Source organism: Papaver somniferum, chromosome 1, assembly GCF_003573695.1.
Source record: "Papaver somniferum cultivar HN1 chromosome 1, ASM357369v1, whole genome shotgun sequence".
NCBI classification, from domain to species: domain Eukaryota; kingdom Viridiplantae; phylum Streptophyta; class Magnoliopsida; order Ranunculales; family Papaveraceae; genus Papaver; species Papaver somniferum.
In genome coordinates, this window is record NC_039358.1 from 225,662,284 (window position 1) to 225,734,372 (window position 72,089).

The 72,089-nt window shown below is 35.1% G+C and overlaps 2 protein-coding genes and 1 long non-coding RNA gene across 3 annotated transcripts; 2 read left to right on the plus strand and 1 right to left on the minus strand.

Annotated features, from left to right (window-relative positions):
* The first annotated feature begins 22,675 nt into the window (after positions 1-22,675).
* Positions 22,676-24,871, plus strand: LOC113337712. Its single transcript, XR_003354399.1, has 2 exons — positions 22,676-22,907; positions 24,648-24,871. It is a non-coding gene; the product is annotated as an uncharacterized LOC113337712 (long non-coding RNA).
* Positions 24,872-30,977: 6,106 nt separating this feature from the next.
* Positions 30,978-34,034, plus strand: LOC113317615 (pentatricopeptide repeat-containing protein At1g62350-like). Its single transcript, XM_026565772.1, has 3 exons — positions 30,978-31,444; positions 32,934-33,320; positions 33,646-34,034. The coding sequence occupies exons 1-3, from the start codon at positions 31,079-31,081 to the stop codon at positions 33,673-33,675; spliced, it is 783 nt and encodes a 260-aa protein (XP_026421557.1). The 5' UTR covers positions 30,978-31,078; the 3' UTR covers positions 33,676-34,034.
* A 120-nt stretch (positions 34,035-34,154) lies between these two features.
* Positions 34,155-38,778, minus strand: LOC113317607 (TBC1 domain family member 22B-like). The gene is made up of 10 exons (XM_026565766.1): positions 38,566-38,778; positions 37,370-37,532; positions 37,094-37,271; positions 36,616-36,686; positions 36,098-36,235; positions 35,910-36,001; positions 35,251-35,522; positions 34,924-35,009; positions 34,706-34,807; positions 34,155-34,589 (listed from the first exon to the last, which is right to left on the minus strand). Exons 1-10 carry the CDS (start codon positions 38,664-38,666, stop codon positions 34,425-34,427), a joined length of 1,368 nt encoding a protein of 455 aa, XP_026421551.1. The 5' UTR covers positions 38,667-38,778; the 3' UTR covers positions 34,155-34,424.
* Positions 38,779-72,089: the final 33,311 nt, after the last annotated feature.

The following is a 72,089-nucleotide window of genomic DNA, read 5'->3' on the forward strand; positions in this document are numbered from 1 at the left end:
GATTCTTAACCACCTCTCAAGAACAATCTTCAAAAGATCAGTTAAGATTAGTTTTCAAATATCTATCTTGAGGAATCACAAAGTCGGAGACGAAGAGAAATTTGCGATTACTATCTATCTTGCCTGAAAGAGATTACGAAAACCTTGATAATATAAATGCAATATCATGATACACGAACTATCAAGGTAAAGATAGTCAGATATGGCTTCATGAATCCCCAAAGAAAATTCTTTTAGTCATAGACCTAATTATGTTTCTCAAAGGAAACCTAGGTATATAGAGGATGACTGTAGAATCAACTAGAACACAAAGTTTCAGAGATTGATTTTCCTAGTTAAAAGAGAATTTATACTTATAGTTTTCAAAGACTAGGGGTTTCTTAGAATTCAAGCTAACATAACTTGGGAATCAAGCAAACACTTTTAGGTCTTGAAAATACAATAAAAGTAATACGCTATGGACCGGTTCAGGAATCATGTATAATGATTGTTAGGTTTTGCAAGTATGCTAAAGAAATAAAAGAAATTTGATGTTCGTTTAAACACCTAAGAATTTAATCATGATGCACACACATGAGTGTTTGAGTGATCAATGAAGTCATAAAAGTGTTTGAGAGAGTTCTAGAAATGCGAAACATATTTAAAAAAATAAGTCGTTAAGCATCTGCTAAAATCTGTTGGGACGGTTGGTACAACGGTTCGTGAACCATTAGTCTTGTTCACGATTAAGGATGAAACGGTTCGTGAACCGGGTTCTCCAATCCTACAAGACTACCAAACTCAGTTGACCACGGTTCGTGAACTGGGTTCGCTAACTACTAGCCTAAAATAAAAACTTAAAAAATTCAATTCACAATGGTTGGTGAACCGGGTTCGTGAACTGTTCCCAACTAAACTCACGGTTTGCGAACTGGTTTGCCAACCTTCCCGTATTTTTGAAATTCAGATATCTATGGTTTGTGAACTGGTTCCCCAACCTGCCCTGAGCATAAATATCTATAGTTCTGAGTTTCTCTCTTTTGATGTTGGAAAAATTCTCTCGTGATACAATCATTTGTAAAGGAAATTTTCAATTGATCCACAAATTAATTCACATAATATTGTTAAGGATCGTTGAACATCTTTGGTAAAGTCAGATTTCGGAATTTTTGACAACACAAGCTTGACTTGAAACTTCTTCTTTGTAAATATACTAGAAGTCGTACGACATTGTCTCAACAGGTAGAATGGGAAGATAGTAAGTAAAATAGAATGGTTCAGTCTTCATATACTTGATACAGAAGTTCTTCAAATGTCTTCGTCGATCTTCAGTCTTCGAGGATGATGTATGATACTCAACTACCAAGTTCTAACCTAGTCCGAGACTTGACTAAGTAGACTAGAAATAAATATATAGTTTTGATCATCTAACATTAACAACAAGCTTAAGATAGCAAAACTTGTGCGTTCAACCTAGCACTGGCTCTAACAATTCTCATTAAAAATAGGAATCACATGAAATTTTAAAAATGACTGAGACTGTTCCAAAAATTTACATTCTGCAGTTGATATCGCCAAAATCTTGATCAGTTAAGATGAAGTCATATCTAACAGCATAACGCATACTCCTTAAATTTTAAAAACGAAAATCATGTAAACATTAAATTCAATGTCTGAAATGTAGTCCTGGATTAGAAAGACTGTAGATGATCAACATGAGTAAAGAGAGCATCGTAGAAAGATATCATTCCACCCTTTCCAACGCCACACACTCATTTCCATCGAAAAATCTTGCGATTTTAGGAGATAAACAAAGCTGCAGAATAACATATCATATACATTGGTGACATCAATCCACTATATCCGCTTCTTTCCTATACACTGATGACTTTATATTTAAGCAAAAGACCTAAACGGTACCTGAAGTTACTAGCAAAAAAAATAACATGCTATTTAGTAGTGTCATGTATCTTATCCTTTGGCGCCAACACCACGAACACCTGAATTTACTCAAATTACCTCAAATCCTCAAGTATTCAAGTCCTTAAGCTGCAATCATTACATCCACAACATTACCGTAAACCTCAAATGGGCTTCAATGATACAACAAATGAACAAGAATACTTCCCAACCCATTATACAAGAAAAAACTTAAGAACAATACTCAATCGTACATGTTCACAAAGTGTTCCAAGACAACCTAATGCTAATCTTCTATCAATTCGTGTAACAACAGCCGTTTGAACCTTCATATTCACATGATTTTTTATTTTTTTTGAAGCATACATATTCACATGATAAACAATATCAACAACAACATTTTGAGACACAAAAATTAATAATGCAGAAGTCGTGGGTGAAATTAAATAAAATTATAGACATTCGATACACAACCTATTGGCACTCTCGATCGGAGCAGACATAGGCTGCAAGGGGCAATTACCCCCATATAATAATTACGCAAATCAACCTCCCTGTAAGCCACCATCCGCCACTCAATTTTATAAATACTAATCATATTCTCGCTGAAATTGTTTGAAATATTTTTAAAAAAATTACATTTAAAGACATGAGTTTTTTGCTAGAAATCATGAATTATTGAATATCTACACAATCGTGATATTAATTGTATTATGATATACTTAATAACATATGATTCTTCTCAATTGATTTCCTTAACATAATAATATAACACATAATTACACTACAATTACAACCACAACAAAAATTAAACACAAAAATAGGGTTTCGACAATAAAACTAACTAGGAAAAAAAAACCACTCCTTATATTTGGATCTCGGGGACTACTAAAATCTCCTGCCACAACGCCATTATCGTTTTTGCTTTACCATGGGTATACAAAGATCAAGGAAATGAAAACTGTTTTTTTTTTCTTCCTTTTCCCATTCGTTACCGTACAAATTTGATTTTTTTTATGGGAAACCATATGTCGAGTTAAGTTCTTCTTTGTTCAGTCTTGGTTTTTTCTGGATAACGGTGAAGGAGAATGAAAGAGCCAAAGAGATAGAGCGGCGGAAAATGAAATGAGATGATGAGATTAGGTTTAGAATGGTTTATACATAACCAGATTTAAATGTTCACACAATACCACATGTTAAATATAAAAATAATCTAACTTTTCTAATAGCTTCTGCAACCAAACATTCTTATTTTCAAAGGTGATAACTTCAGATTCTGGTCTATCGAATTGAGAACTATTTTCATTTCTCATGATTTGTGCGTATTAGTAGAAAATGATTATGATGAAGTGAATCCAGATGCAAGGCCAATTGCATCTCAAATGAATGAGTATCGAAAAAAATGAAGAATGATGTTAACGTTTTGTCATTCATACACATGAACGCTTGGATGAATCGATTTTTCCAAATATTCTAATAAAAAAATTGCAAAAAGAAGCACAAACTGTGATGCAAATACAATTTGAAGGTAGTATATAATAAAATGATTATTGTGAAGTTGCAAACTCTCCGTCGTGAGTTTGTAACTTTTTCTTTGGGAAACCATGAATCGATCAGTGCATAAATTTATCGTCAAAGTTATGAAAATGTATTGCAATGGAGAAGTAATTTTAGATCAAAAGATCGTAAGAAAGGTATTGTGTTCTCTTCCTTCTAAATTCGAACATATAGTAGTTGCTTAAGAATCCAAAATTTTATCGGTTTATTTTTTAAATAAATTAATTGTGTCTCTTCAAGCACGTGAGCAAAGGTTGAATAAGTTACTGAAATTGGAAGCATATGAAGAGAAATCTCTATTAGCCAGAAAAAAAGGTAAAAATCCTTCTTCTCAATAATTCAATATCGAAAAGGACAAACCTGTAAGGACCCTCAAGCTCGTCAACGCTATTAGACCAGTCAAAAGACGTCTAAGCCGTTAATGACTCGATTAGTTTAACACGAACGTTAATTAACAGAAATTAATCTAACAACGATTTAGATACGAAATTAGTATTGTTGGATAGATCTCAAAAAGTTACATGGAATGGAGTACTCGAACGTGTCAATCGGTTACCAGACGAAGAAGTAATCATCAGATACATATGAAGGGCAAAATAGTATTTTTGCATCCAAGCCGACCTGGGATGCGCTTATCTATTTCGTGGGCGCCTTGATAAATTTCCTTTGGTTTTATCCAAAAACAATTCGATGAGATTCATTCTCGTATCTTCTTCTTATTCTTTCTTCTTTCTTATTCTCTATTCTTTTCTCTGTTCATCCTTCTACCGGTTCGATCGAGAGTTTGTAAGAAAATTAATTGTAAGGTGTTAGTTGATGAGTATGTTTGGGGGATAAAGGAGATGGTGTGGTGGTAACTCATAAAGAAAATCAATTAGAGGATGACGAATTAGAACCGAGAGAACCAATTTAGGGTTTTGGTGATTTTGTTGATTTCTTAAGAAAGTTGATGAGTGATTTGGGTTGCTGTTAGTTAAAGAATGAACGGGTCGAAGTTTAATTGAAGTTCTGAAATTGTTGGAGATGATTTGAGAAATTAGGGTTTCATAAGATGAACTCAAAGAAGGATTAGAGGATGAAATTGAGGGCTTAGAAGTGTGATTGAAAGTGGGTTTGACATGACTTAAGGGTTAAGATTGAAATTGAAGTTGAAGCTAATAAAAAATTAAGGTTTGATTTAAAGATAAAAGAGAATTAGATGGAGTAGAGATGGATATAGTGGCGATTAAATGTGAATCAATTGAAGGTTGAGAAGCTGTAGAGGATTATGAATTGTGTTTAAGGTAATCCTTTTTCAAATAATTGGATTGAATCTTTTATTAAGTTCTTGTTATACAAATTGAAGTGTGTATTGGGTTAGTCCTAAATTGAAGTTAGGAATTGGATTAAATTGTGATGCTGATAATTTTAGGATGTTGAATTGGTCAGAGTTGTAGGCAGTGTATAAGACAGGGGTATTGTTCTATGATAGTGGTTTTGTGGTGTTGAAAAAAGGATGTAGTTGAACAGTTGGTGGTGATATTGAACTGAGATAGGAACTGAAGGTGGGTATGGTTGGTTGTTTGAAATGGGTGCAGTCAATGAAATTTTTGGAGTTGTTAATGAGATGGTAATTGTTGTGTCAGTTTCTGGTGGTGTTGCTAAAAAGGATGGTGTTGAGATGAATTTCAAATGATGGTGTTATACTGAGATTGAGTTTGAGATTTAAATCTGGAATTGAGTTTGGTTCAGTTGATAATGGAAGTGAATGTTGATACTATTGAGACTATGAAGAAGTTTATCGGTTTCTTGAGATGATGAATGAGTTATGAAGTTAAATGAATTTGGTTGTTACTGATGTAGATAACTGTACTGAGTTATAAGTTGCAGTGGCACTGCTGAAGTTGCAGGGGATATCAGTGGCTGGTGGAGGTTTAGAAACTGTAGGTGTTGGTGTTGTTTGTGTGTTTGAGAGTTGCAAGCAGGGAAGGTGTAACTGAGATGGCAGTTGTAGGATTGTAGTTAGTGTTTGTTGTGAAAAGCTTAAAGCTGCAATTGCAGGTAAACCTAGTTTGTAATTGTAATTGAAGTTTGAAGTTTATTTAAGAATAATCGAATTTTACTTTGGTTTGTGAAGCTCTGTCAATAGGTGTGTTATAATCAGTCTAGTTACAAAGGGGAGTGAAAGTCTATTGTGGAATCAATGATTTAGACTTATTAGTCATCCTAGTCAGCTGTCTGACTGAGTTAGTTTAGCTGACTCAGTTAATCTGACTGAGTCACATGTGAACCTGACTTACCTGAATCAGTCTTATTAAATGAGTTGATGATAAGCACGTAAGTGCGACACATTTTAACCGATAACTACATTAGCTGGGACTCATTTTATCACTAATAAATCTGCTTGTAGGTATTTTTGGAAAATAAACATTTTTGGAAAATTCGGCTCGAAAAGTTGTTAAAGGCATTCGGAGGACATTTGCTAAACGGACCACTGCTTTGGATAAGGGGAACTCAATTACTATTTGCACCCCCAGGCACCCCAGCTGTTAAAGGCGCCCCCGTTTTGGTTAGGGGCTCTCCATCTCCAACATTTCAAATCTGAAAATTGGCGGGAAACGGTTGCAGTTGAAGAACAGAATTAGGGTTAGTGATTTGGGTGTGTATTAAGGAGATTCAATGGCTGAAACTGTTTGGGATAGCTTGAATCAGATTATCAGGCATGGTATGAGCTTCAGAATCAACTGGATTTGGCTGATTAGCTGTGTAGTAGCAAAACAGGGAACTTTTAAAAAGCCGAGACTTCTGGTTCGGTATTGGAAGAGATTTGGCCGGATTCTTCACGTGATATGGATTAGTATAACCATGTTTCGTCTAAACATGGTAGGTATATGACTTGGATTAACTTAAAAAGAAGATTTCCACGTAAATCAGAGAAGAAATATTCTCGGGATTTTCCGAGCCGCTTGATGTATCTGCGTGTGACCTGAGTATGTTATAATCTATTTTTTACGTGTTTGGATGAAGATTAAATTATATTGGAGTGTGCCAACTATATCCAGACGCGTGAGAATGGGGAGACGAAAAATATAAGGGAAGAATATCTCGGAAAATTGCAGAGAGTGATTGCGGAAGATTTTGGAGTTATTGTTGATATTTGGAGGATCTGTTGGGTATATATAGAGGTCTGGGACATTGTCGAGAGGCATGGAGTGTTGAGGGTTAGAATAGAACAGAGAATCGGGAGTTGCAGAGCTTGTCTCTGTTGCTTCCATTGAAGAAGAAACGAAGAACATAAGAAACTCTGTCACAGTCGTTTTCCTATAGTGACAACGACAGTTTATTTTTACCGTTCTCTGTAACAGATGAGTTTGTAACAAATATAATTGTTACAAACCCGGTTTTATCATTTCATTATCTTGTAAACACTTTTTGAGCAATGAATAAATATTTTAAGTGTGTTTTCGACGTGATGAGCTAAACCCCAATACCGGGACGCCGGACGAAGACGAATTTCATACATGGGTAAAAATATTTAATTCTTTTTAAGACTTTTGCATTAATTTTAATTGAAATATATGATTTGAATTAATTGGTTGTCATTTAATTTGATGAAGTATGCTTATCCTAAATGTTTTGATACATCATGGTTAGGATTTGCAACTAATATTTTTAGAATCTACCTTGGCAAAATCAGAGTCCATGTTAATTTTATTTATTGAGCTTTAATTGTTGAGAATAAATAAATTGAACCATATGTTACGAATTCGACGAAATCCTAGTCCTAGTAACTCTCTTCATCCTGTGACAATATTTTGTATATATTTTTCTTTTATTTTAGTTTATTAATTCTTAAAATCAATCTCATCAAGTCCGAGTGAACGACAACCTTCTTACCACTATCTAAAATCCGACCAATTTTTGGCGCCACCGACGCGGACTTGTTTTTAGATTTGCTTTTAGGTTTATCTATTTTAATTTTTTTGGTTCTTTTTTACGCGTTTAGGTATTTCTTGTTTGCTTTCAGATTTGGAACTAAGCTAAAAAAAAAGAGAGAAAGTGCTGAAAAGAAAAGCGAAGCGAAAGAAGGAAGGAAAAGAGGAATCCAAAAGGAGTGAAGAAGAAGATTTTTCATATAATTATTTTAATTTATTTTATATTTAGAGACTGTAAATAGGATTTTATTTTTCTAATTTTTCTTTTTCTTTTTGGATTTTTTGGACTTTATTTTTTGGACATAATTTTTAAAACCCTATGGAAGGGTTTATTTAAATAAAACTGCTGCAGGGAAGGACGACAGTTACGATACTGTCTCGGCCCCTCAGGTTCGTACACTGACATAGGAGTCGGTGGCCTGAGTCAACTTCAACGATTCATCACCCGTCTGGTACGGAAGGTAAGACGCTATCCACCCACGAATCCCCTGTCAGTGGGTTTATTTTTGAGAATGTCAAACTGGTATTGTTACAATAGCCAATACAACGAATATCCGACTGATTTTCAAAATGGACATTACTTTGACCATAGTGTGAATAGTGGTTGGGAACATCAACCTTTTGAAGGTTATGGCTCATACCATATTGAGTCCAATTATTATCCACACACGCACCGGTCATACGCGCAAAATTCTGATAATTCCTCTTTCCAAGAGTCAACACGTAAGTTACCTGAGTCGACACGTAAGTTAGCAGAAATAAATAACTTAGTCATGGACGAAAGCAATGCAACGTGTGAGCCTTCTTTCCTAGATAAAATCAGGAAGTCATGTGAGTCGACTGAGAAAATTTTGTTAGAGGCCCAGAAAATAACTGCTCGAAATAATCTTAATTTCCAATATAGTGTTTCAGATAGTACCCTTGAAAATGAAGATAAATATTCACATAATCAAGATGACGAGGTTATAATTGGTAACATTACTTGTTTAGATGAGGTTCAACCATTTTCATGTTATTATAATGATGATTATGATGAGGATAGTGTTGATGAAGAATCAGACACATAACCATAGTCATCAGGAATTTGCTACTCCAATTGAACTTTACTATGATAATATTATTTCTAGTTCAAATCCAAATAATTTTAATAATTATTCACCTACTCAAAAGGACGAGGATTTGACTAGAATTATCCCCGTTTTAGACGACGTAGTATTTCCTTATTACAAAGCCAATGATGGTTTAGAGGAACGAGTGTATTTTGAGTCTAGCGATTTAGAAACAATAGACTAAGAAAAAAAAATATGAACTCGTCGATATGAATGAGGATGTACCTGAATTAGAAGAATCAACTGACCATTTTCAGGAATCTGATGACCTTGAAACTAGGGAAGTTGTGACTAGTCTTTCTAGAGGCACTAAAAACTCTAAGTTTGGGGGTGATTATCATTCTCCATGTGCTTTAACTCTTAGAAAGGTCCCTCACTCGGGACTTGATATATGTGCCTCAACCATTGTGCCAGATTACCTTCATACTAGCTCTCCCAAACCTAATGATGTCCAGAAAGAAGCTCAGTTGTTAGAAACCCATCTTCTGGTTGATGTGGTTAACCCATGCTACAATACCTCGATTGACTTTGTTTTCCCACCAAAAACCTTTTCTCCAATTGTGGGAACTTATGAAATTCAAATGTGTCAGATATTAAATTTTGTGGACTAAACCTAAGTACTTTAGGAGGTTAGAATCGAACATTTTCCTAAGATTGACCACCACATTCATCGTGGTCAATTGTGTGAGTCAAAATTGATTGACTTTAAGGGTCCGCAGTTATTTAGGTTATTATTATGTGCTTCTAAGTTTTTACTTGAGTTTTTCCAGACTCTAATACCTGAATTAGATCTTAGCTACGAGGAAATGCAGTCCATAAAAATATTTTATCTAGACCCAGTTATAGAACCTGAACCACAACTAGATGTATTTGTCTTAAACAGGAAACTAGACAAAGGTGTGCTTTATTTGTTAATTTTTTTGGCATGTTGCAGATTCCTTTTACTTGTGATAGCCCTATTTGGTTTTGATGACCCACAGATATTCCGGCTATTACTTTATGATTTTGTAGGGTGACTAATCCTTTCTTAGTCTGGCTGAAGACTTTAAACTTAGCACTTGCTGGGAGGTAACCCAAGTTTTCGATACTCTGGTAATATCCTTCCTCACTTCCTTTAGATAGTAACAATTTCTCCTTGTTCATGTTTTTAATTTCATCTTTAAAAACATTGAGGACAATGTTAGATTTATGTGTGGGGGAGTGGTTACTAACTCTTTATTTTTATTTTTCAGGAATTTTATTGCTTATTATGACCAGCTGGTCTAAAAAAAACAATTATAATAAATAAAAAAAAAATTGTTAGGGTTATGACCAGCTGTGTAGCGGGTCTTTTCTTTTTTCTTGCATGTTATGACCAGCTGTGTAGCGGGTCTTCAAAAAAAAAAAGGTTATGACAAGCTGTGTAGCGGGTCAATTTTCTGTTTTTCTCGAGGACTAGCAAAATGTAAGTGTGGACGAATTTGATAAGCACGTAAGTGCGACACATTTTAACCCATAACTACATAAGCTGAGACTCATTTTATCACTAATAAATCTGTTTGTAGGTATTTTTGGCAAATAAACATTTTTGGAATATTCGGCTCGAAAAGTTGTTAAAATCATCCCGGAGGACATTTGCTGAACGGACCCCTGCTTTGGATAAGGGGAGCTCAATTACTAAGGGGCGCCTCAATTACTATTTGCACCCCCAGGCACCCCAACTGTTAAAGGCTCCCCCGTTTTAGTTAGGGGCACTTCATCTCCAACATTTCAAATCTGTAAATTTGCGGGAAACGGTTGCAGTTGAAGAACAGAATTAGGGTTAGTGATTTGGGCGTGTATTAAGGAGATTCAATGGCTGAAACTGTTTGGGATAGCTTGAATCAGATTATCAGGCGTGGTATGAGTTTCAGAATCAACTGGATTTGGCTGGTTAGCCGTGTGGAAGCAAAACAAGGAACTTTGAAAACCCGAGACTTCTGGTTCGGTATTGGAAGAGATTTGGCCGGATTCTTCACGTGATATGGATTAGTATAACCTTGTTTCGTCTAAACAGGGTAGGTGTATGACTTGGATTAACTTAAAAAGAAGATTTCCACGTAAAACAAAGAATAAATATTCTCGGGATTTTCCAAGTCGGTGGTTGTATCTGCGTGTGACCTGAGTATGTTATAATCGATTTGCTACGTGTTTGGATGAAGAATAAATTATATTGGAGTGTGCCAAATGTATCCAGACGCGTGAGAATGGAGAGAAGAAAAATATAAGGGAAGAATATCTCAGAAAATTGCAGAGAATGATTGCGTAAGATTTTGGAGTTATTGTTGATATTTGGAGGATCTGTTGGGTATATATAGAGGTCTGGGACATTGTCGAGAGGCATGGAGTGTTAGGGGTTAGAATAGAGCAGAGAATCGGGAGTTGCAGAGCTTGTTTCTGTTGCTTCCATTGAAGAAGAAACGAAGAACATAAGACACTCTGTCACAGTCGTTTTGCTACAGTGACAGCGATAATTCATTTCTATCGTTCTCTGTAACATATGAGTTTGTAAAAAATATAATTGTCACAAACCCGGTTTTATCATTTCATTATCTTGTAAACACATTTTGATCCATGAATAAATATTTTTAAGTGTGTTTTCGTCGTGATGAGCTAAACATCAATACTGGGACGCCGGACGAATACGAATTTCATACATGGGTAACATTATTTAATTCTTTTTAAGACTTTTGCATTAATTTTCATTGAAATATGATTTGAATTAATTGGTTGTCATTTAATTTGATGAGGTATGCTTAGCTTAAATGTTTTGATACATCATGCTTAGGATTTACAACTAATCTTTTGAGAATCTACCTTGGAAAAATCAGAGTCCATGTTAATTTTATTTATTGAGCTTTAATTGTTGAGAATAAAAGAATTGAACCTTATGTTATGAAATCGACGAAATCCTAGTCCCAGTAACTCTCTTCATCCCGTGACAATATTTTGTATATATTTTTCTTTTATTTTAGTTTATTAATTCTTAAAATCAATCTCATCAAGTCCGAGTGAACGACAACCTTCTTACCACTATTGGAAATCCGACCAGTTGACCAGATCGATTCCTGTTTGATTCGTTGACCGCGTTAACCCTTTGAGTTGACCATTGACTGGACTTAGAAGTTGATTGTTCGCTGACCTGTGATTGTTAGTTTGACTCGCAAGGACTGGACCTTAGTTTAATGGGTCATTGTTGGGCTTAGACTTAGAGCCAGATTTCCCATTGAACATGAATTGGACCTTTGTGGTCCGAATTAGCCTTTGGTTCCTTCTACAAAGTTGTAGATGTTCATAAGACTTAACTATGGACTATAGAATGAACCTAATTGAATTAATAAACCTTAGATATGCTAGAGATAGATCATATAAAGGTACAGAACCATAATTGGGCCTAGATTAGATAGAACTATATGATTCTTGTATGAGCCATTTTGGCTATTTTCTTAGACTTCTTGTGTGATTAACAGACAGTCTTTATTAACAACGATCGATTCAAAGGATGAACCAGTGGATCTCGAGGTAGGCGTGGCTTGTCATCAAAATAGGTGGGAATTTACATTTAACTCTTTTGTGATCGTTTTTGTTTTCTTTTACAAAAGTTTACGTCTATCAAACTCATGCATCGTTTGGTTGCGTTTTCCATGTATTTTTTAATTTAAATTCCGATGGTTATGGTGGTTCTTTTAATCTTTCATATTGTTTGTATTACTTTCTGGAAGTTCTGCTATTTCTTTTAATCTTTCCATTGTTTGGAAAGGAACTGTAATGCTTGGTTTTTCTTTATGAATTGTTAGGGAAATCATAATTTCCATATGTGGTATATAGGACACGCTCCTTCATTTATACTTTTATGCACATCAGGGTGTGTAATTGTCACCCAAATTATTTAGGTTTGTAATTTTCACCAATATTACTGGTGTGTAAAATCACCCACAGACTATCTAGGTGTGTAATTGTCACCAATATTACGGTGTGTTGATAAGTGCATAATTCATATGATTTTAGTGTCCATTCCATACTTGTTTTAGCTATTATTCTTGCATGTATTTGTATTTTTACCATTGATTTCTCTTATTTGTCTCTATTAGGTGAATCATCCAAAAAGGAGCTACAAAGTGCTGAAAAGAGCTAAGAATAGAAGTATCTCAAGTATCCAAGCGCCCAAGTCCAAGAGAAGTGGAAGAAGTGCGATGAAAAGGAGAAAAACGCTCATAATCAAGACACAGCCCAAAGACCGATCTTAACTCATTCAAATTAATTTTTTCTCATCATCATCTTGAATATAATTTAAATATAAAAATAATGCAAAAAGAATGAGGACATTCCGAGTTCGGATGAAGAAGTTGTGGCCAAAACAGTTTTCATTGAATATCGAAGACAGTGAAGTCCACGAACTGGGTTTGCGAACTGAGTTCGCAGACTTATTTCTGAAAATATCTGCTGGAACTTGAAGTTTGCGGACTGGGTACGGGAACTTATCAAATGGAAAACGTGTATTCACAACTCGGAAGGCCTAAGGGCACGTTTGAAGTCGTTAGGTCATATTTTCGGGTCGGGTTCCTAAACCTAACTAAATACTTGGAGACCAAGCAATGTAAACCTATAAAAAAGTATTAGGTTATGTAAAATATTATAATCGAATCTCATATCACAAGTTCTACATCAAAAACCTAGGGTTTATCCCTTTAGGGGGAAACCACCATTCTTCATCTTCTTTGTAATATGAGTAGCTAAATCCTTTGTTGATTAAGGATGAATTCAATGTTCTAAGCATGAAGCTTTATTAATAATACAAATCTATTGAGAGTTCTTATCATCATCGTTTGTCTTTACCATATCTAGGGTTTATGAGTGATTCTTATATTCATTTGGGAGGCCTACTAGATCAGTATATTGATTGTTCTATTGCTAGTGGAAGTTATGAGATAAGTAATCGTCGATTAACTCTCTACACAAGTAGAAATTGTGAGACCTTACAGAGGGATTCTGTGTAGCAATCGTGTGTGAAGATAACACCAGCAAGTAAACCTTGAGCTAAGAGTTTAACTACCGGGATCAACCTAATTCACAAAACTTAAAGCATTCGATTGGATTACACCTTGAGTGAGCTACTACTTGGTGGTTCAGTTGAATAAAATCTGATATTGGAGAGCTTCCGTATCCGTGGTAAAAGGAGTTTTGGGGATAACAACGAGCTAGCTGTTATTCCACGGTTGGTGATGCATGGTTCTTATGAACAATAGATAAGTATATTAATCCAGTTATCCCTTGGTAACGGCGAAGGATTCCTTGATCATCTTTATTTTATTATCATCTTTTTATTAATCTTAAAACCAAATCCCCCCTTTTTTATTTACTTTATCTTGTTGATCAAATAACCTATCAATTACACAACTCTCTGTGGGAACGATCTCTTACTACCGCTATATTACCAGTTAATTAGTGGGAAATATAATTAATAATTTGTTGAGCCTACAACAACCCATACAAATTTTGGTGTCGCTGCCGGGGAGCAGTTGCTAATTGATTTGTTATTTGTTTAGCTTGTTTAGCTTTTTTATATTTTTATTTTGATTTTATTTTTCTTGTGAGTCGTCATGTTTCCTTAAGGAAATAACATGTACGGAGCACAAGATGACAAATACAACAGTAGTAATCAATATGGTTTTCAATCGCATTCATATGACAACTACCAACCATCCTATGGGTATAATCAAAACCAATCTTTTGGCTATGATCAATATCCCACGGAACCTTATGGATATTCTCATGCATGTTAACAACCTTATGACGGGTATGTACGTGGACAATCACAAGGATGGGAGGATAGTTACACTTATAATCATTTATCTCATGAACGTGAGCAGAAGCTTGATCATATTATGTATTATTTAAAGGCCAGTATTTCCACATTGGAGTCACTCAATGATCAACTAAGCCGGAAAACAATATGTCAGCCGAATCTTACTTCAATATATCAAACCAAACTCCTGATCGTTTTTATGATCATTCACCTATTCAAAAAGGGGAGACTTGGTCTAGAAATAGTGTGGTGAGTGAAGATGTTGTTTTTTATGAATGTATTTACCAATTTCAAGCGATGGCGCAACATCAGCAAGGGATCCATACAATTGAAGATAAACAATATGAGCAACTTCAGGAAATTCAAAGGCGTGCGGAGAATTTAAAAATACAAATTGCTCAACTTAGTGAAGGTGGGAATGAGGAAGAAGTTTGGCCTCAAAATCAAAACGATTCTGAAATTCCTATGGATGACGAAGATTCCGATGAAGATGAACAATTTTTTGAAAGTCCTTTCAACATGATACCATTATCCCAACTCCGGATCATAATAACGATCATTCGCCTATTCAAATGGAGGAGTTTGGGTATGACATATCTATTGTTATAAATTGTGTAACGTACTCAAACAAAGAAATTAGGAGTTGCATCAATGAACTGAATGTTTTAGGAGAGGATTCGGATTCCGATGACGAGGTTTTTCAAGAGATGAAGATTGAGAGTGAAACCAAATTGCTTAAAGTCGTGGAAGACCTAATTGAGCTAGTTAATAATAGTTCAATAGAGGACCACGATATACTTGAGGTAAATAATTCACTGGAGATAACTAATGAGGATCCGAAACAAGGTTTGTCCAATCCTTTGCATAATTTTATATCTATTGATCCTTTTCCTCTAATCGATGTAGCTTCTCAAAGAGTTGTTAACCCAACTTTTAAGAAAATACCTCACTTAGGATTGGAGTTGTGTGCTTCTAAAGTTTTAACGGATTATTTTGCTTCTAAGTATCCACCACTTGATGTGTTTGATTCGAGTATTGTGCAGGTTCACCAAGCTGAGGAACCTTTTGAAGTTCCTGAATTCTATGTTCTCTATCCACTTTCGAGTGTAGAAAGGACTAAGTGTGGGGGAAACTTCAATAAAGTGATAGCTTCAATATTTATATTTTGTGCTAATGTTATTTTGAAGTTATTAATGGAATTGCAGATTGTTATTTGGAAGGATTGCCAAATTTTCAGATTGTTGGTGTACGGACGATAACAATAACGTCGGGCTGACAACGTTAAACCAAGCGTTGTGTAGGAGGCAACCCATCGGTTTTGTATCTTTATTCCTTTTGTTTTTAATTTTTTTAGTTTTTCATATCATATCTTGCATTCCCATCTTAGATTTTACAAAGTCCAATATCTATAATGAAAGTTTTGATGAATTCTCGTCAGAAAATTCTGACTGCGCAGTTGTTACCAAAATATCTCTCGAGACTTCATACGGAGTCCGATTTGAATGGTTGACACAAAATTTTAAAGAGGAAAGACATACATTTATTTTCCAAAAAGAAAATTTGAATTCGGAGTCTGATAAGTTGGAGCGATAAGCCTGGACATTTGAGTTTCAGGATTTTTCCAGAACTTTTTCAGATTGCATGTCAGTCAGTCCGGAGGCCATAAAAGTAATAAAGTTTATCGCAATACTGTTGAATTGTGACATGCTATAGAAAAGACGTAGGAGAACAACTTTTGTTTAGGATGTTTTCTCTAGTTCCCTACCCATTTGTACAGTTTTCGAGTTTTTCAGGGCTGTTATGTCAGAAATCAGAATTTTCGATTTTAAACATTAAGGACAATATTGAGTTTAAGTGTGGGGAGTAGTTAAGCATGTTTGGTTTGCATATAAAACAAATAATAATACTCTTTGATTTCTTTCATTCTTGAGACTTCATATTTTGGAGTTACTTATGAGCTATTTTGGATGACACACTACACCTTTTAAGGTTGAAACAGTTCTTCAAGCTACAGATTAAGTTCCATGTATTTCAATCCTTAAATATATACGTTCATAATTGAATCCGAAACTAAGATATGGTAGTCGTTTGAAAGAGTCATCCTCCCAATTAATCATTACTGAATCACTTTCTTTTTATTTTTGCAGTTTTATGTTTCTCTAAAATGATTTGGTGGGATCCAGATACTGCCGTGGATGTTGTAGCAAGGTAATCATTGGTTGAGTTTATATAAAAGCCCCATAAGACAATTGTCTTACACTCGTAAAGAGTAAAGAGTGAGCCGAAAAAGAAAAAAAATATATATAAATAAGGCTCCTCTTATTTTATCGACATTACTAATAAATGATAGGTCCGGAATTTTGGACTAATCATAGTCGATGAAAAAAAAAACCATATCATCATTATATATCAAGTCAAAAAGACTATTGATTAGGTTCTTGACACTTTGATAGCAGTATGTGTGAATTGTTGTTCCTGTCTCTGTCGCTTAAGCAAGTGTGGAGTGCAGGATCCAAGGCAACTATCATGTACTTGCTGAAAAGGAACATGCGCTTAGAGTATCTAATCATTTGGTCGAGTTAAATGGGTTCTTCTCTCAACTAGTGCGCTATAAATATATATCCTTTGACGACATTCATACAAGTATTGTGGGTAACATCTTTCACTTTAGTCAACATTTGCACACTTCACTTTTTTATTTTCATTATCTTATCTATCCATGTGATTTCAGTATGCGAGTGTTGTGGCAAACGTTGCAACAAGTAAAATGACTATCTTAGTGGATTTTTGCAAACAGGTTGAATGTCACACATAAGTAATTGCTAATGTGTGATGATTGGAATGTATGTGGGATGTTTGCAGCTAAAGAACATATGCAAGCTAATTATTTGGCTTTCTACTTTGTGTCTATCCTTAGTGGTTCTTCCAAGGAGAGAGATTAGAGTAGGTTTTGTGGGTATACCTCTTATAAACCTCACGAGACTATAACTCGTCCACTAGGGACACCTAGGGGTTTAAAGACCTGTTATTCATGCTAAGAGTAACCGTATCCTCACGACATGGAGTTTTTGTATTTAGGATTAGTTTTATTTAGTTTGCTCGAGGACTAGAAAAAGCTAAGTGTGGGGGAATTTGATAAGTGCATAATTCATATGATTTTAGTGTTCATTCCATACTTGTTTTAGCTATTATTCTTGCATGTATTCGTATTATTACCATTTCTTTCTCTTATTTGTCTCTATTAGGTGAATCATCCAAAAAGGAGCTAAAAAGTTCTTAAAAGAGATAACAAGAGAAGTATCCCAAGTATCCAAGCGCCCAAGTCCAAGAGAAGTGGAAGAAGTGCGACGAAAAGGAGCAAAACGCTCATAATCAAGACTCATGCCAAAGACCAATCTTAACTCATTAAAATTAAGGATTTCTCATCATCATCTTGAAGAGAATTGAAAGATAAAAATAATGCAAAAGAAATGAGGACATTCCGAGTTCGGATGAAGAAGTTGTGGCCAAAACATTTTTCATTGAATACCGAAGACAGTGAAGTCCGCGAACTGGGTTTGTGAACCGAGTTCGCAGACTTATTTTCAAAAATATCTACTGGAATTTGAAGTTTGCGGACTGGGTACGCGAACTTATCAAATGGGAAACGTGTATTCACACCTTGGAAGGCCTAAGGGCACGTTTGAAGTCGTTAGGTCATATTTTCGGGTCGGGTTCCTAAACCTAACTAAATACTTGGAGACCAAGCAATGTAAACTTATAAAAAGGTATTAGGTTATTTAAAATATTACAATCGAATCTCATATCACAATTTCTACATCAAAAACCTAGGGTTTACCCCTTTAAGGGGAAACCACCATTCTTCATCTTCTTTGTAATATGAGTAGCTAAATCCTTTATTGATTAAGGATGAATTCAATGTTCTAAGCATGAAGCTTTATTAATAATACAAATCTATTGAGAGTTCTTATCATCATCGTTTGTCTTTACCGTATCTAAGGTTTATGAGTGATTCTTATATTGATTTGGGAGGCCTACTAGATCAGTATATTGATTGTTCTATTGCTAGTGGAAGTTATGAGATAAGTAATCGTCGATTAACTCTCTACACAAGTAGAAATCGCGAGACCTTACAGAGGGATTCTGTGTAGCAATCGTGTGTGAAGATAACACCAGCAAGTGAACCTTGAGCTAAGAGTTTAACTACTGGATTAACCTAATTCACAAAGCTTAAAGCGTTCAATTTGATTACACCTTGAGTGAGCTACTACTTGGTGGTTCAGTTGAATAGAATCTGATATTGGAGAGCTTCCGTATCCGTGGTAAAAGGAGTTTTGGGGATAACACTGAGCTAGTTGTTATTCCACGGTTGGTGATGAATGGTTCTTATGAACAATAGATAAGTATATTAATCCAGTTATCGCTTGGTAACGACGAAGGATTCCTTGATCATCTTTCTTTTATTATTATCTTTTTATTAATCTTAAAACCAAATCCCCCCTTTGTTATTTACTTTATCTTGCTGATCAAATAACCTATCAATTACACAGCTCTTTGTGGAAACGATCTCTTACTACCGCTATATTACCAGTTAATTAGTGGGAAATATATTTAATAATTTGTTGAGCCTACGACAGCCCATACATGTGTAAATGTCACCACATGAATAATTGTTTGCGGTGTGTAAATGTCACCACAGAAATAAAGAAGAAGTTAGTTCCATATACATGACTGTTTAATTTAGCGAGTTGGTTGTGTTTTAATGTTTGGGAAAACATGTATTGTTTTCCAAATCATGTTGATGTTTACTTAAAAGTAAAATGTTATTTCCATTGGACACCTATTTTAGGGATGATGTGCTCTCCCATTCCCACTTTCAGTTTCAGAGACAGATCAAGAAGTGCACGTGGCGATGAAAGCTTCGAGGAGTTGATTACGATAGTTAGTTAGTTAGCTTCCGCTATGTTTAATTTATGTTTATATTTTATTTGTAAATCAACTCACTACTGAATATGTATCATTTGAGAGGAGTTCTTATATTTATTTCAGAGTGGGTTTAGATTCAGATTAATCTTTGTTTAGAACTTCTTTCTTATTGTTTTAATAGATGTTTTAGATCCTTTGTGCCTCTTTTATAGTTAATCTTTTGGATTAGTCAGCTGTTAGCGGGGCGCTACAAAACCGTACTACTTTATACTGATGTTAATTTGTGACTACGGAGACAATATACCGCAGTGTTGTCACTGTAAAAATTTTGGTCATATAAAAAAATATTGTTGTAATGACAAACCAAAAGAGGAGCATGCAAGTTTATGTGTAGAACATCTAATGATGCAAAAGATGTAATTTCCCTAAGAAAAAAATTATAGCGATAATGATAATGTGGATGTTGCGGATGATGATGAAGATGATCACATGTGATGTTGATGATTATATGATGTTGTATGGTAGAAATATTATGGTATGATGGTGAGAAAGATGATGTCCGAACTACGGAAGGATGTTGGAATTAATTCAAACATGGTCAATCAATTTATAATAAGGATAAAAAGCTACGGGATTGAAGATACTCATGATAGGTTGAAAACAGAACCATTGATTCCTTCGAGTTGCAGTACTACTAGTTTCTGTCGACCCTCTCAAAATCTTAGCCAATGGTTTACTGATGAAGGTGCATCGCTACACAAGATCATGCTCGAAACCTGAACTCCTTGGCCCTTATTATAAACCGATTGACCATGGGTCTAACGGCTAAACTTGCCAAAATGGGGACAGGTGGTGAAGCTTAAACCTCTCGGCCAAGATTGATCAGATTGGTTCAAACTTGAGCATTCACTTATTTTCCCCTTTGTAATCCTATTGTGGAGAGATAATTGACAAACTAATTTTCCCATTTGTCTACTCTGTTGTATTTACTCTTCAAACAGTAGTTTTTTTAGTATCACAAACAACTGGTTTGATAAACAGAAGATGGTTTATCTTACCAATTCACCATATTAAGTGTGAAAGTTCTGAAAGTTTGAAATCATTTTCAGTTTGTTTCGATTCCGATGCCTGTAGAATAAAATGCATTAATGTAGTTTTCGTTGAACTTCCAGGAAGAAAATATGTTCAACTACCATCATCTATAAAAGGAATCAAATATACACATTAAATTATAATATATTTGTATAAATTTAAAAAAACAATAATTACTAATAAATTTAAAAAAAAATAATAATTACTAATGAGAATAGCTACTTCCTTTACTACTGCTTGGAATGGATATAAGTAAGTCTTTTTAGCACATGACACAAACCAAAAATAATATTACTTCAATAAATATTAAAAATAGATTTACAAAAAATAAAAGTGTATGAAAAATCCTCATATTTATTATGGTGAAAAGTAGTACTTAAATGATTATACAGAGAATATACATATATGTAAATGAGTTGCTTCAAACCTAACAACATAAAGATTTATTTTGTGTTATGTGTGATACCACACGTGTCACAAAATATATAATATCTAACTCACAACTATATGTAATCTTAAATTTAAAATTAATTAGTGTTATTTACTTCGTGAACTTCTAATTAACAAATGGAAACAATGCAATTCTTTTTGTACCAGAGGGAGAGTCTGAGTTTGAGAGGTTAGTCCAAGCTGCAGAAAAATACAAGTCAAAAAGTTGAAAACGCAAGAAAAGAGTGAAGTCAAGGTACTCATTCAATAATTACACATACGACATAGCAACACGATCAATAATATCAGATGAGATTTATCATTGGATGCTAAGAAGAAAATTGAGGATGCAATAAATAGTATTATTCAATGGTTTGATATCAATGAACTAGGTGATATAGAAAGATGAAGCAGTTAGAAATTGTATGCGATCCTGTTTTAATCCAAATGCATAAGCCGGGTGAAACTGGTATTGAAATCAAAGTCTAGGAAATCGACTAGTGTGGGGTTTGCTTTTCACTGTTGATTCTCCTAAGTTCTTTTCTCAACACTCTTTCAAGGCTCCAAAAATAGTTGAAGTAAGTTGGAAACCTCCGTTATATGGGTGCGGTTCAAAACTCAGTGATACATGCTCATTGGTAGATCCAGGTCTAGTTGGTTGTGGCGTTCAAAGTCGTAACAGTAATTGTATGGTAATTGGGAGTTTGACGCAATCCATTGGTGTGGAAAACTCAGTTTCACCAGAGTTTTAGGGAGTGATTTTTTCCTTTAGGATCGTTCGCTCAAGAAGAATGACTCGTATTTGGTTTGAATGTGACTCGATGAGTTTTATTAACGCGTTGTCAGACTATTCTTTGGTACCATGGAATTTGGCAGTTCATATTGGGTGAATTATATGAAACTCTTATCCACAGTTCAGTTTAGATATTCTCATATCTATCGAGAAAGCAATGTCGTAGAGGATATGTTGTCTAAGTGGAGAGCTTATACTCATCTTTTTACCAAAATTTTCCAATAGTTTTAGATAATAAACCTCGATAATGGAGGGTGAAACTTCTAATGCTTACTGCTTGATCTCCGCAAGTCGTGAACCAGACATTGAATCACTTGGAATATTTTTATGGAGAAATTTTACTCGTTGGAAAAAATGACCAATTTTTTCCTGATGACCACCAGATTGTTATACATTTTTGAAGATGGTTAAGAGAAAATCCCCGTTGAAACTCCACATGTAAATTTGAAGGTAAACAAAAGAAGAGCGAAGGGGATGACATCATATGTCGTGGTCACATTCTGAATGCCATGGAGACTAATATTTACAATGCCCATCGAAGTTAAACGATGATCGACAAAGGAATTATCGAATGTGCTTAATAACAAGTACAAAATATCTGAAACGAGTAACAAGCATTTTATGATCTACAACTTCATAGACTTTAAGATGGTTGACGATAAGTCAATTATTGCAGAGGTTAATGAACTTCTAATTATAGTTAGTCATTTTAGGGATGTTGGATTGATCTTGTATCTTCACAATTCGGTGTTGGCGCTGTCATCTCTTGTCTCTCCCCTTCTTGGAATGATTATAAGAGGAAATTCAAGCCTGCTGAAACTGCCTATGATTTACAAGGTTTATAACGTCATTTACGAATCAAAGAGGAATCCCATAAACAATGAGTTTGCCACATATAATTCACATTATATGAACTTAGAGCATCCACTAGCACGACCAAATATATGTAAAAGAAAAGTGAAAACTACTGTGAAATCCGTTTTTATGATTTTTTCCACCCTGAAACCCACGGGAGTTAAATGTCATGGACGCACCCAGTTTTCCTAAAAAAATTCCTCCCAGGCCCATATTTTTCGAAATTCTATTTAGTTTTGTGTTTATTCAAAAAGTAACCTCTCGACTTTATGTTTCTTCGATTGATTTCTTCGTTTTCTTGGGGAAACAAAGAGAGAGCCAGAGAGGCGAGAGATAAGTAGATGATTTTATCTGCGATTTTCGTTTGATTTCAGCTTCGAATTTTCATTTTTAGGTTTGTTTGGATTCTGATTTTTCTCTTTTAGGTTTTAGATCTTTATTTTGTTGTTTTCTTAGGGTTTTGAAGCACATGACATATAGCAGAAGGAAGGAGCTCTGCAAACTTAAAGGTAATCTTTGATTCGTTTTTTTTTTTGGTTAAATATGGCTTCAATTTTTATTGGGTTTTTGTTGATCATTGTTTGGGTGTCAATTGATCTGGTAAGTAATCTACAGTATATTTTTGTTGTGTTTGACTTTCATTTTAGGTTTTAGATTTGGAGCATTAACAATTGAATAGAATCATAATCATTCTTCTCTCGTTATTTATGACGATCCTTGTCATCCTGATCAATTTCCGAACTCACAACTAGCGTACTGATTTCATAATCAAAAACCTCACTAAAATCTTCAAGAAGAGGCTTACTGACATAGTCGATCTTAATTTCATTCCGTAGGGAAATGTATTGGTCAAACAAAACAATGATTTCATATGTTTGGTCTAGCTCTATTTTCCTTTTCTACAAAGTATTGAATTCATTGATAATATCTCTGGTGTTTTGCTTCTTTGGATGTTTGTATAACCTAGTGACCCTGTGGTAACATGATTACTTCATCTTTGCGGGAGTTGATGACCTGACACAGTTGGATAAATTTTCTCATTTTCCACTAATTCGTATAAACGTTGCCTACTCATTAGCTTCTGCTCATGTATATGATAGTTAGTTTCTCTAGCTACCGTGTTTGTATACATTTTGTAAAAGAAGGACAAACGATACTTGGATATGACACTTAGGCTTTTTGTACAGTGCTTGTCTGGTGTTTTAACTTTGAGTCTGGGTCCATTTTTAGCTTATTTATTTGTATTTTCTAGTCCAGCTTCTTGTTTTTATTGTGCATGAAGGAGAGTCATGCTACAGGTCATGCTATACTAGTATATTTGTACTGTGAGATGATGTTAATACTGTAGTGGAGAAGTGATTTTGACAAATTTTGGGAATCTTGCAAGACATCAGATGAAGCCACTCATCGTGGTTTAACATGGATGTGAATGGTCTACGGAATTTTTCCTTCTCATGGTGAATGGCCTTAACTTCAAAAAATATTTTAATGTCACATCAGAAGGTGGCTCATATGCTCATTGCAGATCGATGCGATATCTTATCATTTAGAAAAAGATCGAAAATGTGGTAATTTAGCCGGTCTTCGTAGTCTGGAAATCCCTGATCTAATCATGGAATATCAAGCTAATTTTTTGTACGAACATATAATCTGTGAGAGAATTTCATTCTCAGGCCTTTTACTAGCTGTTTTCGTATAAAAGCTTGCTAATTCTCTGTTATTTTTTTTTCTTTTGCTAGCTGTTTTCGCAAAAACAAAAATTTGTTCACTAATTTATTTATATCTTTTTAGTCAAATGGATTACGAAATCTGAATAAAAAATTCTGAATGATTCTTAGTTTGGGAACCATTTATATGAAATTTGTGATTTTGATCCAGATCTGGTGGACAAATGTAGGAATATGAATATATATGAGTATAGTGAAATCAGATTGCACAAGTTTCTTTTCCATTTAATTCTCTAGACTTGCTAATTGGGTATGAATTATAATATTTTCCTTTAACCCGTTGATGATGAAACAAAATTGTAATCATTTGTGGTGGTTATGTTACTGTTGAATATGAGTACTGACAATGAACTAAGTTGAATATGTTGAGTATTGTTACCTGTGGTTGTGGTGGTCATGTTGTTGTTCTGGATTATAGTATGATGAACGGCGGTTGCAAAGAACTTTTTTTAATTTAATATTCCAATAGTTTTTCATATCATTGTATGTTCTTCACATCCTAGTGTTGTGTTGCCGTTGCAGGGGAGATTAGGCGGAAAGGGAATATAAGGAGGCACACTTCAAATGGAAAACGATAATAGGGTGATCCAAACGATTCAAACCATGACAGTAGTGAGATATAAGAAGTCCCCTAGGAACTACAAATGAATTTTTCATTTGATTTATTATTGTGTTGATGATGATCAAGTAATTATACTTTTCATATTGTAACAGAAAACTTACCATTAAAGATTTTTTGTGAGTTATATTTTTTTTAATGGTTGCATAATTTGTTATGCAGCTATAAAAATGACTGCATAAACTTTTATGCATTCAAAAATGGTTGCATAACACATTATACAGTCACATTTTTGTTACACAGAAACAAAATAGTGACTGCATAATCTTGTATGCAACTACAAGAACAGCTGCATAATCTGTTATGCATCCTAGAAAATGGATGCATAATTTGTTATGCAGTCGACAAAACGACTGCATATTTCATTATGCAGCCATTTTTCTTTCGCTGATATTGAAGTCAATCTAAAAATGACCGCATAATCTGCTATGCAGCTTCGAAAGTGCTTGCACAACATATTGTGCTTTTTTTCGAATGGTTACATAATGTTATGCAGCCACCTTTTTATTAGCGCTGAAATAGGAAAATGACTGCATAATCAGTTATGCAGCAATAATAATGGATGCATTACTTGTTATGCGCCTGATTAAATAGATGCATAAGTTATTATGCATCAGAAAAGATGGCTGCATAGTTCATTTATGCTAGTTCACACTTAAATCAACAAAAGAAAAATAGTTGCATAACCTATTATGCAGCTATAAAAATTACTGCATAACCTGTTACCCAATCGAAAAAAATGAAATGCATAATTTGTTATTCATTAATTTTTAGATTTATACATGTTTTTGATGGTGCATTATCAAATTAGTGAATGCGTGAAGCAAAAATATGGTTGCACAATGTGTTATGCGTCTTTTGTTGTGACTGCATAATGTGTCGTGCATCATTCTTTTTGTTAGAATGTTATTTTTGAGGCATATATATCATTTTAGTGGTTGCATAGCCTAACTAGTGGATGCATAATCCAAAATATGGTTGCATAATTTGTTATGCATCGTTTCTGGTGTCTACATAATGTGTTATGTATCCTTTATGGTGGCTGCATAATGGTAATGTATCTAGTTTTCAAAATTTCTCCATAAAATGATAATTAACTCCGATTTTTCGTAAAAAATTCAAATTTGATATTGTTGTTTGTACTCGTTTTGTAGAGCTCTTTAAAATCTTCCCAACGAGATAAAATTTATAAAATTCCAAGGAATTGCTTTTTAGATGTGTTATATTCAAGTTTGCATTCCAATTATACCCCTGAAAAATAGGACGCATAACTCGTTATGCAGACTCTTTATTGAGAAGATAGGAAATCCAAAATTTCTTCCTTTTACAAGTAAATATATTAAGGGTAACTTAGTTTTGTTACTCTCTTTTTATAATTTTGAATAATTATGGGTGTCACTATAGGTGAAAAATATTTTGGGCTTCCCAACAAGAATAATATTTTTTTGGGGCCTTAGTCTAATTTTCCCCAAAGAAAATCACTTGGATAGTGAGCGAGCATATAGAGCGCGTCCAAAATGAAGCGTGATCTTTAATGGGCCTGCTAAACCTAAAATCCAAATATGCCTTAGGTAGTTTCTTTCTGCAATGAAGCTTAAGAGTTATTATTATCTCACAAAAATAACATTGAAACCAAAACTAATTGAAAAATAACAAAAATTCCCACCTTTTCATCATTTTCCTCGCATAAGGCCTATTTCTATACACATGTCAAACACCATGACTTGCCACTTTTGTATCCATCATGGTTATGGAAAAGTGGCAAACGTATATGCCAAAGTGTCAAAAATACCACTTAGGCATATACGACAAACTTTTAGGAATGATAGAAAGTTCATCGCTCGATGGTCATCCCTTTTCTCGAGGGCCAGAATAACGCCAGCGCTAGTCTTTCTACCGCTCGTCAATTTTATCATCGTTCAGCAATTCATCATCCAACGGCCAAGAATCCTTCGTATAAATACTCAACTTCAAAATCATTTCAACTCACACCATCTCAACTTCAAATTCATTTCAACATGCCTAGTGCTCGTTGCACCAAAGTGACTAGTGCTCGCTTCACTCGAGAAGAAGGTGTTTCTCTAATTCGATGTTGGATATCAGTTGAAAGCGACACATGTTTCAATTTAGCGACTTTTAATATATGGGACACTGTGTTTCAAATATTTATGAAGTTAAGTCATTTAAATTTCAGAAAAACAAATGAATGTCTTCAAGATTTGCTTTTTTCTAGGTGATTTGTCTCACCACCTCCTTCTGTAGGTGTGCCTGTATCACAAACCATACTATCTAGATGTCCTTATCTATGAGATAAATATCTTTATTTATAGCTTTGATTTGGTTTACCAAACCTTCTAGGAATCTATTTCCTTATCTAAGAATGATTCTTTGTATATGATTAATTCCTTGTCTAGGTTTATTTCCTTATATAGGAATATTTCCTTGTCTATGAATACTTCCTTAAAGTCAGTATTCCTTCCTAAGTAGTAATCAATACTTAATATAATTAACTTGAGGATTACTCAGTTCGCATAAGATGAAAGATACAGTTGTATTACCTCCCCCCCTCCCTTTAAGAACTTGAACTCATATGGAAGTTAGAACTAGATATTTAGGAAATCGAGAGAAAAGTTTTCCCCTGGTGAACCATCTCGCCTTGCTGGAAACTTCACCATGTCGTTCAATTAGAAAAACATTATTGTCTCTTTTTTCTTTAATTTCTTGGTGAATCTTCGATCCATAATGTAATTGTACCTAATTGGTTTTTCTCGATGAAACAACAAGTCTTCAACATGTGGTAAGATCATCTTGTCATCCTCATCATCATCTTGTGACAATGGATCAAACAACTTCAAGTGTTCTGCATTGATAACCGAGCACGTTACTTCCCCATCCGATCGTTCCTCATCTAACTTCAACCATACCATGGCCATCTTGTTCTGCTAACGTATTCCAATTTTCGAGTAACTCACCAAGTTGTTTGTAGAGAGATCTAGTGAAGACCATAAACCATATGAATCTTCCCTAAAAGAAACGAACCTGGCTCTGATACCAACTTGATACGTGTGGCCTTTGTACCTTGGTGTCTTATTATAGATGTTGAATTCAAAATAATAATAAACGAAAGATAGAAAACAATATACAAAAGAACGTATTTCGAAGAAAATATCTTCTTTAATTATAACAAGAAAACTATTACAAATCTCTCTTTATTACTCTTACAGTCTTTCTAGGTAAATAACCTTGAATTGTTTTGCTAAGCTTGTTTTTATAATAATTAATGTCTCACAAACTTCTCTCTAAATTATTTGTCTCACAAACGTCCTCCTCTAGGTGTGTTTGTGTCACAAACCACACTAACTAGCAGGTGTCCTTAGCTATGAGCTAAACATCTCTATTTATAGCTTCGATTTGAATTCTCGAACCTTCTAGGAATAATTTATTGTATGGGAATAATCCATTGTCTAGGAATATTTCTTTTTCTAGGTATATTTCCCTATAAAGGATATTTCCTTTGTTTAGAAATAGTGCCTCAAAGTCAGTATTCCTTCCTAAAGTAGTAATCCGTCCTCAATATAACTTGAGGAATAACACAGTTCCCAAAAAAAGAAGATATTATTTTGTATCACTAGTCAAGTCAATATAGATTCTAACCTACAGTGGTTCTTCATGAACCGAGATTTTGAACCACGCAAAAACTACCTACACACATAAAGCGTGGGCCTCGCCGGCTGGAAAAATACAGGGGTCCCGCTTATGCTTATGATGTGAGGAAGCGGTTTTCATGGAGTTCAAAAACTCGGTTTATTAAGACTTTTTGATTTAAATTTAGTCCATGTTAAAGAGATAATAAAAAATAAACTTTATTTAAAGTAAAAGAAAATTTTAAATATAAAGCAATTATCCCTCTCATTTTGCTTCCACAAACTATAAATTCTTTATGTAATCATATTTTTCTATTAATGTTGTTCATTTTATTCTTTAGTTAGTTGTCAATCTACCTAGCATTGCATTGACAGATAGGAATTAGCCATTAACTATGCGCTCTGGTCCAAAAAAAAATTGTCGAGGCCTTCAACCGCCCTGCAAATCAGTGATATTCATGTGAGTCCTAACATACCAGGGAAATGTTTTTGACGTGAAAAGCAATTGCTAATGGGACCTCCCTAATTTTTCCAGGATATTAAGAATTTTTGACGGCTACGTACTTCCTCTCCAAACTTTAAAGGCAAATGCAGTCTTTTCTGGACCATTTTCCCAACCTTTCCTAAGAACAACTTTTTAGGGACCATGATTTTTTTGAGGGACCATGGTTTTATTCGATCACCTTCCCTATAGTAATAAGGGGTGTCCTAAAGCATTGAAAAGACTAACCTACCCTTAATCTAATTTAATTTAAAACCAACCCAATAACCACCTATATATATAATCATCACCTCCTCCCACCACCACCTCCCACCATCGTCGATTACCACCACCACCAATCACCACCTCCTCCCACCACCACCTCCCACCATCGTCGAATACCACCACCACCACCAACCACCCGATTACCACCACCACCTCCCACCATCGCCGATTACCACCACCACCACCTCCGATTACCAGTCTTTTGTAGTGAACTCAGAGTTCGGTTGATTCGCAAAAAAATACTTTTAACCGAACTCCTTGTATTAGAACAACACAAGTCCATAAGTTCGGTTCCTTCACAAAATAAGGATATCACCGAACTTTAGTTTACGAAAATAATGAGAAGTCCACAAGTTCGGTTCGTTCGCAAAAATGTTAAGTTTTCTTTGTAACCGAACTCTACCATTGAAACTTCGTAAACGAACTCTACCTAATTCACCAAGAAATAAATTTCGTAATAACCGAACGTTTGCCTAATTGCATATATGCATATATAAGCCCAGTTCGGTTGATTCGCAAAATATGTAGAAGTTTGCGAACCAACCGAACTTCTAACACTAGGTTACTTTTAACCTGCAGTTCGGTTGGGAACTTGGTTGCGTTGAAGTTTGCGAACTAACCGAACACACAAGATGTACCCAAATAAATTGTTAAGTTCAAAGTTCGGTTGCCTACCATTTTATCCTAGGTAACCGAACATTACACTGAACGACCAAAACCTCCATTAACGAGCGAGTTCGGTAACCTGCGTGTTTGGAAAACGTAACCGAACTACACTTTCAGGTGTGTTCGGTTACATGTTCTTGACATATGGTAACCGAACTGGCCCAAATCTAAGTTTGAAACATACCTGGGTACCCAAATACCCTTCCTTCGGTTGTGGTTGGTAAAATCCATCGTTTTTCATGTTTTCCTTCTTCATCTTCTCTAACTTTACTCTCTCAATAATTTTACTTCTTCAAAAAAAACCATCTAATTTTTTAATCTCACTAATTATCTTTAACTTAATCATCTCACTAATCATTACACTAACTATTCTTAACAGTAACTAATCATCACCCAAAATTAATCAGGAGGGTAATTTAGGTAATAATATAAATATCTAGATAAGGGGTGACCTAGATTTACTTTTAATGTCTTTATCCAAAATAAAACCATGGTCCCAAAAAAAAAACCATGGTCCCCAAAAAAATCGTTCTTTCCTAATCATAATACTTGGCATTTCCTTACTTGGAAGTGAGTCAAACCGTCCGCGCCGACCTTGGTAGAGGTGAACCACAAAGGTGCATTGGACCTTGCTAGAGGTGAACCAGAAAGGTTATAGCTCATTTGGATACCGGAAATAAAAATCAGAAGCAAAACTATTTTGCTTTATGAAAAGCTGACTTTTCTGCTTTTAGAAATCGTTCTGAAAATTTTTGTCAAACTGACTTCTGATTTTCCGACTTGTAGAAAATCAAAAAAAATAACTTTTGAGTGTACATCACTAGCCTAGAAATATCTAGAAGCTAGAATATTTCTACTTATCTAGAACAAAAATTAGAAGCAAAAATATTTTGTTTCACGAAAATCAGACTTCATTGCTTCCCAAAGTCGTCCTCAAATTTTATAGCCAAACTACTTCTTCCTTTTCACCATTCGCACCCACCCTGAGATCTAAGTGCCAGATTATATCAATTTCCTATCCTGGCTGATCCACCATGAGAGAGAAGTGCAGTCAGTGGATCCAATTATGGCCGGTTCATTCTCAAATCACATGGCCGATTCTTTACTGTTTTACACCATTGGATTGGCTTATTACTTCGGGCACTCCCCCCCGGATTTTCTTTAGAAACCCATAACAGCGGTGGTTCCGTTAACACCAAAACCCCAATCTTTCACTCAATTCTACTCCTTTTCTCCCTCTAGGAGCTCTCACCCCAACATGAATACTCTTCAAATTGGAATTCCCAAAATGGGTTTCACAGAAACCACCACCAGATTTCTTCTCCACAACCCGAACCACCACCTCCCATGTTCTTCTTCTATGGTGGTATCCGTTTCAAGCAGTGGGTTTTCAAGGAAATCAACAATTGTGTGTGGATTGAGAAGTGGACCAAGAAAATCATTATGGAGGTCAAGGGTTTTATCATCAGAAGCCATACAAGCTGTTCATTCATTAAAGTTAGCAAGAAATTCAGATAAATTAGATGAGGTTTTTAGTAATAGATTAAGTAGGTTATTGAAGGAGGATTTGATTGCTACTTTGACTGAATTGCAGAGACAAAATGAATTAGAATTATCCCTAAAGGTTTGGTTTTTATTTCCCCTGTTTAAATTTAATTGAAGCTTACAATTAAAATGTCTGAACTTTACATTTTTGAATTCAGTGAATTGTAGTTCTAGGACACAAAAATGAAGACAAATAAAAGAAATCCCTCAGGACCAAGAGTTTGAAGTTGATTAGGTAGATCGATTATGTGTGTCCATAGGGTGTTGAGCCTACTAGCCATATCTTCGAGCATGTTTAAGATCTCCATCCTTTAATATGTATAGGATTTCGGTTCACATAGCACTGCTGTTGTGGAAATATTAAGCATCTGATTTCTAGTTGGTGTTATGGCTTGCTTTAGCAGTCGTTCAGTTATGAATTTGTGTTGAGGAATCACATGGTTGCTTACGATGAAATTTATGCTAGTTGATGCATAGAGCTGTAGTCTTGATGCTGATGACTGACTTATGTTCTATTCAATTTGATTGGCATTCTTCTACATTGTATTAGAAGTAGGCGTTTAAACCTCTTATGTTCTATTCAATTTTAATTGGCATTCTTCTACATTGTATTAGAAGTAGGCGTTTAAACCTCTTATGTTCTATTCAATTTTAATTGGCATTCTTCTACATTGTTATAGAAGTAGGCGTTTATCGGTTTCTAGTTCTTGGTACCACACTCTATTGTACATGTCTAGGTTTGCTTTGGTTACCTCTATGTATATGAATTTGTGTTGAAAGATCACAAGGTTGCTTAATATGAAACTTATGCTAGTTGATGCTTAGAGCTGTAATTTCATAAGTTATGATGCTGATAGCTGTCCTTTTATATTCTATTCAATTTGGTTGGCATCCTTCTACATTGTAAAAGAAGTAGGCGTTTAGACCTCTTATGTTTTATTCAATTTTATTGGCATTCTTGGACACTGTTATAGAAGTAGGCATTTATCAGTTTCTAGTTCCTATTACAGTTAAAATAAATTGTTTGGTTCTGTATAGTATATGTCCAGGTTGGCTTTGGTTACCTCGACATACATATCATGGGGTTTAGTTGTTTTGGTGTTCTGCATGATGGCGTTTATTTGTAAACTTTTGTTGCATATATCCTCTCAGCCTAATTTTCTTCTATGGGTTAGTTCTAAGAGCCACCATGAACCTCAAATGTTTTTGGTTGTCTTTGCCTATTCCATCTGCTGTACATGTCAAGCCTAAGACAATGTTATGGGTTCTCTAGTTCTCATTCTACATTGTTAGATGGTTCAAGTTGTTTACACTTTATGGAAATCATGTATTCTATTCTAATTTCTATGGTTTCTAGCTGTTAATATTTGGCTCATATGTGTTGCTTAAGAATGATGCCGGATTGACATTAGATTGTCTGGAAGTGTATGTGGCTACGTGGGATTGTATGTTATGCCGCTTGTAAGAACATAAGTTTTGTTGTAACTTGATCTCATCTATTTGTTATCTCGTTTTTCTAGAGTCTCATGGATTTAGTGGTTGCTAACTTAGTTTTCTGTTATTTGTAGGTTTTTGGGTTTGTCCGCAAAGAGCTGTGGTACAAACCTGATTTATCCTTATATTCTGACTTGATATACATGTTTGGTAAAAACAAACTGATTGAGACAGCTGAAGAACTTTTCTTAGAACTACAGAGAGAAGGTCTGAAGCCTAATACCAGGACTTACACAGAGATGATTGGAGCGTTTATACAAGTGGACATGATAGAGAAAGCAATGGGGTTATATGCCTCAATGAAGGAATCTGGCTGTGCTCCAGATAAGTTAACATTAACCATATTGATAAGGAACCTTGAGAAAGCTGGTGAAGAAGAACTAGCCTCTACAGTAAAAAAGGATTGCGAAGAATATGTCGAGAACCCAGAGGAATTCCTTATAGAAGTGGCAAAAAATTATGTAAGCACTTCTACTCTTGACATTGTACTAAATCTTTTCTTTTGTTTCTATCGACAAGATTCTCAAGTATTACCCTTGGCCTAGTTATTTTTAACTTTTGGGATCATTCACAGTTCAGTATATTTTCCATCTTACCGCAAGAATGTTTCCAAATGCTAGTTGAAATCTTGATCCGACTTTAAAGGTTGTTTGCTTGTTTTTCTGAGACCTGGCACTTGAAACTTCGAAAGTAACAAAGGCATCCGGGGTGAATTTGTATATAAACATGTTAAGTTTCTTGCATATATGTCTGTTTTTCATCTGACTTGCTCTTGTGCTATTTCAGCCAAAGAGAAAAGCAATTGTGTTAGTCTAAAGACTTTCTGTCACAAGATAAGATCCTGAGAAAGTATGTGTATAATTTCCCCAGAAGACCAGTGAAGGTGTGAATATTTCTCGAAGATGAATAGAATGACTTATATGAAGACAGTCAGACAGAGAATTCCATGTGCTGCAGATGTGCAAGCTTCAAGCTCTCTCTTTTACTTGCATCTTGTAACAGATAGGAAGTAGATCAGTTTAGCATCTCCGTGTACATTGTAAAAAGTAGATTCGTATAATTTCTGGGATCTTGCATATCGTTGTTACAGTAAAAAGTAGATTCGTAAAAAGTAGAAATTGGTGTAATCACATTGTTTTGATTCTCTCATTTCCTAAGTTTTTAGTTTCTGTTTCTGTTTTCATTTTTCCTGATGGTGTTCAGGGATTGGGCTTTTCCTTGCCCGAGACACATTTTCAAATCGAATTAAGAAAAAGCCCAGATATCTATGACTTTTAAGCTATGCTAGTACAATGTGTGAAAGCCTGATATATTTCGACGCAGACATAGCTTTGTTTTACAAAAGAGACAGAGATGGCCAACAAACCAAAAAAGGAACAAAAAATACACATTACATTTGAGTGTACAAAATGAAATCAAAAGTTTCCTCTGTTGTTACCTACTACATGAAAACAAACACAATAAAAGAGAGTAAACCCCACTTGCAAAGGACCCCGATAGATTATGAAAACATTGATTTCTCTTCAGAGGTGTGTGGGTACAGATACAATGGAATCTGTATTTGGTTATGAGCTCGTTAAGTGACTAGGAGAACTGTTGAACATTGTATGCCACATGAACGCTCTCGAAAGGACCATCTCTAGCTCTTGGTGTGTCCAGTTATGAGTTGGAAGGTGTTGAAGGAACATCACCATCTCTTGGAAATCAAGCTTCTGAAGTTTGTCTGACCACTGAAACATTCGCAAATACTACAGATTATGATGCTGAATTTTCAAATAACATGTAGTGTAATTAATGAATAACAAGGATACATTGAAGAATTCCAAGGGAAGAAATTTGATTTTACCGTTAAAAGAAAACTGGCAAAAATGTATACAAGAAATTCAGGCAATGCATCTCCTTCTGCAAGATATGTGTCCCACAGCCGTGTTACAAGATGGAAAGGTATCTGCCAAAGAATCACAAAAGAAAATTGATATGCTGAGGGAATAAACGTGATGGTGCTTACTGCTAAAGTGATAGAGAAGGAAAATTAAAATGCAATTGGTAACTCGGGTAACGAACCTCGCGTATTAAAAGACAATTGAACCAGCGGAAAGCAAACTGAAGGAACTCCAGATCTTGCTCCTCCATGTGCTTTGAGACAGGTTCTATTGAGACCGCAAAAGAACAAAATTGGGTCAGAATATACATGGGACTTGATAAGCCGGAAAATGTAAAAAACTAGATTTACATTTAGAGACTTAAAATACATGATAATTGCAACATAACATGTTTATTGAGTACATATTTTTAGTTAGATATTCGTTAATCTTTTGACAGGACTGAGATTTGTTTATCAAGGAAAAGCAAAGAGATGAAGAAATGAAGCAAATGGGAAACAGAATATACCATCTATCCTGCGAACCAATTCTTTCAGCTTAAATACAAGTCGCTGAATTCCTGGTTGAGCAAATGTGTAGTGGTCTTGCATACCGTCAAGTAACTTAGATAAACACCAATAGCAATCAGCTTCTATGTTTGATATATTCTCTGGAGTTAAATCCAATATAGACCAATTCTCGATGCTCCCATGCAAGTATTCTGACAAGAAAACAACTAGAAATGGTGTAACCAGATCATTTATTCCTTGAACATATCCACTCGCTGGATGCCGAATGGCCCTGTTAAAAGTAGAGAACAAAAGAAGAACGGAATCATTCAGTAACCACAATAATAAATTCCTCCAGATTCATTTCACATAAATGTATGCCACATGTGAGTAATGAAATCATGTTAGATACTATACAAAAGTTTGAGGATTCTAACGTATATCAATACAATGTAGTTCAAAGGATATCAGAAAACTTTAAAAGTAACAGAGACAAATTCCTCGGGTACCTATATGTACAAGATACTAATCCTTGGGCACCCCATACTTCTAAGCTGTTTGTAGTCCAAATTCATGCCGTAAATTTTTATTTTTATTTAATTTTTTTTCATTCACCCGTTAATTGGAACGATAAAGATTAGTAGTGCAAGGAAGCAATAAACTGAGAAATATATCTAACCATGTATAGAGGATGCGCTCCAGGGATTTCTGAACTTCTATTTGTTGAAAGAAAGTCACATCAGGTACAGTTCTTGGACAATCAACAGCTATCTGAGTAGAAACACACAACAACGGATATAATATTACCATGTAACAAGATAAAGTTTCTAATTTCCAATGTTAAGCAACTCAGCCAAAAGTAAATACCTGGCGGAGCATACTAATCTCGTCTTCAGAGCGTTCAGTATCAGGAATATCATAATATTGGGCCACGCAGTCAAGGTATTCAAGCCGTTTCCTCGCCAATACACTCTCCCTTCTATCTGAATTAGGTGGTGCATATCCCTGTTGTCAGCCCATATTTAAAATTCAAGCAAGTAACAACATTTTTATTTCTAATCCTATTTATATTATACTATATCAACATTTTATTCTGTTTATTTTATTTTATTTTTTGACAAGCAAAAATCACAAGGTTTGCAACTGTACAAGGAAAAGGCAATATTACATCTAGTAGTACGTCAAGAGCCGTACAATGAAGTTCAAACCTCCTTTTAGACTCAATACAAAGTAACTCTGAATTTAAAGGAAAAAAAACGCAGAATCTTCCCCACAAAAATTAAAACCATAGCCAAGTATTGGCGCTTGTACACCAAATACACCAGTTTAGTAGGACCAATTTTGCAATCTAGCATCAAATCTAAGCTTTAAAAGACTGGACTTACCAACAGAAGCCTCCATATATTAGGGCGCATATATGGTGGTATTCCACTCCATGCTAACTCACGCAGTGTCTCTACATAAATAGAAAGTAGACAAATATAAATTATGCTAGAGCAAATAACCCATTGATAATATGTTCTACAGAAAATAAGAATCAAGTTCAGAAGGATCTACAGACTAAGTTTATCTGTATATTATTTAATAGCAAATTAGCAGTATAAGTTAATGCTAACGTTTGGACTTAATGCAGTGAGACCCAGACGAGAGGTCCACTGATAGAAGGAGGCAGATTAAGGATGCTGGACCAAGTAAGCAGCCTACCAACTGATTGATGATGTAACACATGGATGATAAAAATTTATTGAGCACAGATGTGAAAGATAATAACAAAAACTATGACGGACATCACTAGACAGGGAAGCACTTCACCTATGCAAAGCAAAAATCTTAACCTTCGTATTGTAAGGCCAAAACAAATACCTAATATTACAGTTGATCCAGAGAGTTCCTTTGAGAACTTCATCACCCTAGCAGAATCTGTAGCTCTAGCCCCAGACGACAAGGACCTTGGAACCTCGGGCAATTTCTCGGATTGTGATTTCGACAATTTGGGATTCTTAGCCATTGCATCTATTGTCGTACGCGAACTTTTAATTTCCTACAATGTAAACTATAAATTTGTGAACACGTCATTCAAGAAACCAATACGATATGTTAACTCTGGAAACTGATTATCTATGTGAAATTCACAAATACCTCAGAAGACCTGCCTACGATATCACCTGGTCCTAGATTATCTTCTGTATAACTCTTATCAATATTTGGAGAGTACTCTGACGAACTAGTAGTAGTAATATCTAAAGGGTCTGTTGTCCGAGTCAGCAAAACTTTTCCTGGGAAGGTTCTACCTTTAAGCAACCTGTATAAACAAGAAAAAGAAATGGAATGAAGTTATGACTGTCGCAGAGATTATCAAAATCGTCACTCAAATCAAACAAACTGGTGAAACCATGAAATACACAATTGCTACACTAACAAAGCAGCCAGAGAAGCAAACAACGTTTTATTTCCAGTTACACATTAGCAGGACAAGATCAAAACTTCACATATGACTGGGAAATAAAATGCAGACCAAACATACTCATGACACAAGAATGCCGAAACTCCTACCTCTAAACTAGATATAAAAGAAAGAAAAGGTATCTCCATTAGTTACCAAACTCAAAAACATGGAGCCCCCTACCGAGTGTTCACATATCGAAAAGCATGTACTATACCTTATGATAACACGGAAAACCTTTAATCTGTATGTAGTTCATTAATCCATCCACTGAGGTATTCTTTTATCAGAAATGTAAAATCAAACTACTGGTTCCGAACATAAATGAGAAATTCCAAATACTCATTGTTCCAGCTTAGACTAACAACAAGGTCCAGAGCTAGACTTGTCCCTGATATTATCATTTACACAAACAAGTTGGATTCGTCTCATCTAGCTATCTCAATGAATCACGAAAATAAGCAAAACCAATTTGGATTTCTCTCAATAACCATCTCAAAGAATCCTTAAAAGCTACTGATTAAACTCTTCATTACTTGAGTTCAAGACATCATAACAATTCATTGTCATCTTCATGCAACCCTCACTCCAGCCACCGACCCCAAGTTCCATACCACACAGAAATCATGACATAAACTACACAGACGCACACGGATTTAATCTTCTAGATCTACTCACTAGATTCCTGAAACCCAACACCAAAAATTTCATATCTTTTCACTTCAATGTCACATATTTAAACTAGATCTTCTAATTCAATAGATCCAAAAACACAATCTAAGCTAAATTAATCAACTTGGGGCATCCTAATTTCACACTCTTGTACATAATTGATCTGAAAAAACTCAAAAGAATAAAAATTTAAAAGTGGGTCACGGAGATTATTACATACCCTTGAACATTTCTGAGAGTTTGATTAAATCTTGAATCTAGATTTGAAGAACTGTTTGTATCCTTCTTTGAAGGTTCACCTTCTACGGTGCTGTTCTTCATGGTGTTCTTCTCTTTGCAATGATCATGGTGGGTTTGTGTGTATTTGTCTCTAGAAATTTTGTCTCTTAGGTTTTGGTTTCTACTCAAAAATGGTGCTCATTTAGTTCTAATCATCTCGTTGGAACCAAATCTTGATTAAATTGGCTTTATTTGGTGCTTGAAGTGAACCGCGTAGGAGGTTTTGGTTCTTCATTCAGATTGGTTATTTCTTTATTGTAATTTTTTTTTTTGAAGCAATTATTGTATTTTTTTTTTTTGAAGCATGAGAAACAGAAAGAGCGGTCTAGATAGCTATTACACGTGTGTATCTAGTACCCACAGAGTCATTTAATAGAATTTGGTTGAGAAAAGGTGGGATGACATGATCCCATATTGTTGTCGATAAAATTCCTGCTTGGCTTCCATCTGCTGCAAAATTTGTCATGCCATCTGCTGCTTGAGTCCCTTCTCTATAATTATGTTGAATAACACAAAGAGAAATTTGTCGCATTCTCAGTTTTATATCGGTAATCATCTCTACAATATACCACGGAGCTTCAATCTCCGTTTTTATGAAGCGCATCAGATTTTCCGAGTCCGTTTTTACAAAGCGCACCAGTTTTCTTGCTTTGTAAAAGAAAAATAATTTTCATATCAGAATAATGAAATAAAAAGTAGTGTAATGTAATACGATTTAATCTAATTTTTCCTAGCATTTTCAGGGCGACTCTAAAAGAATTAGGGGCGACATAAAAAGACAAAAAAGATCACCCAAACGTAAAATGTAGCCATCTCTTATCTCCTATTTTTTTAATGGCCAAACTACCCTTTGCAAAAGGTAGATAACTTTACAATCGGGAAGTTAATCCACAATCGGGAGTCAATTTAGTTTATATAACTTCCGAATATAAAGTATCCCCAAAATAAAATCATCTATCTTTTGAATTTTGATTATACTATAATCGATAGTAAATAAAGTTATCTTGAATCCCGATTAAAGTAGACCTTTGGCTAAAATACTACCATAATCGGTAGTGAATTTAGGTTATTTAACTCCCGAATATAGAGTAGCCCCTCATCTTTTGAATTTTGATTATCCTATAATCGGTAGTAAATAAAGTTACCTTGACTCCCGATTAAAGTAGACCTTTGGCTAAAATGCTATCATAATCTGTAGTGAATTTAGGTTATTTAACTCCCGAATATAGAGTAGCTCCAAAATGAGATTTTGCAAAACATTCTCTATTTTTTGAATTTTGGTTGAGTCTATAATCGGTAGTAAATGAAGGTATCCCGACTTCCGATTATAAAGTAGACCTCTTTACCGAAATCCTATCATAATCGATAGTCAAGATAGTTCATATAACTATCGAATATAGAGTTGCCCCAAAATGAGATTTTGCAAAAATCCACTATTTTTTTAATTTTGGTTGAGCCTATAATCGGTAATAAATGAAGTTATCCTGACTTCCGATTATGTAGTGGCTCTCTTTGCAAATATCCTATCATAGTCGGTAGTCAAGATAGTTCATATAATTACCAACTATAGAGTAGCCTCAAATTGAGAGTTTGCCAAAATCATCTATTTTTTGAATTTTGGTTGAGCCTATAATCGGTAGTAAATGAGGTAAAATCTTGACTTCTGATTATACAGTGGCTCTCTTTGCAAATATTCAACCATATTCAGTAGTCAAAATAGTTCATATAACTACCGGATACATAGTACCCCCAAAATGATACACCCTCCGTCCCATATTAGTTGAGCCCTTTGTAGTTTGCACAATTTTTAAGGCAAGGAAAGAAGGGAGTATGTTTAAGTATTTATTACAAGTATATGCCCTTATGGATAATAACTTGTAAAACTTCGAAATGATTTATCTCTTGAACTATATCACGTTTTTTTGTAAACTTTATACCGTTGAAAAGCATTTTAAAACACATACGTAATGAATATAAACATGACTATCAAATTATACATATTTCTTATAGTAACAACAGTCAATTAAAAGGGTAGTTTTAGAAATACCCCCTTGACTAGTGAAATGGTTCATCTATTTGTGGGACAAAATTTAGAAACAAATAGCTCAACTAATTAGGGACGGAGGGAGTATTTTACAAAAATCCTTTTTTTTAAAATTTTGGTTGAGCCTATAATCAGTAGTAAATGAATTTATCATTAACTTTCGATTAATAGTAGTCCCAAATACGCATTTAGCACAAATTCATATCAATCGGTAATCTCTGTGCGTTTCTTAACTACCGAATTACTCTCAACAATCGGTTCAAAAATAACTTCCAATTAAAAAAGGGAATTAACATATTGTACTATCCTTTTGGACATCCTTTAACCTTGTCTATGGGTTTGGAATAAAAAAATCGCTTTTAATTCTTTAGAAGTCGCCCCTAAAAATGCCAGATAATTTTTGTAAAGAATTTTTTTTAAAGAAAACTCATGATTTTAAAAGGTAGGGACCAGCATTAGCTGGGCCAGTACCATTTAAATAATCCAATCTTTTATAATTTTGTGTCTCGGTAATCGTGAAAAAAAATTAATATTTTAGTGGATGCATATTTGGCCGATAAATAAAATTTTCTTTCAATGGCAAAATTTATTGAGCCGAGAATTTGAGTCACATGGCAAATTTTATATAAAAAATAAATATTATAAAGTCGATTTTTGATAAACAAATTACGAACCTATAAGTTTCATTAGATGAGAAAATGAGTTTCTTTAGAAATTTTTAGGTCACAATGTAGGATGCCGATTTTGGATTTTTCTAGATTATGATATAAAGGTTTATACTGGAATCATGGATTATTTTCGCTAATCAAACAATTTTTTGATCACATTCAACTTTGGGTTTAAGGTAATTTAAGGGTAACCTTTATTGTTGAGCGATAATTTTAGTATGGTTTTGCTACACTAATAATGGGTTGGATCTTGCGTTTTCACCTCCCGCCGAGGTGACGTCGCTCAACCCATGGACTAACATGAGACTGGTCTGTTGGGTCATGTGGATCCTTACCTCTGTGAAAGACATGAGAAATCCAAGATCCAACCTTTGGAAATTAGGCTAAGGTCCAACCCATGGATAACCCATAATATGAGGGCCCTAGTTAAAAGAGTTTTATTACTAGGCCCTGAATTAAAAATAAATTTTAATTCGGTTGAAATGACCAAATAACCTTCACTATATACGTAGCTAACCTAGGTTTTTTATCAAACCGACACATTCATTTCATTTCAAGAGAGAGAAACTGAATCTCACCTGAGAAAACTGTCGGTCGAAAACCTTCAAAGAAGTGCAGAGAAATTTGTTTCAGAGAATTTTTTTTGCAGATCGAAGAAACGAAAAACTAAAACAGGTATATTTCGGTCAAATCTTCTTCTTCATGTTTAATATTTTCTTCTTCTTCGTGTTTAACATGTTTTTCGATCTGTTTTTGGAACTGTTTTCGATCTGTTTTTCGATCTGTTTAATCTCAGTAAATTTGATATGTTTTGCGATCTGTATTTGATCTGTTTTTGATATGTTAAATCTCAGTGTATTCGAATTGTTTTTTGCTTCATTCGTTGTTTGATTCAGTCCTTTTTTGATCAAAGAAGAAGACGAAGAAAAAAGAAGAAGAAGACGAAGAAAGAAGAAGAAGACGAACTGAGGTTTGAATCTGTTTTCGATCTTCTACTTTTCCTCTCTGTTTTTAGGGGTTAGGTTTAGTTGATGTTTTCTGCTCATGTATCATCTCAATCTCATGTTAAGGAGTTTAGTACTACTGGAAATTGATGTTTTCTTACTTTTTAAACTGCAGATTCAAATTCAATTTATATTTTGTGAAGTAATATGGCGCGAGGAAGAAGCAATACCGCTGAAACATATACTGCAATAACAGGTATTAAGAGTTGAAATTATTTGATGATATGTGTTGTTATGATATCATGCTAGTAAAAACTATACATGCGATTTTGGTTGTGAGGATCTAATGTAAATGCTTTTGAATGTATAACTATGCAAACAAGGGTCTGTGTAACTATAAGTTACACATTCAAAATCTCACCACCAACTGTGTTGTGGTTTGTATACTGAATGTGTAACTTGTAGTTACACATACAATTGAGCCTTTTTAACTGTAAGTTACACATTCAAGATGTCACCAATGACTTGCAAAGTGGCTGTGTAACTATAAGTTACACATTTAGAATCTCATGTTTGTAATGCATATGCATGTGTAACTATAAGTTACACATTGAAAATCTAACCACTAACTTGTCAAGTGACTGTGTAACTAGAAGTTACACATGCATAACAACATCATTGATTTGCCAATTGCCTATGTAACTAGAAAGTTACACATGCAAAATATAACCTACGACTGTATTTTGTTTGTAAATAATAGTTACACATCAAAAAATGACGCATGTAAACCTTCATATGCATGTGTAAGTGATAGACACATTTTTGTGTCTAATTTGATCTCAATACTATATATTGTTGGTACTCGATTTTGTACAAATTTTTTTATTTTATGTATTTGTAGGCATTTTTGGGAAATAAACATTTTTGGAAAATTCGGCTCGAAAAGTTGATTTTGGCACCCGGAGGACACTTGCTATGCGGACTCTCATTTTGGTTAAAGGGCACCTCAAATACTAAGGGGCACCTCAGTTGGGCACCTGCTATTCGCACCCCAAAACAGGATAGGGGGACACCATCTTCTTCATTCAAATTTTAGTTTTTGGCGGGAACTTTTGCAGCCACCGGCCAGAGATTAGGGTTGGCGATTTGAGCTTGTTGCAGTGAGATTCAATACATGGATGGTGTGGGCTTTAGAATCGGCTAAATTTGGATGGATAATCCGTTCGAAGCAAGACAGGGGAATATGATGTGCACCGGATTTTAGTCGGATTTCTGCTTTGAATTTCAAAGTGATTTGTTTCTTTTTTTTTTGGATTGATACCACCCTGTTACGACTAAACAGGGATGGTAAGTCTTATGTTTTCGAAAGTTACGTGGAGTTAGAAGAAAACAGGGTATATGCACATACCTAAGTTATTCTCGGGATTTTCCGAGTTATTTTTGGAGTTCAGCGTGTGGCTAGAGGAAGTTGGATTCGTGTTGGCTGTTGACTGAGTCTGTCGGAATGTGTCAACACCATTCAGACGCGCGACAAAGTCAAATATGGAAAGATATTCCGGAGAGTATATTTTCTTTACTGCCGAAGTTATGCGGAGAGTATATTTTCTTTACTGCCGGATTTTAGTCGGATTTCTGCTTTGAATTTCAAAGTGATTTGTTTCTTTTTTTTTGGATTGATACCACCCTGTTACGACTAAACAGGGATGGTAAGTCTTATGTTTTCGAAAGTTACGTGGAGTTAGAAGAAAACAGGGTATATGCACATACCTAAGTTATTCTCGGGATTTTCCGAGTTATTTTTGGAGTTCAGCGTGTGGCTAGAGGAAGTTGGATTCGTGTTGGCTGTTGACTGAGTCTGTCGGAATGTGTCAACACCATTCAGACGCGCGACAAAGTCGAATATGGAAAGATATTCCGGAGAGTATATTTTCTTTACTGCCGAAGTTATGTGGAGGATTTGGAGAAGATTCGAGAAGTTAATGAGGCCCTGTCGAGTATTTAAAGAGTGCTGGGATGTCATAGAATAGGGATGAAGAGTTTGGGAGAGTTGCAGAGCATCAGAAAGTCGAGATAATCAAGTGGCAAGAAACCACCATTTCTGCTGCTGTGAAGAAAACGAAGAACATCGACCCACACTCATTGGACGCCTAAGGACAGTCGTTTATGCTACAGTGGTAACGACCCACAGCCGAGGGTCGTAGTTCAGGAGACAGTCTTAGAGCAAAAGTAGTTCTCTGGTTTGTAACAAATATAATTGTTACAAACCCGATTTTGAATTATTTCTCCAGTTTCTCCTTGTAAACACCTTTTTGAGCAATGAAAAATTCCTTTGAGTGTGTTTCACCATGCAGAGCTAGACCCCATCACTGGGACAACGGAGGAAGCAACTTTTCATGATTGTGGTAAATGAATTAATTCTTTTATTGACTTTTTGCATAGATTTAATTGTTTTATGATTTCTATTAATTATTTTGTTATTTTTTTAGATGTTGCATGCTTAGTTCTAAATACTTTAGATACGTCATGCTTTTAACTTACAAATAATATTTTACGAAATCTATTTTTGGCAAAGAACTAGAGTCTCAACTTCTTTTGTTTGATCTATATTGTCTAGAGTTAATGACTAAACCATAACAATATGAAAAGTAGTGGAATCCCGCGTCTCAGCGTCTCTTCATCTTGTGACAAATTGTGTATATATATTTTTCCTTATTTTCTTTATTAAGTCTTAAAATAAATTCTCAACAAATCTGAGTGAACGAATCATCTTACTACAACATCATTGAAAAAAACTCATCAATTTTTGGCGCCGCCGACGCGGATTAGTTTATAATTTTTTTTTTAGTTTTTTTTTATTTGTTCCTTTTTACGGCTTTTGGTATTTCTTGTTTGCTTACAGATTTGGAACTGAGCTAAAGAAAAGGGGAGAAGGTGCTGAAAACAAAAGCGAAGCCAAAGAAAAAAAAAGAAGGAGGAATCCAAAAGGAGTGAAGAACAAAATTTTTGTATATAGATATTCTATTTTATTTTTATTTTTTTAGAAACTGTAATTAAGGTTTTTATTTCTGTAATCTTTTATTTTTGGACATTTTTTTTTTTATTTTCGGACATTGAACTTTGGGACTTTATTTTTTTATTTTTTTAAACCCTACGGAAGGGTAGTTTTAAATATAAACTGTGTGCAGAGAAGGACGACGATTACGATATCGTCTCGGCCCCTCGGGTTCGTACACGACATTGGAGTTGTGGCCCAAGTCGACTTCAACGGTTCATCCCCCGTCTGGAACGGGAGGTAAGAATTGTAAACACCCGCGAATCCCATGTCAGCGGGTTTACTGGATTATTTTATATGTCTATATGTTGAGGACCTGAAATCGGATTTAATTTTCTAGTAAAGGGAAAGGCCTGGACAAATCAAGATAAGGACTCGGATTTCATCACCGTTTCCTTCTTGCCCGCCTTAGGAACACGTAACCTACGCGAACCTAAGCTTAAAATACTGTCTAGAACGAGACCGATAGGGTAACGAGCTTAATAGGAAAGTCATTCGAAAAATATTGGTTACTCTTTTAAGTATACTTCAAAGTTCATGATGGTTTCTGTGAGTTGAATGCGTGACTGCGCCGCCTTGTAATACCAGTGAGGCCTTGGGTATCAAAGCTCCACCGAGCTTCCCTCGCCTCTATTCAACTTACTTTGACTCGGATTGATTCCAGAGGGGTTTGCTTAAATTGTAACGAATTCCTTTTTGAAAGAATAGAAGCTGGTCTAGAAACAATCTAAGGGAACCATCATGCTTTTTGTTTGCTAGATAAAATAGGTTTGGTGTGGTCGAGTCAGCCTTGTTTGTGCTTGTGTAGAATTCCCTTGCAGTTAGGATGTCAAACTGGTATTATAATAGCCATCACAATGAATATGAATATCCAACTAAACAATATGGACATCACTCTTTTTATGACCATAGTGTGAATAGTGGCTGGGAACGCCAACCGTTCGAAAGTTATGGGTCATACCCTGGTGAGTCCAATTACTATCCACACGTGCATCAGTCTTACGAGCAAGAAGATTATAGTACTAGTTCTTCGTCTCTAGAGGATACAATCAAACTATTGAAAAGTAGTCCTTTTTATGATCCCTTTGTTCCTATTCCTCCTTTAGAAGAGTCCCTCAGGAAGTTAGCTGAGTCGACGTGTAAGTTAGCTGAGATGAATAGTATAAATATAGACGAAAGAACTACAATAATGAGTGAACCTTCTTTAGAAGACCACCTCAAGCGGATAGTTGAGACGAACGAAAGAATTACTCGAAATTATATGAATTTCCAACACAGTGCTCCCAGTTTTACCCTTGAAAATGAGGATAATTACTATTCATCTAAACAAGATGACGAGGATAGAATTGGAGACACTATTTTAGATGAGGTTCGATCTCTTTCATGTTATTATGATGAGGATAGTGTTAATGGAGAATCATACTTATGTAGGAATAGTGATCAGGAAATGGTTACTCCAATTGAGCTTTACAATGATAATATTATTTCTTTCAAATCCAAATAATTTTAATAATTATTCACCTATTCAAAAGGACGAGGATTTGACTAGAGATACCCTCGTTTTAGACGATGTAGTATTTCTTGTTTACAAAGCCGATAATGATTTAGAGGAACGTGTTTATTCTGAGAATAATGTTTTAGAGTCTAGCGATATAGAAACAATAGTCTTAGACGAAGAAGATGAACTCATAGAGCTTTTAAATATGAGTGAGGATGCATCACCTGAGTATAACCTAAAAGAAGCAATTGACCATTTTCAGGATTCCGATGATCTAGAAATTGTAGTTAGTCTATCTAGAGACACCCAAAACTCTAAGTTTGGGGGTGATTATCATTCTCCCTGTGCTTTACCTTTAACTCTTAGAAAATTCCCTCGTGTAGGACTTGACATTTGTGCCTCAACCATCCTACAATATTATCTTCATACACATTTTACCGAACCTAATGATGTCCAGAAAGAAGCTCAGTTGTTAGAAACCCATCCTCTGGTTGATGTGGTTTACCTAGGCGATAATACCCAAATTGATTTTGTTTTCCCGCCAAAAACTTTTCTTCCAATTGTGGGAACTTATGATTTTCAGATGTGTCGGTTATTAAGTTTTGAGACTGAACCTAATTACTTTAGGAGAATAGGGTCGACACATTTTCTTAAGGAAGACCACCTATTTCATTGTGGTCAGCTGTGTGAGTAAAATCTGATTGACTTAGAGGATCCCCAGTTATTCAGGCTTTTGTTTTGCGCTTCTAAGTTCTTACTTGAGTATTTCCAGACTCTTCAGCCTGATATTCAGAATTCCTTTGAAGAAATCCAACCGATGGAAACCTTTTATTTATACCCTTTTATAGAGCCTGAACCTGAACCACAACTAGATGTAGTTGTCTTAAGCAAGGGTATGTTCGGTATCTCCTTGGTCTGTTGCAGTTTCCTCTTCTTGTGGGTAATACTTTTTGATCCAGATGACCCACAATTATTCCGGATGCTGCTATATGATTCTACGAGGTGACTAATTCTTCCAATGTCTGGCTGAAGACTTTAAACTTAACACTTCTTGGGAGGTAACCCATTTCCATGCAACACAGTAATATTCTTCCTTATTTCTTTTCCCTCAAGTGGTAATAGTTTCTCCTTGTTCATGTTTTTAATTTTATCTTTAGAACATTGAGGACAATGTTAGATTTAAGTTTGGGGGTGGGGAAGAAACTTCTTTTTAGTTGCAATAAATAAACTCCAGAGCCTAGAAATTTATGTTTATTAAGGATGGCACTAACCAGTCTAAGTGGATGGAAGCATTTTGGTTGTAGGAGTTGAGGAACCAATCTGATTAGATGGAAACATTTAAAGAATCTATTCATAAAAGCACAGAGCTCAGGTGTTAGAAAAACAAAACATGGTAGTTTCGCCATATCCTCGTGATGGAAACATCGAAAGAATCCTTATCACTTCTTTTTATTTCTTCTTTTTACTATTGCTAGGGCGAAATAGAGTGACTGATATAAAAAAAATATTTGAGACCAGACCACCAGACCAACCGGAATAAATACAACAAAGTCGACCACTGGTACCCTTGTATATGCCAACTGAGTTGACCTAGAGTTAGGATTATCGACCACTGGTTCCCTTGTATATGCCAGTGTGTTGATATTAGTCCAGACCAGTATCTGAGTCCATTAGGATAGGTTCACCTTAGTCAACATCATCCACGTTTTTCTCTACATCCATCTTCTTAACCTATCCATGTGATTGGTTGGCTCCGGTTTATGATGTCCAGAAACTATCTGAGTAAAGCTCTGTCACTTTATATGAATTTTAGTATGCTTGAGTGAAAACTCGTGTACAACAATTGGAATTTCGCATCAGGGTACTTCCTCCTGTAGTCAATAAGTACACCAACCAAGGAGATTCTTTAGTGCCTTCCAAGGTTCTGCGTAGATAACTAGGGTCTGGAGTTAAAGGTTTTGTGGGTACACCTCTGGTAAACCCTTCCGAGATTAACTCGGTTTTATTTTTTTTTAGTTTTGCTCGAGGACTAGCAAATAATAAGTTTGGGGGTATTTGATAGACACATTTTTGTGTCTAATTTGATCTCAATACTATATATTGTTGGTACTCAATTTTGTACTAATTTTGTTATTTTATGTGTTTGTAGGCATTTTTGGGAAATAAACATTTTTGAAAAATTCGGCTCGAAAAGTTGATTTTGGCACCCGGAGGACACGTGTTATGCGAACTCTCATTTTGGTTAAGGGGAACCTCAAATACTAAGGGGCACCTCAGTTGGGAACCTGCTATTCGCACCCCAGAACAGGATAGGGGGACACCATCTTCATCATTCAAATTTTAATTTTTGGCGGGAACTTTTGCAGCCACCGGCCAGAGATTAGGGTTGGCGATTTGAGCTTGTTGCAGTGAGATTCAATGGCTGATTTTTGTTGGGTCGGCTCAATTCAGCTAAACAGGGATGGTGTGGGCTTTAGAATCGGCTAAATTTGGATGGATAATCTGTTCGAAGTAAGACAGGGGAGTATGATGTGCACCGGATTTTGGTCGGATTTCTGCTTTGAATTTCAAAGTGATTTGTTTCTTTTTTTTTTGGATTGATACCACCCAGTTACGACTAACCATGGATGGTAAGTATTATGTTTTCGAAAGTTACTTGGAGTTAGAAGAAAACAGGGTATATGCACATACCTAAGTTATTCTCGGGATTTTCCGAGTTATTTTTGGAGTTTTGCGTGTGGCTGGAGGAAGTTGGATTCGTGCTGGCTGTGGACTGAGTCTGTCGGAATGTGTCAACACCATTCAGACGCGCGACAAAGTCGAATATGGAAAGATATTCCGGAGAGTATATTTTCTTTACTGCCGAAGTTATGTGGAGGATTTGGAGAAGATTCGAGAAGTTAATGAGGACATGTCAAGTATTTAAAGAGTGCTGGAATGTCATAGAAGGGGGATGAAGAGTTTGGGAGAGTTGGAGAGCATCAGAAAGTCGAGATAATCAAGTGGAAGGAAACCACCATTTCTGCTGCTGTAAAGAAAACGAAGAACATCGACCCACACTCATTGGACGCCTAAGGACAGTCGTTTATGCTACAGTGGTAACGACCCACAGCGGAGGGACGTAGTTCCGGAGACAGTCTTAGAGCAACAGTAGTTCTCTGGTTTGTAACAAATATAATTGTTACAAACCCGATTTTGAATTATTTCTCCATTTTCTCCTTGTAAACACCTTTTTGAGCAATGAAAAATTCCTTTGAGTGTGTTTTCACCATGCGGAGCTAGACCCCATCACTGGGACAACAGAGGAAGAAACTTTTCATGATTGTGGTAAATGAATTAATTCTTTTATTACTTTTTGCATATATTTAATTGTTTTATGATTTCTATTAATTATTTGTTATTTTGTTAGATGCCTCACGCTTAGTTCTAAATACTTTAGATGCGTCATGCTTTTAACTTACAAATAATATCTTACGAAATCTATTTTTGGCAAAGAACTAGAGTCACAACTTCTTTTGTTTGAGCTATATTGTCTAGAGTTAATGACTGAACCATAACAATATGAAAAGTAGTGGAATACCGCGTCTCAGCGTCTCTTCATCTTGTGACAAATTGTGTATATATATTTTTCCTTATTTTCTTTATTAAGTCTTAAAACAAATTCTCAACAAATCTGAGTGAATGAATCATCTTACTACAACATCATTGAAAAAAACTCATCAGTAAGTTAACGTTACACAACACAGAATAGAATGATTCAGTTTGTGTACTTGGCAAATACACATAGTGTGTAACATGATTTTCATTTTGCAGTTAAAAATGAGTGTATTTGATAAGTACACAACATACCGACTCATGCTATTTTTCTGTGTGATGTGTACAGGAAACCTAAGGCAGTTGTTGAATGCAGTAAAGGATTTAGTAAAGGTGATAAAACCTATAGGACTGACTGATAGGCTCAGAGATATCTTAGGAGAGCTGCTTACAGTGAACTCGTAATGATGTATTACGATGACTATGATATAGATGTACCGAGTAAAAAAAGACAGATAAGTACCAACAAACACGGCGTATTGAAGCTTTTGAACTGCTTTGACATGGATTGTGAGACACCGTGTTCATTCAAGTTTGGTGATGATAAGATTATAGAGTCTACACCGGCAAAGCTGGCTGGTATATTTTGCATGCAGAGGATTAGAAGTAGAAAGGGTCAGAAGCTTTTAAAGTATTATTGTCCTAGTGATTTGACTGACAATGTTTTATACAACAAATTCTTCACTGATATCAAATCTACAAAGCATCAGACGACAGTGACTAAGACAAACATTTTAGAGAAGATAAACAACTTATGACAAAAAGGAGAAAAAGTGGGAAAAGAAAGAAAGTTGATGAGAAGGATCTAGTTTGCTTGATAGGTCTTTATCTTTGTTGTGTATTGTTTTTTGGCGACAAAAATGCCAATGGAGTGAACGCGAAATATCTTAGTATTGTTGAAACTTATGATACGGTGCTCAAGGTGTCCTGGCCTGATTTAATACACGAGCACTTGTTTGAAGAGATTCATATTAATCTTGGTTATTTGTCAAATGTGAAGGCTCACTACAAGAAAGTGAGTCTATTTCTACACCACTTCGCCACACATCAATAAAGAGTGAGCCAATTGGTAGGTTTTAACCTCACCACACTAAAGATGTGGCATTAAGTGGGACCTTTTGCAACACCTACAAATAGTCGAGGTAAAAAACTAACTTTTTGCCACATATAACTCTTAACTGCTGCAACAAGTAAATTTTATGCCACATCGGTGTGGCAATGTATATAAATAAAATAATTAATAAAATTTTGATTCCTTTTTTGCCACACCTGTGCTGCTATAACTATTTATAAAAAATTAATAAATCAATAGTTATCATGTAAATTAGTAAATCAGTATAATTATTATGTAAATGGGACATTATGGATGAAACACCACTAACCGTCGGGAAGAATCCAGATTTTGGTGAGACTCTTACGTGCCTCATATTCTCTTTTTAATTTTACTTATGAATTGTTACCAAACTATACAGGACCTACGTGTACACACGAGATGTACAGTTTGTAAACAAGCTTCCATGACCCACTAAATTGATTTAATATTAATATTACAACAGTAATGAGTTTCTAGAATTAATAAAAAAGAAAAAAAAATTGTGTTACTTCATGTGATTCACACGCGCGCATGAACCAAACCCAATTACTGGACGGATAAAACGAAGAACAGAACAATGAAATTTGAGTTCGTTGGAGTCTTTCTCTTCTCTGAACAGCAGAACGATGACTGATTACAAGGGGTTCTCTGTTTACTGTATTGGGTAAAGTTCGATTATTCTAAATTTGTATTGTATATAAATTCGTAGATTTAGATTTGGGTTTGTTTCTTGTTAGGGCAGAGAGCTATTTTCATCCCCAAAATCCATTTTTTGTTTTTTAGTGTTTGATTTTTGATTTTTGATTTTTTTGAAATAATTGAACCATAGGGTGATCTTCCCAATCTTGTAGAGTTAAAAAGAAATCTCAAAATTCCATCCTTAGACAGGAAATTCCTCCCAGCAACGATCTCTGAGCAAAGGTATGTTCTGTCCCAACCTCCTTCTCCGCGTGTCAATTTCTTATCCACCTTTGCAATTTGATTTCCCTGATTAAGGGTTTTTGGTTTTACTTTTAATTGCTAAGAAAGAATTTGGTATGCAAAGATTTGGATTAGAGAGGATTCAGGATTTTGTTCTAATTTTTATTAGAAACTAGCCTCAGAAAAAGGAATATGGTATGAAAAGACTTGGTATGCTTAGGGTTTTAGCAACCTCTTTTAAATTTTTCCATGCCTTGTATCTCTGTTTTGTATTTGTCGATGTGTATATGCATTTGGTGGGAGATTTGAGCGGCAGACTAGATTATGGTTTTAAGTTGAAGGTTGCTTTAGAAGGATTATTAAGGGGTGCCATGCTAGAAAGCATATGTAACTATGATGAGCAAAAGGGATTGTTAATCACCCTGCCCGCTGGAACGCCAATGCTAGGCCTTGGTGTTTCCAAGTAGAGAGTACCCACAATTATGTAGATGTTTGGTTGGTTATGGGATTTAGGGTGTCTGGAATACATATCTTTAACAATGAAAGTCCATAACCAGCTCATTAAGGAGTCTAGTGTGTTTAGGTGTTCACAGAGGGTATACAGAAGGATATGATCTTGCATGTATGCAAGAAAACGCCTAGTGTCCATGAACTGACCAGATGGTCTTACTAAAAGAGTAACACCTGTTGACTAAACTCTTATCATCATAGTACGGTCTGAGACAACCAGCTAAGCTCTTTTGGAAACTAGTATGAAGACAAACAAAGCATTAAACTGGAACCCTATCATGAACTAGTCTTTGGATTAGAGTTTATACTATGGAAAACCATTAACCACTTGGGTTTAGCATTAAACTATGCATTATTATCAACTTAAACCAAGAGGATATATTTCTGTCATTAACAGCAAAGAGAAACAAAACAAAAACCACTAGAAAATTGAAGTTTTAATGGGCTTTTAACATTTTGTGGTAGCAAACTCAAGGGAAGGAAGATAATCATTTCCTACTCATTGGATTCATTGATTTGTTTATAGCTATCAGTTAACGACTAATGAGTTGCTAGGAAGGTCTAAGGATTGAGAATACATGAATAATTCCAATGACATGAACGGAAGTTGACTGACTAGTCTTCAGTTTGGTTAAATGTTACATGAGGAAACATCCACAACTTTTTCATTTTCCAGCTGAATGTCGATTGGTTTCTTTCACTCTAGCGTGGTTGTTGATTGGTAGCTTTATTTTAGTTGTTGTGCCTATTCTTTCCTTTATGCCTCATGACTCTTTGCATTGTTTGAGTAAATTGTCTTCACTAATAGAATTTGTTTATTTTTTTTGATTTTTTGCTAGTTTAGGATTTGTGTTTAGTTAGATTTCTACATGTTCATTGTAAGAGACATCTTATGATTAAATTTTGTAGTGATTGAATTCATTGTGTTTAGTTAGTTTTTTTAAAACGTGACTGTCTGGTTTCTAACTTATAGAAAATTCAGTAGTGTGTTTGATATTTTATTGTAACAAAACTGAGGAATGTTTTTAACCAACTTGACATATCAAATGACATAACCATTTCATTTTTTTATATTGAATTAATGCGGGAAGTTTTTGGCAGGAGCAGGTTGTTTTCTATTTGTTTAGCTTTGTTGAGCATAGATGGATAAAAGTTGGATGCGGAAGGGTAGCTGCGACACCCACTATTTCCGTGGTTGCAATGAATTCATAAATTTTGCTTGGTCTCATTGTACTCCTGATTTAGGTGAGAGTATTTTTTGTCCTTGCGTGAGATGCAATAATATGAACTCCTTTTCAAAAGATGAGGTGAGAAGACACATAGAAGACTATGGAATAACACGTAGTTATATTCGTTGGACAAAACATGGGGAACCTGAAGAGGTAATTGATAATATTAAGCAAGAGGTCATAAATTTTACAGATGGGTGTGACATGCATGGGATGTTACAAGCTTCCTTCCCCGAATCAAGGTTTTTCGCTAGGGATGATGAAGTTCCACAACAGCGCAATACAAATGGATCAAGTCAGCATGATCATGTTCCAAATGAGCCGAATGAGGATGCCCGAAAATTTTATAAGTTGCTGAAAGATGCAGAAACACCGTTATACCCTGGATGTACAGATACTTCGAAATTATTTTTTCTTGTAAAGATGTTACACCATAAGTGTACTTATGGGTTGAGTAACAAAGCTTTTGACGAGTATTGCACTTTATTAAGGTCTACGAAAGCTTAAAATGCAGGCAAGGGACCGCTACAGTTTGGGGACAACAGAAGTTGATCCCATCCAAGATGATTTATCCCGCTCAGATAATCATGCAACCACTGCAGCTGAAACTGACCAAGACTTCGTGAGCTGGACTCGAAAAGAAATTGAAGGAGATCAGGTTATTAGAAGTACAACTGACGCTGATAAAGACGTTCGAGATGATGATGACAGTGATAGTGATCACAATGATTATTTAAGTGATTGTGAACGCGATGATCTCGTCTGATATGTAGTGAAAGTTAATATTGAACCCTACTGTTTATTTGATGTTTTTCCTATTTTATTTTAGGTTTGATTGGAAGGAATATTATTAGGAAATTCAGACTTTGAATGAACATATGCAGGTTAATTTAAGTGATTGAGAATAAGATACAGAACATTCAATTATATAGGTTGCATTACTTTAAATTCTCCAATTAGATTTTATTTGCTTTCAATATTCCTATCAAGTTTCGAGTGAATTTACTTTCAATTTCCGATCACGATCAAGAAAATTAACAATTTTCCGGGTTACAAGTGGATTTACTTCCAGTTTTCAAAATTTCGATGAATCGGTATATTTAAATTTTGGAAGAGATAACTCGAGAATTGATAAAACGACCTTTGCGAACAATTTACTTTCAATTTATGATCATGATCAAGAAAATTAACAATTTTCCGGGTTACAAGTGGATTTACTTTCATTTTTCACGATTCCGATGAATCGGTATATTTAAATTCTAGAAGAGATAACTCGAGAATTGATTAAACGAGCTTTGTGAACAATTTACTTTCAATATCTGATCATGATCAAGAAAATTAACAACTTTCCGGGTTACAAGTGGATTTACTTCCAGTTTTCAAAATTTCGATGAATCGGTATATTTAAATTTTAGAAGTGATAACTCGAGAATTGATAAAATGACCTTCGTGAACAATTTACTTTCAATTTATGATCATGATCAAGAAAATTAGCAATTTTCCGTGTTACAAGTGGTTTTACTTTCATTTTTCACGATTTCGATGAATCGGTATATTTAAATTCTTGAAGAGATAACTCGAGAATTGATGAAACGAGCTTTGTGAACAATTTACTTTCAATATCTGATCATGATCAAGAAAATTAACAATTTTGAAAATTGTTAATTGATTAGACAAGGTTTGCTAGCTAATTAAGATTCTGGACACACTCAATTTCGATCGAGTGTATTTTTAATTTTGCGCTCAAGATTAACTAGCTTTTTCGGTTAACTTTCAGTTTCCAATCAAGATCAATTAGATTTTAATTTTTCAATTTACAAGTGGATTCACTTTCAGTTTCCGTGATTCAAATGAACCGGTAGATCTAAATCTAGAAGAAATAGCTCCAGAATTGATTAAACGAGGTATATATGCTAACTATGTTTCCGGGGAAACTCAATTCCAATTGAATGTATTTTTAATTCGGCATCGACATTAATTAGCTTTCGTTTTTAGATTAACTTAAATTTCTGATCCAGAAAATTAACAGTTTTCCGAATTACAAGTGGATTTACTTTCGGTTTTCCCAATCCCGATGAATAGATTTAAATTGTAGAAGACATAACTCGACAATTCATTAAATGAGATTGGTAAACTATTGTTCTGAACAAACTTAATACCCGTTGAATGTATTTTTAATTTTGCAGTCAACGTTAACTAGCTTTCAGTTTTTTGATTAACTTCAATTTTCGATCAAGAAAGTTAGCATTGAACTTTCCCGATTTAAAAGTGAATTAGTTTCAGTTTTTTCGATTCCGATGAATTAGCAAATCGAAATCCCTGAAGAGATAAATTGAAAATTTATTAGACAAGGTTTGCTAGCTAAGGTTCTGGACACACTCGATTTCTATTGAGTGTATTTTTAATTATGCGCCCAAGATTAATTAGCTTTTTCGATTTACGATCAAGATCAATTAATTTTCATTTTTTCATTATAAAAGTGGATTTATTGCAGTTTTCCCGTATTAAATGAGTTAGTAGATTGAAATCTTCAAGGAGTCATGTCGAAAATTGATTAAACGATGTTTGCTAACTATGACTCTGAATACGCTCAATTTCAATTGGATAATTTTACGGTCAAGATTAGCTAGCTTTTTTGGTCCGATGAAAACCGAAAGTCGCCATTCGAGAATAAATTTTTATAATAAATTGGTGATTTGCAAATTATTATAGGTCAAGACGTCGTATAAATCCCTTATACCGTTTAACATGAATGTGCTTCTTGCTTCAAAAAAAAAAGTGCAAAAAAATAAAATAAAATGTGCTTCTTGTAAATGTACCATGTGAAACACGTCATATAATAAAGCAACGTCACAAAGAAAAATATAACGTGAGGCAAAGTTCATTTCTCTTCCTCATGGATCAATCAATACAATTATGAAAGGAAAAGGAAGTTATTTCCCATGGAGTCTTTTTTTCGTTTGATAAAAGAGGGGTGGTGTTACACGTGTTTTCCTATAGCTAACAAAACCAAGAAACATCGACCTATCTTCTCCACACCCAAACCTCAAATCCCCGTACTTTTCTTCATCTTCTAGCTCTGCAACTTAAACCTTAGAACTTTGTTTACAAAATCTAGCGCCAAAATTTCCCTCTAAAATTTTCGTGAAAATCAAATTCCCACTGAAATCCCCCAAAGTTTTCGCATCTTCTCAAATAAAACAGATTCAATTTTTCTCTCCAAAATGGAAGAAAAAATAAAATTTCTCCAAACCCTAAAAATAACTTCTATCTTCTGCTCGAAATTAAAGAAAAACTCGTTCTCTCGAATCTGCACAGTCTTGAATCACACCCAAAATCCCATAAAAAAAAGATCACACACAGAAAGACTTGAAATCTCTAATTTTCTCTCTCGAACATCAAAAGGTATAACCCTAATTTATCATTTCTCATGTATTAGTACCATTACTGCATAGATAATCATAAGTTATTCTCTGAATATTTTGCCATAATTTTTGTCTAGAGATCTACACAACACTCCTGACTAATTTGGGGGTTTTGTTTTCGCCACTCTCCAGAGTCTCATAGTAGGTCAATTTTTCACATCTCCCTAAAGTTTCAATTCGGGGTTTCCTCGATTTGGGTTTTAATGTTTTTCATTTTTGTTTTGTAGGTTTTTTTTCATTCCATCTGAAGATGCACTCTGAAGAAGAGTAATTTTTCAATCCCTTTTTTTTTTGTTCTTTTCTTGTAGGATTTATTTGGTTTTCCTGGTTCTCATGTTTGATTGTTAGGGCCATTGAGTCTGATTCTTAATTTATCCGGGATTTGGGTTTGGTTCTCATTGTAAAGTGTCTCATTGTGTCTGTATGTTCTTTCTAATGCTCTGGTGAAATTGCTTGAGTTTCTTAATCTATATTCAGAAAGTGCCTTTTGTTTTTAAAAGATAAAACTTTGTTGCGTATCTATTGACTAGCTGTTCGATTAAGTTATTTGTACCGTCTCCGCATAAATTATCATGGCGTATGGTTGGATATCTTTTCATTCATTCGTAGATTATATAGTCGTCTCTTTCCGATTTTGAGGAGTATTTCATATAATTTAGTATTTTCCTTAAACCCCAAGCAGGGACTCTGTTAATATTCCTGTATTATTGATTCTATAATATAGTCCATATGTATGTGGTTTGGTTCTCATGTTCCCTTGTTCAGTAGTATAATATGTTACCTTTAACTATGGTTAAATGAAGAAAACACATATTTTACAGATTAAGCTTATGCTCGGCTTTCTTATGTTTTGATTTCTTTTTGATTTCTTTTTGATTTTTTTTTTTTTGGTTTGTATGGTTCTACACAGAATGGAAAATCAACAAAATGGTGAGCATGATGAGCACTTCAGCACCTTAGCTATTGGTACAATACTAAATTGTTTTCTTTAATACTGCTATGTCTGGATGTATTTTAGTAATACCATAGATTGCTAACTTTTCTCTCCAAGCAGCTGTTGTCCCTGAAGAGATAAAGGTACGACGTGATACCACTCTTGCATCTTTTATGGCAAAGCGGGAAGAAAAGAAAAAAGTTGATTGGGATGGCAAACCTAAAGGAGCCAATCAAGTGCGATATTCTGACGCCATTGGGGTATTGCTAAAACAATCTCGAAGGTTCAACTGGACCAAGCACTGGGATAAGCAGGATACAGTGGCGAAGGACTGGCTGTGGGGCGAACTTCAGGTGAACATACTTAACAGAAGTTAATATTATGTTTGTTTATTTTGCGTGCCATATGATTAGTGTCTGATGTGATGGAAAAAAGTGTTGGTAAAATTATCTTATCTATTTTTCCTTATAACAGCTCTTTTAATCATTTTTCTATGATAAAATCCCACTCTAAAGATGGCTGCAAGTTCACTGGATTCTAATTCTACATAAAATTTTGTTATGCACGCAATTGAGAATAGCTTAAGCTACTAAAAATTACTCTGCTGGTCACGTCAATGATTTTGAGGGATCATAAAATAAATATTGCTATGAACTCATTGATTGGTCACATCAATGATTTTGTTATTCTATTTTAACACCAAAGCTGTAGGTGTTTTCCTGTTGGTTTTTTCTTGTCTCTTGGAGTATTTAATTAGATGAATGTTCACATATATAGTCACCACAAGCTTTCATTTTTTGTCTATTTCAGGATTTGTTCATAGTAGATGAACTTTATAAAACTGCCACCCTCTCTATTGCTGGTGATATATTTAAGAGAAAGAAAGGTACATGGAAGGCAAAACACTTTACGCGGCACGATACAACTGCAGATCGTCTTGCAGATGAATCAGATGCGTTAAATGAAGGGGAGTGGAAGGATCTCGTGAAATTCTGGGAAACTGATGCAGCACACCAGGTAAGTTCACACATCTTATATGTATGGGTTTATGTTTTTGTTATACAATCATGTCTAATTAATTTTGCCTTGTATATTCGTAAGAAATTTTCCGAACAAAATGTCAAGAGTAGAAGTTTCCAACAAGTAAAGCACACAATGGGCAGGAAAGACCACGCTCGATGCAAAGCTGAAATGGTACATACATAAGTTGGTCTTTACAACCAATTTTCACTTTGCAACTTTAAAAGTTTTTGGAGTGAAGTAAGGACACATGAACCTGTAAAAATTAGAAGTTTTCTATTTGTAACTGTACTTAGGCATGTCTTTCTTTTCGCATGTTTTAGAATTTGTTGATCATCCGGATTGCTTAGATGTAAATTGCTAAACCTTGTCAAGAATTGGAATATCATAAGCTAACAGACGTTGGATAGTGTCTGCAGTTTTCTGTATGAAGTTTTCATATGAATTTTGCTTTCAGTTACTATTATGCATTGTACGTGATGGAATTTGTACAGGCTGAAGATAATGGAGGGAACCCACCAACTGATGGTGACGTGTTCATTAAAACCCATGTGAATAAAAAAACTGGAAAATCTTTGGACCCAATTTCACAAGGCTTCATAGTAAGTATCTGTTCTAGTAAGGTTTATGAACTTCTTATCATAGAAGATAAGATCTTTGATCCTAAAATTTTTCTGATATACATAGGTCCACATGAGGGAACAATCAGGGTTAGATGAGAATGGGTTTGATGAGGATGGTAACCAACAACCAATTAGTGATGAAGTCTATGGAAACGTAGTACTTACAACAAGGCAGAAACGTGTAAGAGCGGAAAGATATACCACATGCTCTAGTTATGAGAGAAATGAAGATTTTGAGAGACGAATGAAAGAGCGGGAGGAAGATTTTGATAGGAGAATCAGGGAGCGAGATGCAGAATGGGAGGCACGACTAAAAGCACGTGATAAAGAGGCTAAGATGCGTGAGAACAAAATGTTGGAGTATGTTGGATTGTGTTGCATGCCAGAGCAGTTTTTGAGTCCGGGGAAATTTTCAGGACCTTCATATTACCACTCCAGACCTGCGCAACCACTATTTGCACCTTGGGAGCAGCCTTACAGACCTTTAGAGCAACCTAATAGATCTGGGGAGCAGCCTTATAGACATGAGGAACATCTTGTTAGACCTGCGAATCAGCCTTACAGACATGAGGAGCAACTCGTTAGACCTGCGGAGCATTCTAACAGACTTGAGGAGCAACTGTACAGATCTCAAAATGATTGTATGTATCTTTTTCCCTGGTTTTCAATTTATATAATTATGACTATATCAAACAAACATGTGAAATAACTTTTAAGTGGTCACAATTGTTGGATAGTTAGTATGATATCTACTCTTTGCATGTTGGTGTTATATTTAATATTTTTCTTATAGCCCAATCTTTTTAGAAATGATGATTCTCTGCCATTCCGTGATGTTCTTTTTCCTTCGTTGGTGTTTGTTTTGATTTGTTTAGAAGGAGCGCGAGGCCTAGCAGTGGACGTCTGGGATGGATTTAGCATGAAATAGGTTTAGTTTGAAGTTCAACGTTTCTTTGTTCAAGTTTAAAGTTTCTTTGAAGTTTGTTTACTTGAGGATTGTGTAAATCTTTTCTTATGTCAAAGTTGGAATCACCATACTTTGTAACAGATATTTGTTCCCTTTAATTTAATTTGAATTCTTTGTTCTAATTTAATTCATGTGAGTAAAATACTTTCTTTATCCATCTTTGTTGTACAACGTACCTTTTATGAACACGTTATCGCACATTAAGGTGTTGCAATAGATATTTTGTTGCTGCTCACGACATTATTGCATCATCAGTTGTATGGCAACATATTTTTAAAATAAAATAAAATTGGAAATAAATGAATAATTGAATTAGAAAAATGATTTTTTGCCTCATGTTATTGCCTCACCTTTTGGTGTGGCAACAAATTTTTAAAATAAAATAAAATTGTAAATAAAAGAATAATTAAATTAGAAAAATACCTTTTTGCCTCATGTTATTGCCTCACCTTTTTGGTGTGGCAAAAAAATTTTAAAATAAAATAAAATTGAAAATAAAAGAATAATTAAATTGGAAAATGTCTTTTGCCTCATGTTTTTGCCTCACCTTTTGGTGTGGCATAAAACCTATTTATTGCTTCAGTACACTTAAGGTGTGGCAATAATTTCTTGTCACACGGTTTGTTTCCACACGGTGTGGCAAAAAGTTTTTATGTGGCAAAAAGATGTTGCCACACAAAACATGGGTTCTTGCCATACGAAGGACGTGTAGCAACAGACCCACTTTCTTGTAGTGGATTGTGTGCAATACCTACTGGTAAAAGCTTGTGTGTAATTTCTATTCCAGAAGTTTTAGTGCTACGTTGTGGATATTTTTGTTCAATCGACTAATTAAAATTTATATGTTGCAGTTATTGTTTGTTGAACACACACCAGGAGGATTAATCCCGACAGTTGAGAACCACGAAGAAGATATCCCGAGGGTTGGGAGGTGGGATATATACCATATTTCTGATTACATTTGGAGAAAAGACATGACAGAGTTTTCGGTAAGTGTTACATGTCAGTTGGTTTAGGTTTTGTAAATTTATGGTAATATAATTTAGATAAAACTTTGATGTACTCAAAATTGTCATGTGTAGCTATAGGTTACACATTTAAATGTGCTTGTGTAACTTATAGTTACACATGCAAAAGATAACACAAGTGAATGCATTTTATACGTGTAACTATAGGTTACACATTTTATATGTGTAACTATAAAATGTGCTAATGTAACTATAGGTTACACATATAAAATGTGCTTATGTAACTTTAAGTTACACATACAACTGAAAATTTGTATATTTAGAATGTTCAACTGTTTTTGGTATCTCTTTTTAACCTCTCCATATATTAATTGCAGCCAACTCCTAGCTTCGTAGCTGAGTTTTCACAGCTTGAGAAGCAGCTAGGTATATCAACAGCGGTACCCAGCAAGGACAACCTGCAAAGTTGGCTGAAAGCGCAAACCATTGAGAATGTCCATCTGAAAGAGAAACTGCAAGCAAAGCAAGCAATGTTTAAAGAAGTGTATGCAATTGCCAGAGAAGGGATATCATAAGGGGACCTTTCAGGAACAGCAGAATTCAAGATTCACAATTTTAGTTGCCAAATTATGCAAGCAATGGGTACTGATCCTTACAAAGTGACCCATGAAGAGTTTATGCAACATGAACATGCTGGACATGGAGGTACTGAGCATGGAGCTACTGAGCATGAAGAAGAAGAGTTACAATTAGTTGAGACTAAGCAACAAGGAGATGGAAGTACTGAGCATGAAGAAGAAGAGACCGAGAAAGAGACTGAGCAAGAGAAAGAGAAAGATGACGCGGAAACTTCCTTCCGTGAAGAATTTAAGTAGTTGTTCATTTTTACTATGCTTCTTTAACTTGATAGAGGTACCCAATTAGTTGACACTAAGGTCTTTGAACCTTTTTAATTTCATATTTTAGTTGTTCATTTTTAATATGCTTATTTAACTTGATTAGACTTAATAAATGTTGAGTAAACTAATCATATGGATGTGTAATACCTAGTTACACTAGTTAGATGCATGTGTAACTCCATGTTACACTAGGTATCCATGCCATATTCATGTGTAACATGAAGTTACACATGCTAGTTATCCAAGCCAGTCGATTATATACACATGATATATTCTTCTTGAAATTTTATTAAAAAAATTTAACATCATCATCATCATCCTAATTCTCATTTCAATCCTTGTGCAGTTCCATGTATGAGCCTTGCAACTGGAAATACGCCAACAATTATGCAAGCTCAAACTGTTGCAGAGGAGCGCAAGGCTCCTCCAAAGAAGAAGCGCACTGGTAAGAAAAAGCGCACTACTGCAGATGTTGTTGATGAGGCGTAGAAGAAAGCTAATGAAGAGACGCATGCTGCTGATGAGGCGCAAAAGAAAGATGCAGAAGGTGGTTGTGTGGTTGAGCAGCATGAGAAAGCCGCAAGAGATGATGCAGATGTCATTGAAGAGACACCTGCAACTGTTGGTGACGGTTTGGTTCCGACTGCTCCAACTCAGCCAACACCTGAAACTTTTGAGGAAAGTTTTGCTTCAACACAGTTTGAGGACTCCATGGTGATAACTGCTACAACACAGCAAACACATCCTGACAATGCTCAGACCAACATCTTGGTGCAACTAGAAGCTAACCCTACTGATATGACGGATGTTCCAGTGAGTGAAATGCTAGATGAGATTTTCGGCGACATTAACAAAAGTGAACATGGACCTGCAGTGATGGAGAATGCAGAACCTAGCTCAAGTGGTAACCACTCTTCCTTCTGTAACTTCTATTCCGTTTTATTTTTCCTTTATGTTTTGTTTGTAATGGATGTGTAACTTCAAGTTACACATTGTAAAAGGTATGTGTAGCTTGAGGTTACATACAATACATTATTATTTTGGCTTGAGGTTATCTTCTTAAGTTACATACATGTGCTAATTTTTTAAATTCTGCCTATATTTGTTTGTGCAGCTACAACACATGATAACTCTTTTAGCCTTGGAATAGATAAAATTCTAAGACCTGTAGGAGAGTTACTGAAGGAAGCTGCGAATACAATAAGAGAAAACCAACCAGCATTCATGCAACAACGTGTGCTGAGGAATAAAAAAATTCCAACACAAGATCTGAAGCAGTATAAAAAGAAGCCAAAGAAGATTAAGAAGACTGTTAATGAAGAAAGAATGGCCGCAATTACAGAAGTGGAAAAAGAAATAATGGACCAAGTACCAGAAGTAGAAGAAGAAAGAATGGCTGAGGTTGCTGAAGAAGATGGCGGAACAATGAGAAAGGATGTGAAAGGTTCAAAAGTTATCGAAAGGCTGGAAGGCGAGAACAAGGAGAAAGTGTTTGAATATTTCAATACTCATCTGAAAATGTAAGTAGCTTGACTCCAAGTAGGCTTGATTCTGTTATTGATTGTTGTGTTTTACTACTTGATTCTGTTATGTTGATTAATAGTTTACTTCTTTGTAAAATGCAGAGACATTACTTGGATTGAACGCAACGAAGATGGTAGCCACCTGTTTGATATATCTGGAGAACTAATGCTACATCTTACCAAGAAAGAACCCTTCTTGGAGTCAGAATTCATCGACTTCTACATTAGCATATTGGGGACAAAGATGAACACTAACACCAAGTATGACAAAGGGATATTCTTGTCGCCAAAAGCATACGTAAGTACTTCGATATATTTAAAATCTAATTACATTTATAATGTATAGTGTGTGTTGTAAGATTATGAAAACATACTCGAGAGTTTTTTTATGTCGGAAAACAGTTATAATGTGTAATCTAGGGTTACAAATGCAGTCATAATGTGTAATCTGAAGTTACACAACCATTTATAATGTGTAATCTGAAGTTACACATCCTTATTTTTCCAGTGTAAAACCCAAGGCCTTATGAGTAACTTCTGTTTACATAATCACTTGTTCATTTGTAACTTTTGATTAAAAATGTGAGTTTGACATTCCAAATGGTTTTTGCAGGCCTCTTACTTGAAGGATTACGGAGAATTCAAGAGATTTTGGATTCCAAAGCTTGCGAAGGAGTATGTCAAGTACAAGAACGATGCAGTCAGACTTTTCGCCCCAATGTTCAACAACAACACACACTACACACTGCTGGAGTATGAATTGAAGAGCTCTAATCCTTGGTCCTACATGAACTCGTCAAGCGTTAAGGAACTCAGGGGTGAACACCTTGTTCAAGCCAAGAAATATGCATTTTCAATTACTACAGAACTGAGACTCTTGTGTCCTTATGCTCTTGGGATGAATGAAAATGCCAAGAATCTCCCTTTGCCCCCACAAGGTTCAATTCCTGACTGTCTTCCATGTGTATGCACTTACATGAAGATCAGGATGAAAAATAAACCACTTGACAAAAAATTAAGCTCAAGTATGATGCTATGGTGCACTGACAAGCTGAACCGCATGAGAGGAAGCATGCTATACAAGATTCTTTCGGATCCATCCAGAGATGTGTAAAACAGTCATTAGGATTAGAAAAAATTCTATACTCGTAAATATGTTGTTAGTCACAAGCAGTTGTTAGACTTGGAAAATATGTTGTTAGAAACTTTTAAATTTCATGAATTAGTAGATTTTAGCAGTTCTTGGTTTTGAAAATATTTTTGGATTGAAATTCTTTGAATTAAAAACTTTTATATTGTTAGAACTTCTACTGCTGTGTGTACAGGTTTCAGAAAGTATGCAACAGGTTAAGTAACTACACATCTTAACTTGATGCAGAAGGTGTAACCAGAGTTTACATATGCATTTATCATGTGTTACCTAATATTACACATGCATTCACAGTAGTGTAACTTCTGGTTACACATCCATATTTGAGTGTAAACCAAAGTTACACAAGCATTTGACCACTGATCAGACGTACAAAATAAATAAAAAATAGAATAAAATGCATTTCAACTGTGAACTGACAAAATATAAAATCTGAATAAAAGATCCTTGCACATAATCAACGTTGCAGAAAAATAAAAACGTTTGGTCCATGAGAACCGAAATGAAGAAAACTAAAAAACAAATAATCCAAGACAAATAAGAATCCACACATCAAATAATTACTTGCAGAAATGAACTTTGGTAGGCTACAGCTAGTGGGGTGTGAACTTCCGAGGATTCCTGCAACCTTCCTTGTTGTGACCTGTTTCCTTTCAATTGCTGCAACGAACTTTCCTATTCATCTTCTTCTCACCTTTACTTATAATCCTTTTCCCTGGTGGTTTACCTGGTTGCTTCTTCACGGTAGGCGGGTTGACGGTGTCGTCTGAATGATATTCAACAGGCCTGTTGTAGTTGGGAATCGATTGGATGGCATGCATATAAGTCTTCCTAAAATAGTCGCTTGTAAAATACGGTGAAATGAAACCAATAGCCTCACGTTTAATCTTGCGTATGACTGCAAGAGCATGAGCACAAGGAAAACCATATACGCGCCACCTGGAAGAAAACAAAAACAAAATAAAAAATCAGTTAGTTGCACATACAAATCATAAAACACTCAAAATTAGCTAGCTATAGGTGCATGTACAAGATGTGTATCTTTAAGTTACACTTTCAAAATAAATGTGTAACTATTATTTACACATGCATATATCTAATGTAAAGTGGATATACACATTCTAAAAAAAAAAAACATATACAGAGAGAAGAAAAAGCATAAGAAAACAAACCTTTGACAGGTACAAGTCTCGTGTTCGAGGTCCACCATGTGAGACCTTTCACTAATAACTTCAAACACGGTAGGACTAGCAACTAATACTTCCCAAGCCAAACTTTCATATTGAAGAGCCACAAGCTTTTCTTCATACTCAGGGATTAATGGAGTCATCATATTAGCACCAATTTCACGACGCTCCGCCATCAAACACATTATTTTCCTCCTAATCTGAAAAGCAGAAAAAAACTCATGAATACATAAAGTGACAAAACATGAAATAAAAAGACAACAAAACAACAAAACACACACACACTCAATTAACCTGATAAAGAAGAGCAGATGCAGGCATCTTCTTGTGAACCAGAACCCAGCTATTGACTGATTCTGCTAGAGTACTAGATGTTCGTCGATACCGACAACCTTTGAAATAGGCATTCACATATGCTTTAGGTGGGATTGTCTCGATGTAATCAACCACCCAATCGTATTTCAAGTCTCTAATCTTCTGTATGGCTTTCGCATGGTTTTCAGGTGAGAGTACGTATGTCGCCTATCGGAAATGGTCCATCACAAGCGAGTACCTATGATCTTTTGCAGTGATGGGTATATTTTTCGTCAAATGATAGTAGCAGAAGCTGTGGAACCCATCTGGATAAACAAGTGGAACACCCTGCAAGAGTCCTTCATGGCGATCCGAAAGGAAGGTGATTGGCCTCCCATCACCAACAACTTCAGTCAAATTCCTTAAAATCCACTCCCAGTTGTCGATCGTCACAGAATCGACGAGTGAAAAAGCAAGGGGGAAATATCCTACAAAAAAAATTGTGCAGAACCGAAAGAATAATAAGTTTCACACAAACAGAAAAAAATGTGTAAATACAAGTTACACATGCTAAAACAAATATGTAACTTAAGGTTACAGATGCCATTTTCTTAGTTATACACTGAGTAAAGTAATGTGAAACTAAGAGTTACACATGTGTAACTCTCAGTTATTTGTCAACTGAAGTTGTTCAAAAAAAAAAAACATAAAAAAAACATACCTTTACCACCATTGATCCCAGTAGCTGCCATCAAGCAACCTTTGAATGTACCAGTAAGGAAAGTAGTATCTAAGTATACCATTGGACAACAAACCGGTACCCCTTGATGCATGCAGCAAATGCGATGAAAATCCGTTGGAACTGTTTATTTTCACGTTAAAACTTTATCACACTACCAGGGTTGGTTTCCCTTATAGCATCAATATACCATACCAAGTGCGAGTAGGACTTGACATCGTCACCATAAATCGTCTCATAAACCTTTTCCCTAGCATTAGATGCCTGATAGTACTCTATGTTAATTCCATAGTTGGTCTGGAAATCAGCAGCAATTTGCTTGGGCTTCTTGTGAGGATTTTTGCGAACTTCTTCCTAAATCAAACTAGACGAGAAGCTGGTGGAGTAAGTTTGGTTCAAGTTGCGCCCACCAGCACCACAAATGTGCTCAGGGTTATAAGACCTGACCTGAAGAGGTTCATAAAAAATATAAACAATTCAACCAAAACAAAATATGGTGCAAAAAACATCATGTAAACCAAAGTTACACACTCCTGAAACAAAACATAACATATACTAAGCATTAGATGACAGAACACGGAAAACCTACCTGAAACATTTCGTTCCTTTCATCGATAGAAGCTGCATGGAATTTCCAGCCGCATTTTTCATCTGCACACTTAGCCGTGAACCTAGAACGCTCATTGTGAGTTACAATCATTTGGAAACCAGTGCGAAGACGATACTTGGTGAAAGCAACCCTGAATTGCGTAACTCCTTCAACAAACACATGACCAATCTCACCAAGAAACTTGGGCCAACCATCCGATAACAAAGGTTTCGCAGGCTTGCTTTTATCTTACAAATACATTGCAACAATAAGATTGTTTCTGGACGAAGACGTACTACTAGACCCATTAGAAATAGAAGAATATGCCCTAGATCTGGAGGAAGAGGCCACACGAGGAACATTTTGCAAGAAAATATCAACACTGGTCTTCTGTTTACTATTTGTGATGGATATAAGAGCTTGCAACGAAAAATCACAGTCAAGCGGAAAATATTTCCCACTTTCTCGGAAGAAGAAAGTAATACCAAGTGGAGTAAACTGCTTCCATTCCCTGCAAACTTGTTCCTTAAACTCTTCAAGTTTGATATCAGTATTAACACGCAGGGTAATAAAATCTGAAAAGTAGCGAACAACAACAATGCAACTAACATCAGCGCAACTAACAGGATCCATGACAACCTGAAAAATATCAAACACACAATAACAATATCAAAATTTTAAAACGAACGCAATTCACTCGGGGGCGTTGCCCCCTCGTGAGAAGTATATTCTATGCGGCAAGCTAAATATGAGTAAAAGATACAGATGATACAACTATTTACACATAAACATGTTACAGGATATATATGTAACTTCAACTTACACATGCTTAAAATACAACATGATATATATGTGTAAACTAAAAGTACACATGCTACAACTAAAAAACATCTGCTTCTTCCTCATACATGCTTAAAATACAAACAAGATATATATGTGTAAACTATAATTACACATGCTGCAACTAAAAAACATCTGCACCTTCCTCACACATGCTTAAAAATACAACAGGATATATATGTGTAACCTAAAGTTACACATACTGTAACAAAAAAAACAACATGTCTAACAAATCAAATTGAAGTTGTTCTACTGAAACAAAATTGTTTCTTCATACTCCTCTCAGTATCAACAAAAATTAACAGATCAGATATGCAAGAAGAACAAATAATTCAAATTTTTTTTTGAAAACAGATCTGAAATCAAAAACAAAATAAAATTCTTACCTAGATTGATTGTTTTCTTACTTCTAAAACAATGTTCTTACTATTCCTCTTCTAGGTATCAACCAAACCTGTGTAAGCATCAACAAAAACATACTCAGTATCAAAACCAAATAAAAAAAGTGAAAAAACTAGATCGCAATTGTAACAATCAAAATCAATTGAATTGAAAACTAGATCGAAATCACAGTTCGTACCTACGTTTATTTCTCTATTCCAAACTGTCTTCTTCTTCTCAGACTCAATAAAATCGAAACAAAACAAAATTCCAAAAATCAGTAGAAGATAGAAATCAAACAATCAATCAGAAAAAGTAATGAATCAAACATATTCGATACAAACAAAAGATAAAATTGATACAAACCTATTTGTTGTTCTTCAATGCATCGTCTCAAACTCGTCAGATCTGAAATCCACTGAATAACATCAATAAATTGAGAAAAAGCAACAATGAATCCTTGTTCTTCGTCTCCTCTTCAACACAACAACAGACTAACGAACTCTTGTTCTTCAATGCAACAATTTCTTGTGAAGAAAAAACCTGATTCTGTTTCTGAAGAAAAAATCAATGAGAGCAGAGAGAATAAAGAGCTGAAAACTAATTTGATTTGATTTTCTGTTTCTGTTACCGTATAAAACAGCTGTAAATACTGGAGGGTAATTTTGGTATTTTCACTTTTATTAAAAATCCTGATGACGTCAGCAATCCGGGAAAATTCAAAACCAGGCCCAAAAAAAAAGTTCTGGGCCTAGAAATATCAAAAATGGAAAGTGTGGAGTTGATAGTGGAGAATCCACTTTGTGGGGCTTGTATATGTTGAACCCATATAGTAGGGGGTTCTAGTATTTTTCACTTTAGAATATTCCTTTTAGTATCTTAGAACTCCTTAACATCTGTCGTGACCTTATGACTTTGTCTGAGTGCTTTGGAAAATTTTCATCTCTTAAGTTTTTACAGTTAAGGAATTGTATTGTTCTGGTTTATCTTCTCTTGAGGACAACACATATATGGCGCCTTACCTCCCTTTGTCTTTGAGAATTGACGAGATTTCAGAAGAACCAGAAGTTTCCTAATGGAATCACATGGTATTCAACACTTCACACATCGCTTCATTTGTTACAGATTCATGGATGGTCAAACATAGCTCAATGCTCCGCCTGACCAACTTCAAGACCTCATAAATTTAAAAAAGCTAGTGGTCGAGATCTTTGATGGTTTGGTATCTTTGCCTAAGTGGGTCGAACAACTTTCATCGCTGAAAGAATTGGTATTCATGTCTTGCAAGAATCTGATGCATATTCCTTCTAAGAATTCCATGCAAAGGCTCATGAAGTTATGTGCCATCTCAATAAAAGTGTGTCCGATGTTGGAGGAAAGATGTACCTACAAAACCGATGAAGAGTGGGAAAAAATTTCTCACATCGAGGAGATGTCCATCGGATAGAAAATACATATTAAGCTATAAAAAACCAAGGTGGTACTCTTTGAGTTACACAAACACTAGCCATATTGTTTTTAATAAACAAAAACCATTTGATTAAAAAATGGCATAAAAACCCCATTTCTATTTAAAATGTTTAAATTTAGTTTTTATTATTTTTAAAAAAGCCAAATATACCTTTTTTTCCTTAATTTCTTCTTCTTCTTCTCTCCTTTATTTTTTCTTGTTTCTTCCGCCTCCTTCTCCCTACAACCATCACCACCAACAACAACAATAGATCTGCCAATAACACCTCCATCTCCTTCTCTTTCTCTCGTCTATTTTCTGGAAATCTAGGGTTTGACGTTTCGCACTCAGGATCTCTTTCTCTTTTTCTCGTCTCTTTTAGTTTATCTTTTTGATGCCTTTTATCATCTGGATCTTGGCTGTAGATCAACGAAAAATTATGAGAGAAAGGTAATTTTGTAAGGGATCGTGTTATATGAAAGCCGGTCTAGTTGGAATTTGGGAATTTATGAGATTTGGAAATGAAATATGGTGGTTTCTCGAGATTAGTTTGAAATTTGGGGGGATTTTCTGTTTTTAATTGGTTTTGGTTTTTGATTGAGTAAGAATTAGGTCGAAATAGAGTATTTCTCGTATTTCATTTGTTTTGAATTACGATGAAATTTTTGGGGGATTTCTTGTTTCTAGTTGAGACATTGAGTGAAAATTAGGTTGAATTTCTTGTTTCTGATTTGTTTTGAATTGGGCTGGAATTTTGGGATTTTTTGTTTTTTAATTTTCTGGTTGTAAATTAGCAGGTTTCTTCAGAAAATTGTGATGATACATCTTCATCATCGAAATCAATGTTGTGTTGGGGAAATGACAGATTTATGTTGAAACCAAAATTGGTTTCATCAAATTCTGAAAGTTTTGGTTGGTGAAAC

Bases quoted from the DNA above. Each gene is read 5' to 3' on its own strand.
- LOC113317615 (XM_026565772.1), top strand. From the start codon at position 31,079: ATGAATACTCTTCAAATTGGAATTCCCAAAATGGGTTTCACAGAAACC. The intron at 31,445-32,933 runs GTTTGGTTTTTA...TGTTATTTGTAG, and splicing joins AATTAGAATTATCCCTAAAG to GTTTTTGGGTTTGTCCGCAA. The intron at 33,321-33,645 runs GTAAGCACTTCT...GTGCTATTTCAG, and splicing joins TAGAAGTGGCAAAAAATTAT to CCAAAGAGAAAAGCAATTGT.
- LOC113317607 (XM_026565766.1), bottom strand. From the start codon at position 38,666: ATGAAGAACAGCACCGTAGAAGGTGAACCTTCAAAGAAGGATACAAAC. The intron at 35,010-35,250 runs GTATATTCTGTT...CGGTCTCAATAG, and splicing joins ATTGGTTCGCAGGATAGATG to AACCTGTCTCAAAGCACATG. The intron at 34,590-34,705 runs GTAAAATCAAAT...CGAATGTTTCAG, and splicing joins TTGCCAGTTTTCTTTTAACG to TGGTCAGACAAACTTCAGAA.